This window comes from Heptranchias perlo, chromosome 34 (assembly GCF_035084215.1).
Source record: "Heptranchias perlo isolate sHepPer1 chromosome 34, sHepPer1.hap1, whole genome shotgun sequence".
Lineage (NCBI taxonomy): Eukaryota > Metazoa > Chordata > Chondrichthyes > Hexanchiformes > Hexanchidae > Heptranchias > Heptranchias perlo.
Window position 1 is genome coordinate 18,722,133 of NC_090358.1, and position 72,089 is coordinate 18,794,221.

General features: G+C 40.9%; 1 protein-coding gene across 4 annotated transcripts; it reads right to left on the minus strand.

Annotated features, from left to right (window-relative positions):
- Positions 1-8,773: 8,773 nt before the first annotated feature.
- On the minus strand, positions 8,774-52,550 carry lysmd4 (LysM, putative peptidoglycan-binding, domain containing 4). 4 transcript variants are annotated; one of them, XR_010958365.1, is made up of 6 exons: positions 52,209-52,550; positions 33,594-33,880; positions 28,354-28,743; positions 26,636-26,746; positions 19,193-19,309; positions 8,774-8,973 (listed from the first exon to the last, which is right to left on the minus strand). XR_010958365.1 is itself a non-coding variant. In XM_067971569.1 (4 exons), exons 2-4 carry the CDS (start codon positions 33,867-33,869, stop codon positions 26,672-26,674), a joined length of 741 nt encoding a protein of 246 aa, XP_067827670.1. In that variant the 5' UTR covers positions 33,870-33,880; positions 52,209-52,550; the 3' UTR covers positions 24,091-26,671. The 4 variants fall into 4 exon arrangements, 3 of the variants coding, with proteins under 3 accessions (XP_067827670.1, XP_067827669.1, XP_067827668.1); XM_067971569.1 differs by lacking the exons at positions 8,774-8,973; positions 19,193-19,309 and having other exon boundaries at positions 24,091-26,746; XM_067971568.1 differs by lacking the exons at positions 8,774-8,973; positions 19,193-19,309 and having other exon boundaries at positions 26,662-26,746; positions 28,193-28,743.
- Positions 52,551-72,089: the final 19,539 nt, after the last annotated feature.

Sequence of the window (72,089 nt, forward strand, 5' to 3'; positions counted from 1 at the left end):
GTTATATTACCAAAATATAATGAAGGTGATGTATCACAGAGAGGCTGCAAAAAGGCTTGGATACTTTTTTGAGTTGTGTCTGGTGGCACATCACTCTTTCATAATTCAACAAAGGCAGAGCCATTAATACCTTTATTAAAAACTGTAACTGTTTCTGGCTATCTTATTTCCAGTGTGGCTCAAAGCACTTTTATTACCCTATCAATTTACTGCATGCAATCCCAATATCATCTGTCTCCAATTGCTAAAGCTATCAGCAGTGTGTGAATTATTGTTGGAAAATATGGATTTTTCAAGTAGTCTCATCTTTCTGCTTCTTCACAGGATTTTCTTATTAATGAGCACTTTTTACAGTCAATGTCAGTTTAAATGAATACATATAAGGAAGTGGAAATGATTTAAACCTAACATGGTGAAGAATCACAACTTGACACAAAACCCTGAATGTGTGCCTGTTGCCAGCTGGTTAGGAGGAGTGGAATTGCTCAGCAGATGGAAGGAGGCAGCTTGCACTGGTAAAGGGAATCTGTGGGACTTGGAGTGTGTCTAAATGGATTGAACAGTCTACATCCACTGGGGTTTGGGAATGTGACAGGGCCAATGCAGGTCATATCTTGACCCATTAGCTCGCTTGGAAAACTTCTGTAGGATTTGGGGCAAAACTTCTAAGGATTTTGACTCAAATTTATGAAATCTCTACTTAACATCTATCATATGTTCTGCAGTATATAATGCTTTATCCTTCACACCAGTGTAGCCCCTAATTTGTATGCGAAAGTCTGTGAAAAAAGTATATGCATAACATAGCCACATCTAAACATGGAGAGTTACTCTTACATGACCTTCAGGTGCTTATGGGCATGAATAATCAGCCTCATATCTGTCACCCTGCGACTGCAAGACAAACTGCCAACAGTTACCTTGGTCCCTCAAAAGGCTGTTTTGACCATTGATGACTAGTTGTAACAGCAGAAGCGTTGATTTAGCTACGACTGTTCTGAAAGAAAAGCTGCAAGGCTTGCCTTATATACTTCATACATTGTTTGGCTGCTGATATACATAGACCATAAATCTTGACTTCCAAGCTTTCTGGTCCCAAAACCCTGCTTCCTAGAACATTTGGCTCCCTAAATGGAATCATTTATGTCACTACGTCAATTCTTTTACGTGCTTAGTTACCTAATGGAGCTGCGATGTAGTGATCAGCAAATTTTGTAACTTCTTATCATCTGGATAGTAACCATGCCATCAAAGACATAGGTTGTTATCATGGTGGGTATTGTTGGAAAAGAGCCTTACCACTCCTTTCAAATACGCCCAAAATGCTTCACAGAATGAATTGCTTTGAAGTGCAATCACTAATTTCCTTCTAATTCTATTATGGCATCACTTCCATTTGTTTTCCTCAAGGATCCATTGGGATGTGCCAAGGACAAGGGCAAAGGTGAGAGCTCTAAGTGAAAATAGGTAGTCTACAATTCTCAATCACATGTTTGAGAAGCAACAACTAGATATCCAAAAAGTGCTCTGTCTGCATTGATAGATACGGTAGCTTTTTCACTCCATAGGATTTTGTTAATTTGTGGAAATGTATTTATTTTCAAGTCGGGTAATAAATCAATGTTACTGAAACTAATAGTGTTCTGAATTTTTCCATGGGACCTTTCCCAAGACCTAATAGGGGAACATGTTGTTTCTGGCGAAGTGGTGAAATTAGTGAGAGATTCGTGATCGCTTCATTTAGCCAATTAAACGAGTTGTTCATGGTGTAAATAAAAGTGGTGATTAACTTTGGAACATGCTCCTCACCTCTCTGCTTTCTTCTCGATGCAGCTTTATTGCAGCAATGTGTTCCATTGTTGTCAAATGTGACACCGAGTTGCTGAGAGCTCTTTTAAATGAGACTTGTAAGGAACAACCAATTAACTGCACTTTGTTGTATGGAGAAGCCAATGGTTCCTTCTTTGACTTTGCTGTCACTGTCTGCTTCAGTGTTTTATCAGTCTATATGCGACTGAAAAAGTTTTTGCATCTTGCCGTTAGATCATTTCCAAGTTGAAACCACTATTGGATTTCAGGTGCCATGTTGAGCAGTTTTTACATGTTAGCAAGATGAACTGAGGCAGCAAGAATAGTTTACTGTATCAAAAGAGAAGTAACAAAGCATTAAGATTGGAACTGTAGCTAGATAACTGTTCCACAGATCACTTCTCTCTATTCTGATGATGATTAGCAGTATACCATGTAAATTTAATCATTCTAAAGCTGGAATAATGTGGATCATTTATAAAATTACCAGCAGGAGATTCAGTAAATTCTTGTTCACATCCACAAAGTTCTGTAGGGATTTAGATATCTCTGTTTTGTTGTCATCTTCAAAGGCTTTTTGTAATGTTGAACATGATTCGGCTTGTATCAATTAGTGTCAAAATAGATTGGCCTCGTGTAGTTAGCCATTGGCAGAATCTTTCCATTGTCTCATCCATCAGTCTGTAAGCCCTCACATCTCAGTTATATGAATTGTCACTCATTAGGGGGGCAGCATTGTTGCTGCCGTAGACATATGATTCAACTAGAAGATCTTGTAAGCCTTTGATGGCACATCTTTCCTAATTATAGCTAAATACTTCAAGGCTATGTGAAAGCCACCAAGTACAGTGTCCTTGACTCTTTCTCTCTGCTGCCATTGTATCTCCTTGGACTTTGAATTCTACTCCTGATAATATTTTGTGTTAAAGGATGTAAATATGCAATAATTTGAATTATGCCATACAAAGAACACAGTAACGTGGGAATTTAATGCTAAAACATTATCAAATAATTTGAATTACATGACTTTGAATTAACAGTAGATGTTAATTGACTTCACCAGAGGGATGATTGAGTGTTTATAGTCAAACGCCTCCGCTGTGTCCTGTATGCTTTTCATCACAGTGTATAAAGTAAGTGCTTTAAAAACTTTTTTAAAAAATGACTATGGTGTATTATCTCTCTTGCCTTTCATGACTTGGACACACTGTCAAAAAAGCTTAAAGTTAACATGGTAATAAAGGCTGGGTACTTACAAGTTCAGCAATTGGTTCTTTCACAAAATTATTGGTCCGGAAGAACTTGCTCTATGAGCATAAATGTACCCTCATGTCCCAGTTGATGGGCTCATTTAAAAATGGATACATCCCTTGACCCACACCACTATCAGATCTTTTCTTCAATGTATCATTTATTTGGCTATTTAAAACCAAAAAATCATGAGTAGAATATCTCGAGTCATGGCTTCATTGCTCACAAGTTATGATGTCCCATCTACAATTGTATAATATAACTTTTATCACATAGTCCATTCATTGTATATTTGCTAAACTTTAAGTTTTTGCATATTCATAATAATCATTTTCAAATTTTATGACAAAGTCATAAAAAGAAATCAATTAATGTAGGTGTCTAACCCAAGCTTTAGATGGTGGTATGTCAGTAAATGATTAGGAATCATGCAGCTAGTTTGTGTTACAATGATTACAATCTCTGAAGCCCTTCTAAGTTGTCAGTATGCCAAGGCTTTCAATTGTAAGTTGCAGCTTGAATATATGTCCTACTGGAGTAAGGGCACACATGGTAAGCAATTAAAGTGCTTTAAGGATGTCTGAGGCCTTAGCATGGATCAGCAGTACATGTGTATCAGGTTGAAAGGCAACACTTTGTGGAATACATGCTTGCATTCTCTACCTGGTATAAGGTACTGTGTGTAGCCCCACCATGTAACAGCTTCCATAATGTTTGTCTTCTTCATAATCTGTTCACAGGTCCTGTAGGTCTTGGCCACCACCTGCTGCCATGCATGCTGCACTGCTGTCCTTTGAGGAGGGGACCATATGGTACCCAACAGAGCGTCCCTTCTCACACCCACTTCACGCAGCAGCACCCGCACCTGTCATCTGTCAAATAGGTGATTGTTGTTCACACATCCTATTTTTTCTCACACAGCCTTTGAATAGACAGCCAAAAGATATTGAAACCCATTTGGAACAGCAGCAAAAAAAAATGTTGTTTCCACATGTGGCTATTTGCTCTTAAGTGGCTACATCCTTTAAATCCTAACTGTGACCCTTTAGGACTGGTATCTTGCCAAGTATTCTGCTCCCTGCCCTTTGGTGATTTCTCAGTGCAAAGTCGAAACCAGATTGGGATGTGAGATGAAGTTCAGAAGATCCGGCATGGCCAACCATTACCGAGTTCGGACAAGTGCAAAGCTTGCAGCTTGAGCACTGGACCGGGAAATCTGTCCTTGAATTCCTTTGGTTAGGGATTGTTTCAATTACTCTAGTGATAAATATTCTACAGCCAGTTTGCAGAACTATCCGAGGCTCCCTAATGGCTCCCAGAAGAGTGATTTCTATTATCTTAATGCAGTTTATAATCTCTCTCTAAGTTAATTACATTGGTGGCACTTGAAGTCTGATTGTGATAATCAATGTGTTTGTGTTCCTCTTTCAGAGTAGAACTCAATTTACCACAAACAGTCTGGGAGAAATGTAAAAAGTACATTTATAAACAAATGAATTGTTGATTCATAAACTTATTCAAAAATTATTATTTTGTTCAGGTAAGTCAAGCATCTGGTGAGAAAAATAATCTTCCTGAGTGGGAAGCAGCTCTGTGCCACGATTACAATGTCATGCACACTATAAATCTTTCATTGGAGCAGGCTGTTATTATACACAGACTGATATCAGTGAACCTCAGGAGGTTGGAAAAAGTCAGAGGCAGGTGAAATATATGAACCATTACTACCCTAAGCCTACAAAGAGGAGACTGTTCACTCAAGATGTTGACTGTTGTTTTCAGATGTGCTAGGGGCAGCTCGGAAAATGTGCTTGATCTTTACTCCACTTGGCTTACTGTAAGATGTACAAAAAGCTGTTGGCGTGTGTGTTCATTAAAAAAATTCAAGCGGTAAAGGAACCGAAAAAACCCTGTAAAAGATCTTATTTAATTTATAACCACCTGTTTGCAATATCCTGGGGAAGAAAGAGGTGAACATTTAATCCTTTGAGTGCTGAATTTTGCAAGAATTTTGACAAAATGGGTGTCATTTCTACCATATTAGTTGCACAGAATTGATATTTTGTGTGTATTAAACATTTAGCATCGTGAACTGTAATGAAAGAATCATTATTGAATCATAAAGCATTTCTATGTTGAGTATATTACCTAACTTATATATATATTTTTATTTTTGAAACTAAAACGCTGCCCTCAGAGGTTAGATGTGGTATGAGAACTTAAATCAAACCTTCAAACGCAAGATAAATCAATATCTATCCAATTTACATCCCCTTTCACATGTGAGTTTGGAGGGATCTTAAAATGTCAAAACTTGTGGAAGAGTTGTGTTAAAACTAAACTTTATCTAAAATTGCTCCTAATAAACTACTAAACACATACTTCTGAGTGGCAGTTAAAGTTTAGTTTAAGCGTGTACTGGTTAGGAAAAATCATTCAGTGGAAGCCAGCATTTTATAGAGGATTTTATTAGAAGGAAGAAATCCAAAATCCTAAAATTGGGTTAGCCTGAAAGATAACATTTCATTTGAAGAGTTGCTTTAACTCTGCAATAAATATGATTTAATGAGGTGTTATTGTGTACTCATGTGTAAGTTTTATCAGTAAACTACTGGTCTCAGTAATTGAAAAGTAATGTAGTTTGTATAACCTCAATATACTTCAGTTCCTGATGAAAACTTTTTGATACACCAGGAAATTTACCCTTAACCTACGTGTTAAGAACATAAGAACATAAGAACATAAGAAATTGGAGCAGGAGTAGGCCAATCGGCCCCTCGAGCCTGCTCCGCCATTCAATAAGATCATGGCTGATCTGATCCCAACCACAAATCTAAAGAACACAAGAAGTCGGAGCAGGACCCGGCCACATAGCCCCTGGGCCCTCTCCGCCACCCACAGGGCATTGACCGATCCGAACTCAGCTTCATGTCCAATTTCCTGCCCGCTCCCCATAACCCCTAATTCCCTTTACTTCTAGGAAACTGTCTATTTCTGTTTTAAATTTATCTAATGATGTAGCTTCCACAGCTTCCTGGGGCAGCAAATTCCACAGACCTACCACCCTCTGAGTGAAGAAGTTTCTCCTCATCTCAGTTTTGAAAGAGCAGCCCCTTATTCTAAGATTATGCCCCCTAGTTCTAGTTTCACCCATCTTTGGGAACATCCTTACCGCATCCACCCGATCAAGACCCTTCACAATCTTATATGTTTCAATAAGATCGCCTCTCATTCTTCTGAACTCCAATGAGTAGAGTCCCAATCTACTCAACCTCTCCTCATATGTCCGCCCCCTCATCCCCGGGATTAACCGAGTGAACCTTCTTTGTACTGCCTCGAGAGCAAGTATGTCTTTTCTTAAGTATGGAGACCAAAACTGTATGCAGTATTCCAGGTGCGGTCTCACCAATACCTTATATAACTGCAGCAATACCTCCTTGTTTTTATATTCTATCCCCCTAGCAATAAAAGCCAACATTCCGTTGGCTTTCTTGATCACCTGCTGCACCTGCATACCAACTTTTTGATTTTCTTGCACTAGGACCCCCAGATCCCTTTGTACTGCAGTACTTTCCAGTCTCTCGCCATTAAGAAAATAACTTGCTCTCTGATTTTTCCTGCCAAAGTGCATAACCTCACATTTTCCAATATTATATTGCATCTGCCAAATCTCCGCCCACTCACCCAGCCTGTCTATATCCCCTTGCAGGTTTTTTATGTCCTCCTCACTCTCTACTTTCCCTCCCATCTTTGTATCATCTGCAAATTTTGATATGTTGCACTCGGTCCCCTCCTCCAAATCGTTAATATAGATTGTAAAGAGTTGGGGACCCAGCACCGCATCCACCCGATCAAGACCCTTCACAATCTTATATGTTTCAATAAGATCGCCTCTCATTCTTCTGAACTCAGGTACCTGAGAAAAGATCCAATTACATCACTTCTAATATTTTTGTGAAAATCTTTTTTTGGCTCCATCTTGTTTTTTACTCAAATCTATGGACATACTATGGGGAACAAGGTTTGCAACATGGCAAAGACATCAAAAAATTACAAAATTTACAAGAAAATTATTAAACTTATCCTTAGAATGGCATTTTCTGAAATACCTGTATCATCAAACATTTTCTGTCCGAGGCTTGTGGCTCGCTGGGCAGCCTATGGTTTGAGTCCATGGGGGTTCAAGGAACTTTTTTTAAAATTTTTTTATTCGTTCACGGGATGTGGGCGTCGCTGGCAAGGCCGGCATTTATTGCCCATCCCTAATTGCCCTCGAGAAGGTGGTGGTGAGCCGCCTTCTTGAACCGCTGCAGTCCGTGTGGTGACGGTTCTCCCACAGTGCTGTTAGGAAGGGAGTTCCAGGATTTTGACCCAGCGACAATGAAGGAACGGCGATATATTTCCAAGTCGGGATGGTGTGTGACTTGGAGGGGAACGTGCAGGTGGTGTTGTTCCCATGCGCCTGCTGCCCTTGTCCTTCTAGGTGGTAGAGGTCGCGGGTTTGGGAGGTGCTGTCGAAGAAGCCTTGGCGAGTTGCTGCAGTGCATCCTGTGGATGGTACACACTGCAGCCACAGTGCGGCGGTGGTGAAGGGAGTGAATGTTTAGGGTGGTGGATGGGGTGCCAATCAAGCGGGCTGCTTTATCTTGGATGGTGTCGAGCTTCTTGAGTGTTGTTGGAGCTGCACTCATCCAGGCAAGTGGAGAGTATTCCATCACACTCCTGACTTGTGCCTTGTAGATGGTGGAAAGGCTTTGGGGAGTCAGGAGGTGAGTCACTCGCCGCAGAATACCCAGCCTCTGACCTGCTCTCGTAGCCACAGTATTTATATGGCTGGTCCAGTTAAGTTTCTGGTTAATGGTGACCCCCAGGATGTTGATGGTGGGGGATTCGGCGATGGTAATGCCGTTGAATGTCAAGGGGAGGTGGTTAGACTCTCTCTTGTTGGAGATGGTCATTGCCTGGCACTTATCTGGCACGAATGTTACTTGCCACTTATCAGCCCAAGCCTGGATGTTGTCCAGGTCTTGCTGCATGCAGGCTCGGACTGCTTCATTATCTGAGGGGTTGCGAATGGAACTGAACACTGTGCAGTCATCAGCGAACATCCCCATTTCTGACCTTATGATGGAGGGAAGGTCATTGATGAAGCAGCTGAAGATGGTTGGGCCTAGGACACTGCCCTGAGGAACTCCTGCAGCAATGCCCTGGGGCTGAGATGATTGGCCTCCAACAACCACTACCATCTTCCTTTGTGCTAGGTATGACTGCAGCCACTGGAGAGTTTTCCCCCTGATTCCCATTGACTGTTGGTCAGCTCAAGGGAAGCCACAAAAAGATAACTGACTACAGTTCCCAGCATTCACCAGTGTGACTGCTACCAGTTTGTGGAGCAAATTCCCGTCACGGACATTAGCAGCTTCCCTCTGAATGAATACAGCCATATTTTTGGAGCTGAGGAGATTTATCTTTATGCTTGACAGCAAGATTGTTCATTCACAGAATGTGCTTGGACTTTGAATTGATAAGCCCCACCCCTCCTCCACTTCTGTATTTCAATGGAAAATTACTGAAGCTGAAAACCCATAGGCCCACCATTTTTAGCCATAGTAAAAAAATTTAAATGTCAAACACAGTAATGCATGAACTCTTCAACTTTTTCTGCAGTGTATTCAAGTGGCTGTTTATTTAGCAAATATAACACGTTAATTGTGTGACAAATGAAACTTAGCACTTTGAAATTTGACATTGTTTAATCTTTATATTTTGTTATGTATTCTAAACGATTACCAGCTGCATTTCTTTTCTTTATGTTTATCTCAGGCAGAACTCATAAAGATCCAGCCAATAAAATGAATATAAACAGTGAGAATCCTGAAAGGACAGCAACATTATTCAGGTTTGGAGGAAGTTCTGAAAAAGACATGAACATTAACATATTTATTTAAGCAGAACCATTTAGTAACATAAGTATTGTTGTAAAGCATTATCTCATAAAGAAGGAAAGATACAAATTAGTTCAAATATTTCTTAACTTTTATATATCTCAAAAAACCCATACCCTCAGCTGATAGATATTAAAGGCAAGAAGCTGCTCCCCCGTGTTACATGCAGAGATGTATTTATATATCTATGATAAACAAATTAAGAGTAATTCTACTTCAATAGATGTGAGATGCTTTGGGATGTCCTGAGGAATGTGATAAGGTGCTATATAATTGCATATTTCTTTCTTTCTATTTCTTTATTTTGCAAGAACCAACATAAAAACACTGCACAGTCTCCTAGGTAGATCTCTTACAAACTCCTTTCCAACTCCTGGAGCTCACCCATGATATTTTAATGAGGCTGATCTGGAAATTATGATGGGGTCAGTGCCCCATGATGCCGGGCAGGTGCAAATCATGTTCCATGTACTTGCGAGTGAATTCACACCCTATCAGAAAATCCATATTTATATAAGAAAGAAAGAAAAAAGAACTTGTATTTATTCACAGAAGCTACATACATTTTGTGAAAGCAACTGGGAAATGTGCTGAAGAAATTGCTGCTGAATTTTATAAAGTAGGCTCATGCATAATTATACTGTTTTCTCTGGGTGTAATATATTGCTCCTAATGTGGATTCATTTGTATAACTCAATTTAGATGAATTCACTTGTCTCTACAAAGCACAATGCCCAAAATGGGAAAGAATTTAGCAATTATAGGCAAAATATTGAAGTCAATTTTACTGTAATAAATCTTTGAGCTAAATTCTATGAAATAAAGGGAATACGGCCTAAAAGGGTGTTTATCAATCTTTATTACCAGAGGGCAGTGACATATTGTACATTGTCAGAAAGACAAGAATGTGTACAGTCTGAAGCCATTTAGGTAAATACTCAAACAGTATTGGCTGTGTGATGTCATTGATAATTTATCAAAGCAGTTTAGAACAGAATGCAGTAAAAATACTTGCCAACTACACAATCAGGATGGTGACCTAAGAGTGCTATAGATAATATTGCCCATTCATTGCAAATATGGAATTAAACATTCAGCAGTGTCACCACTTTAACACAAACCATGCACAACAAACATACTAAATGATGTATTACTGAGACTAAATTAAACTGAAACCTGATGTACCTTTCAAAACTAAGGAAAAAGCTAGCTTGTAATGTGTTTGAGTTTTTACCTAATTATTGGTTTATTCTCTACGATCACAGGTTTTCCACTGGTGGGAATTCATACCTTGCAGGGCTACTTGCAACTTAGGGTATGCGTAGGATTGTATTGCTGGATTTTTTGTTATTTGTTCCCAAGATGTGAGCTTCGCTGGCATTTATTGCCCATCCCTAGATGTCAGATTGACAGATCCTCATCCATGAAAGTGAGCACATTCAATAACATTTTAAAAAATACATTAAAAAAATTGGGTTAGAAGTTTGCCCATTCATAGTCAATGCATGAAGACTTGACCATGGGTATGGTAGCAGAGTGGTTATGTTACTGGACTAGTAATTTGGAGTCCTGAGTTCAAATCTCTGCCACAGCAGCTGGGGAATTTAAACTCAATTAATTAAATAAAATCTGGAATTAAAAAAAACTGGTGGCTATGAAACTATCAGATTGGTGTAAAAACCCCTCTGGTTCACTAATGCCCTTTAGGGAAGGAAACCTGCTGTCCCTACCCAGTCTGGCCTATTTGTGACTCCAGACCCACAGCAATGTGGTTGATTCTGAAATGGCCTAGCAAGCCACTCAGTTATACAATCTTGCTACAAGAAGTCATATTTACTGTGGGAGAACCGTCACCACACAGACTGCAGTGATTCAAGAAGGTGGCTCACCACCACCTTCTCAAGGGCAATTAGGGATGGGCAATAAATGCTAGCCTTGCCAGCGACACCCACATCCCATGAATGAATAATAAAAAAATCTAACCCTAAACACTATGGCCCCAGAATTCTGCTTGGGCCACTCTGATGAATGTAAGATTGGCAAAGTGAGCACTGAATCCACACTAACGGAAACAGGTTTTTGGCATTTGCAGGGCACCAGTAAGGGCACTTCATTAGCATCCGCTCCAAGGAGCCAGCCAGAATGTCGGAGTGGCATCATGCCGTTCCGACATAGCGGGAAAGGTCCTGGAAGGGCTCAATGGAAAAAGAGGCACAGAAGACTTCATCTCCTCAGGGAATGGAAATATTTCTGCTTCCAATTTGTTGCTCTTGAATTATTCAATTACTCCACTCATGAAGATATTTATTATATTGGATAATCAGTTATCATACTCTACATACAAGAATCAAAGGCTTAGAGTAAAGGTGTAATTCTCCAACATCATGATCCTGACGGGAAGCCTCAACTGCTGCGAGTGTGTATTGGAAATTTGGTGCACGTTGTCCAGTTTACAGGGGCCTTATAGATGGCACCCATGTTGCCAGTCCATATCCCTCCTTGTGCAAGCAACTTCTGCTGGCAGTACTGATTCAGAGCAGGACTTTGAACTATTCTGTGCATGTTCATAGAATTGTGCTCCGCTAAAAGTGGGCCCCACACCTTTTGTAAAATAAAAGTGTTCAGAAAAGGGGATCGATTATCTCAATGTTTTCCATGCTATATCCTTGTGGACAACTCACCACATACATTTATGCCATTCTTTCTTTGCCAAAGGTGGTTCACTTACCTTGGCATTGCTCCTGATACTAACAAACATCATCCTCAATTCCACCCAGGTGCTACAGACCTCAGTGACTGCATCTACTTGGTGCTTTTTCACCTCAATGTGCATTGGAAAGTGGCTTGCTGCTGCTTAGAGGGTCACATTCCTTTGCTGCATTTGTTCAAGACGTTTTAAACATTTAAGTCTATTCAGTCTATTTAATTTGGAATTAGTTTAGGCTATTAGAAAATGAACATTCCTGATGTAGTTTATTTTAGTAATTGCATGGCTGTACCTCAAGTTCAGCAAGTCAATATGAATTTGCTGAAGTAAGAAAGGCTACCTTCATTCTGTATATTAAGGTAAAAAAAAATGTTAAGCCATAATTCAATCCCACACAGAAATTTAACTTCAAAACAGATATCTATTGGCAAAAAAGTTTAAGTGGGCGTTTTGATTGTATCTTTAGAAAGTCTGGACCATGTTTGATGCAAGGCCAAAGGCAAGGAATGTACGTCTGGAAAACTGTGAGGAATTTCCTGCTGGTGAAATAAAGAAGGTGTTCTCTGCAAGTGTTTTGAAGAAATTGAAATGATTTGTTGAGGGATTGTTAAATGTTTGACAGATTGGGTTTATTAGCTTTGGCTTATTGCATGCAGCTTAAATTTGTGCTTTTCAAAGGTTTCTCTTTATCTTCTAGATGGTCTTTTAAAATCTATAGCTTTGCTAGTTTTACTGGCTGGTCTTAATGATGTGCTGCATAAGAGATACATGGGCCTGGTTACAGAGTAATAATCCAATGATGAATTCAGACAATGCCACAAACTTAGAGTTGCCAACTCTGGTTGCACATATTCCTGGAAGTTTCATCACGTGACTTCCCGCCTTCAACCCCCCCGCCCACTCAAACAGCCTTTTCCCCATCTCCAATATTTTTGGAACTGATAAATGAAAGTGTTCAAACAAAATGAGAAAAACTCACAATTATTTTTTTAATGCCCCTATGATTTTTCTCCTGGGTTCCTGGCAGGAAATTAATCTTTAATTCCTGGAGACTCCAGGACAATGTTGGTGGGTTTACATTGTAAATTACTATGTCAGCATTTCCATTTAATTTTGCACTGTCCCTTATCACAATGTAGTTACAGACTCTGGCCACTAGGTTGCTCTGTGGAGCAGGTTTCTGAAGTCTGTCTCCCAACTCTGTCAGCATTTTGCATAGAAAAGAAACCTTTTGTTCATTAACTGTTCACAGTGAATGCCACAGGCAATTTATTATATGCTATAGATTATATAGACTGCAATGTATCAGGCACGAAATGCACTGGGAAGAGATCCTGAGGCTTGGTATAACTGGGGTGCTACGGGGTGGGGGGCATTTGCATACATTTTTTGCGTTGTCAGTATTTTTTGTGCTATATTCAAGTTAATGGCTTTGTAGTAACAAAATTTCTGTTAATATATTATCTACTAAGGAGATTCATAAGAAACTGGTCAAAGTTCATTCCCTGTAACTCTAATTAAAGTAATTGTGATCTGCGTCTATTATGTTAGAAATTTTAGTTTAGTGGTTATGTAGACAAAGAGCTTTGTGTCTACACTGATTCCTCACTGTTTACATTCCCACAGATAACCCTCAACAGGCTGAAACTGTATGGATAATGTCATTTTATTCAGTGGTTATTTTGGGAGCGACAGCACTTACTCTTTTTTTTAAAAAGAGGTTTTATTCTTCCATTTACTTTTGAAGTCTTCCTGGCTTATGCATCAAGTGGTAGCCAAGAAGGCAGGTGACCTGTTCCCAGAGTGCAGGAGATCAACCCTTGATGACTCTGTCTCCTGCTTCCACTGTCCCATAGGGAATACCTGGCCTTTGTTTAGTTCCTCCCCACAACAGTTAAGAGCAGTGCAAATTCTTCAAATTACTTGAGGAAAACTCAGTAATGAGGGAACTAAAAATATAGGGATCTCTTCCACTAAAGAGACTGGTACCAAAAAATGGACCCCCTTCCCCCAGCACTCTCAGCATTGGCTTCTCCAACAAAGACCCCAAAATAGTGGCTATTGCAGCTTAACTAATGGCCTTACTAGCAACATCTCTCTGAAATTCAACTATTTGAGCTGGGGTTCTTTTCTGTAGAAAAGAAAAGACTGAGCGGCAACCTGATAGAGGTCTTTAAAATAATGAAGGGGTTTGATAGGTTAGATGTAGAGAAGATGTTTCCACTTGTGGGGGAGTCTAAAACTAGGAGCCATAAATATAAGATAGTCAATAATAAATCCAATAAGGAGTTCAGGAGAAACTTCTTTACTCAGAGAGTGGCGAGAATGCGGAATTCGCTACCACGTGGATTGGTTGAAGCGAATAGCGTGGATGCATTTAAGAGGAAGCTAGATAAGTAAATGAGGAAGAAAATAGAAGGATATGTTGATAGGGTTAGATGAAGTAAGGTGGGAGGAGTCTTCTGTGGGCATAGACCAGTTGGGTCGAATGGCCTGTTTCTTTCCTGTAAAATTCTATTAAGCAAAATGGTCTTATCTCCTTACTATGCAGTTATTTTTTGCTATATAAGTTTGCATAACAGCAAGTTGCAGCTGGAGCCAACAGTAACATGTAGAACTCTAACAAATTTGACTATGGTGGTTGCTGGGAGTATTTTGGAGTACCAATGGATAACAGATTTCCCATAGTATCATGCATGTTGGAGCAACTCTGGTTCAGCAAGTGATAGTTTATAGGGAGACTTTTACCCAATATTCAAAGTCTCTTAACTGTGAATATTGGGTAAACACTTTTACCCAATATTCACAGTTAAGAGACTTTGCTCACAGAAAGTCTCTTAACTGTGAATATTGGGTAAAAGTGTTGGGAAAAAATTTGACTCATAACAAGAGACATCTAAGACAGTAAATGGCGTGTGGAAGGTAAATCTTGACTTTTACTTCAAGTTAAATTGTAGTAGTGAGACAAGAGAGCACAGGCAAAAATATGGAAAGGATTCAGGGGCTTCTTCACACAAAGATTGATCAACATGTGGAATGGACTTCTGGATAGGGTAATGAAGATGAAAACCCTTGAATTATTTAAGAAATATTTGGATGCTGTGATGGGGCAGGACAAAGAGTGGATCACTTCTGGATTAATGAGCTAAAATGGCCTGAATGGTCTTCCTCAAAAGTAATTTAAAAAATCATAAATGCTCAATAATAAATACTTCAGTTCCAAAAGCTTTCCACCACTGGGGGTTTTTCTTACCTCATATCTGGGTCTGTTGTAGACTAATTATTAGAGACTGATTGCCATGATTAGTTAACAACTCCATTATTGCTGTATCATGCAACTACCAGGATGGTAGAAGGCGAATTAGGTGGACTTTGCTTTTTTCATCTAGCGTCCCTAAGTTCCTAACAAAACTTCTATTTTCACTAAATAGGTTATGAGAGTTTATGATAATGCTAAAAATAGCCATTATTAGTTTGCATATTATAAGTGCCATTAAGTCCTCACAGTCCTCAAAACCAGATGAGATTGCCTTACATGTCAACACTTAACAGCAGATGGAGCTAGAACCATCCACAGAAACTACTTCACAGATGTCTGTGGACAAAACTTTGACTTTTACTCATTAAAGCTGTAATATTCTGGAGCCGTTTTCATCAAAGTATGCTCTGCATTGCCAAACAGTTCCATTTTTATTATAGGAAATTCTTGTAAAAAAAAACCCCCAAAACCCTGGCAGGTAATAGTGTTATTAAAACAGCCACCTTGGAGCGTATTGCAAACAGCGCACCGTAAAACTCACTAGGGGTGAAATTCCTCTCTTCACTATTTTCAGTGAAAACTTGTATGTTTTGTACTCATGCCAACTTTTCTGCCATCAATTGCACAGGCATTTCACTGCCCACGAAGAGTTATTTTTCACCTACTCAATAATCAAGCGATCACAGAGACATTGTCAACTTACAAGAATATTAATCAGACACGTAAACTGTGGAGTGTCCAACAGCACAACTGTTCTTTTTTCAAAACATTTTAATTCCAACCTTAAAAAAAAATTTTGCAAAAAATATTGATAGGTGACGTGGAAAAACTTGAGCACCGTTCGAAGATCAGATTGTTCTATGAGCTTGACCCCAGGCTGTGGCAATGCCTCCACAATAGAGAATGCCATCTTATCTAACAGATAATTAACTGGGACAATGTTAATTAGTGCAGTGCAATCCTATGCCAAGTGTTCTGAATGGTGCACTGCAGTGCTGTACAGAGTGCAACTGGTAACACTGCACCTGGTCAGTGGCTTTGCTTCACTTGCAGCCAGTATGTTCTGAATAACAGACCATTAATTATGTGATGGTTTGGGGTTTTGTTTTACAATTTTCCACAGATTATTGGCATTGTGGGGTAGATTCCACTCCCCTCCCAGCGGTGTTCGGGAGGGCCCAGTGTATTTTGAGGGCTGGGCCTCGTTAGCGTAGGGATGGAGGGCTGCATGCAGAAAACAAGTGACCCAGGGCAGCCCGCAGGCTCTGTGTCGTCGCAATATCAGGTGTCCGGATGGCCTCCCGAAGGTAGTTTCGGGGGCAGTCTGTTCTCTGGAAGGGGAGGGAACCCGTTTCGGCAGATTGTTTTGTGGAGTCTGGTAGAGCACTTCTGCTCCTCCCTGCCTCACAAAAATAAATGAAAACTTATCCTCTTGGCCTATATTCGGCTGGACCGCCGGCTGAAACTTGCGGAGTGAACACGACGTACACTTTGCCCAGCACTGTCCTTAAAATGGTAATTGGGGTCCTGTGTTCATTGTAGGACCCCGATTTATATATCAAAAGTATATACCAAAAAAGGGTGTAAGGATAAACCCAGCAACTACAGGCCAGTCAGTTTAACCTTGGTTTAACCTTTTAGAAGCGATAATTCGGGACAGAATTAGCAGTCACATGGACGAGTGTGGATTGATTATTGAAAGCCAGCATGGATTTGTTAAAGTCAAATCGTGTTTAACTAACTCGATAGAGTTTTTTGATGAGGTAACAGAGAGGGTAGCTGAGGGCAATGCGGTTGATGTGGTGTATGTGGACTTTCAAAAGGCGTTTGATAAAGTGCCACATAATAGGCTTGTCATCAAGATTGAAGTCCATGGAATAAAGGGGGCAGTAGCAGCACGGATACAAAATTGGCTAAGTAACAGGAAGCTGAGAGTAGTGGTGAACGGTTGTTTTTCGGACTGGAGGGATGTGTACAGTTCCCTAGAGGTCGGTACTAGGACCACTGCTTTTCTTGATATATATTAATGACTTGGACTTGGGTGCACAGGGCACAATTTTCAAATTTGCAGATGACACAAAACTTAGAAGTGTAGTGAACAGTGAGGAAGATAGTGATAGACCTCAAGTGGATATAGACAGGCTAGTGAAATGGGCAGACACGTGGCAGATGAAATTTAAAGCAGAAAATGAGAAGTGATACTTTTCGGTGGGAAGAACGAGGAGAGGCAATATAAACTATACAGCACAATTCTAAAAGGGGTATGGGAACAGAGAGATCTGGGGTATAAGTGCACAAATCATTGAAGGTGAAAGGGCAGGTTGAGAAAGCAGTTAAGAAATCATACGGGATCCTGGGCTTTATAAATAGAGGCATAGAGTACAAAAGCAAGGAAGTCATGATGAACCTTTATAAAACACTGGTTTGACCACAACTGGAGTATTGTGTCCAGTTCTGGGCACCGCACTTTAGGAAAGATGTGAAGGTCTTAGAGAGGGTGCAGAAGAGATTTACTAGAATGATTCCAGGGATGAGGGCCTTTAGTTATGTGGATAGATTGGAGAAGCTGAGGTTGTTCTTCTTGGAACAGAGAAGGCTGAGAGGAGATTTGATAGAGGTATTTAAAATCATGAAGGGTCTAGACAGAATAGATAGAGAGAAACTGTTCCCTTTGGTGGAAGAGTCAAGAACCAGAGGACATAGATTTAAGGTGATTGGCAAAAGAACCAAAGGTGACATGAGGAAAATCTTTTTTACTCAGCAAGTGGTTAGGATCTGGAACTTGATAAGTATTTGAATAGAAAAAATTTGCAGGGCTACGTGATAGGGCGGGGGAGTGGCTGGATTGCTCTTGCATAGAGCTAACACGGACTTGATGGGCCGAATGGCCTCCTTCCGTGCTGTAACCATTCTATGATTCTACCACCTGAGTCAGGCGGGCGATCCCAGTGTAGGCCCTGGGGAAGAAATGGGATCGCTGCCTGTTTTCACGGGGCTTCAAAACCTGCCCCCTGTTTTTCAACTAAGTAAAATTACAAATTTATATCACATGCATACATATTAAATAAAAGAATTTGTTTATTTTGGGCTCCATTCACTTTCTCTGTTTCCATATTATGCTTGACTTGCCTCAGACTTGTCTGTTTAATGTTGAGTATGGATTTCTCTTTGGCTAGTGGTCTATTGCACCATTAACAACATGCAAGGCGGGATGTATTTTTTTTTAGGAGTGAAAAACTACATGGAAAGTTGGGAAGCAAACCTTTATTCCTTTGAATACTTTCTGTACTTTTTCTCACCTCTCAACGGAGAATGAATTCCTCTGCAATGGGTGTAGCAAAATTTATAAAGAATATGTTCATGACTTTTCTACCCCTGGAGAATATAAGAAATCCTAGTTTCTTTTCTGGTATTTCCTGCTTCCTACTTATATTTGGATTTCCCCTCTTTCCCCCTCCCACCGCATTATTCAGTTCAAGTTGTGATTCTCACTTGATGGAGAATCATAGGACAGAAATAAGGTTCCTCCATTTCTCAATGAAAGGAGACTGTTTAAGGGAAACCTCTCTATTTAAAAATAAATACATAGTGATTTTAGTTGTTTACTGACAACCCTTGGTAATGTGATCTGAACAATGTGCTGATCTATGGGGATGTTTTACTGCAACATTGCAGTATGTCCATGCACGTATAACACCATGATCAGATTCACTGGATGTAGTGCTTTTTACAGAACTTTGACAAAGACTTTTTTTTTAAAGAAACAAAATATTAATGTAGTTAATTAAGCATCAGATCATTCGATCTTCTGCAGAAGTTGGGATCGTTGGAGAAATATGCCATATATTTCCAAACACCATGGTTTGTGATATCTTTGTAAATGACGAGGCTATTTCTTTGTAGTGTGATAATGAGGAATTCCCATCAGAGAAACATGGGCCTAGAATTTCCTTGAAATGACTTACACCATTGTTGCATCATTTAAAAAAAAGTGCTGTGCCTACCGATATTTCCTGGGTCTGCTTATTGCATTCCCATTGATGCAGGTATTGATGTAAAACTGGTGTAAGCAGCTAAACTATCTGGAACCGTCTGTGCAACCTTTAGACAGACAGTTCAGCCTACATTCTTCAGCAGCAGACTGGGGGACAAACAGGTGAGAAAGCAATAGGGCTTGGCTTTTTAAACTTTACTGTCTAATAACTTAACTGTGTATCTTACCACTTGTACAGAATTATGACCACTCAGGCACCATCTGTGCCCTAGGGGCAGAACGGAAGGGTACGAAGCCAGAGGAGATGAACGCACAACTTCACTCTTTCAGACCTCCGAGCTCTCCTGGAGGGTGGGAACAAAGAGAAATATGTAAAGAAATGAAAGAAAGATGGAAATTTGTAAAATTTAGGGTAGTGGATCACCAAATCAAAAATCAGGATTTCTCACAAACTAAATTATTAACGGGAGTTGTGATGGGAAGCAATTTAAGCACTTTAACACAGTATGAGAGTGGGGGTCATTTTAAGTGACTTAGTGTAGTGCACTCTTGAAAGCCAAGGCTGCTTTTCTAACATATTGTGGCTAGCAGAGCTGCTTTATTCTTACATAATACCCTAAAAATTGAGGAACTATATATACCTGAAGAGAAATTAGCCTTGAGTTTGGAATCCTGCAATAAATAAGCTATGCTATGATACAAAGCTGTGATCATGAATGAGTTGCTCTGCTGCATCAAATTCTGAATCAACGTAGTTATTTTTCACTCCTTTTCTAGATGGTTGTATTTTAGATCTGGAGCCATACAGAAACATAATTCCAAAAAAAGCCTTTTACACGGTTCCTTTGATTGCATTAGGAACTATGGAGGTGAAATTAGTTTTTGGGGGGGGTAGTGCAAAATGGGTGATAGCAAATCGGCAGCACATTTTATATCCCACCCGATTTTCTTTTCCATTGAGAGCAAGGAACCCTTTGTGCTCAACTTTCTTATAGTAATCTTTTAGTGACTGGGAATAATTAAAAGAAAACATGACAAACATGAAACACAGCTATTGCAATGTCACAAACATGCTTTGGAATGCTTTAAATGTGGTCAAACAAGAATTAGGATGGGAAATATCAGATCAGGATGCTAAGTTCATTTGAAGAATAGGCAGTACTACATTTGATGAGCAGTAAGGAAGCTTTCTTATTCTACATAGTATAGATGACTTTGTCAAAGTCATACCCCTCAAAATTAAGGATTATGCTTATTTGAGGATCAAAGACAAAGACTACCAAATGTCTTTTTTGCAGCTAATTCTAAGCAGTAATATTGAGCATTACTGTATTATCCAACTTCTAGATTAAATTCTTGAAACTATGATTGAATACCACCAAAACGGAATGAGATTGGATTGCATCAGGGAACTCTCTCCCTGCCAGCTAGTTGTAATGTGCCATTAAATGCAGAAAAAACACAATTCCTGGGATGAAAGGGTTGTCCTATGAGGAGAGGTTAAGTAGAATGGGCCTATACTCTCTGGAGTTTAGAAGAATGAGTAGTGATCTCATTGAAACATATAAGATTCTGAGGGGGCTTAACAGGGTAGATGTTGAGACGTTGTTTCCCCTGGCTGGAGAGTCTAGAACTAGAGGGCATAGTTGCAGGATAAGGGGTCGGCCATTTAAGACTGAGAGGAGGAGGAATTTCTTCACTCAGGGTTGTGAATCTTTGGAATTCTCCACCCCAGAGGGCTGTGGATGCTGAGCCATTGAGCATATTCAAGGCTGAGATAGATAGATTTTTGGACTCTAGGAGAAATCAAGGGATATGGGGATTGGGCAGGAAAGTGGAATTGAGGTTGAAGATCAGAGGATCTGATTGAATGGCAGAACAGGCTCAAGGGGCCGTATGGCCTACTCCTGCTCCTACTTCTTATGTTTTAATTGTACCAACAAAGGGGCTAATTTTGATTGGTGAAAAAGTAACCCATTGTTTTATTTCCTTTAGATGTAAGGAATTGAGATGATTTTCTAACAATTCCTATTGATGCAGAGCAGAATAAAAGAATTATATTGCAATTTCCTGTCAAATGGAATACAGAGAACCTAAGGTAAAAATAGGATGTTGTCTGAATGTGCTGTGACGGAACTGAACTTTAGTTTGTATCTACTGGAAGGCACGCATTAGCCTAGATTTTCTAATTGGATGCAAGGCCCACTAGAGGTGGGGCAAAGTGTCATTCATACTTACCTTATATAATGAAAACTAACTCCACTGTAATTTCTGGGGCCAGCCTCATTTTAATAATGTGGTATGCTCCAGGTGTTAGAAGTGCCTCTGGTTGAGAGCTCACTCAATAGGGGTGAGAAAATAGCATGCTGCTGCAGGATTTAAAGTACTGCAGCTTCTTAAAGAGCCAAGCATCATTCAATAGGTTTTTGCTGCACCAAAGAAATTATTAACTGTGACAACATCTGCTGCAGGGCAGAGATCCCCACCTTACGGACTCTGCTGTGGAAGAGCTGCCGCAGGTTGGCAGAGGAGGGAGGCCCTTTTTGGAACAGGGAAAAAGAGATCCAAACAAACCCATTGGAAAGAAGTGGCTTGGGTTGTGTGTGCCAACTCCAATAACCCACCACAGTCACCCAGTGCCAGAAAAAGGTTCATGACCATACCAGATCAGTCAAGGTGAGAAAACCAACCACCCTTTCAACAGTTGTGGTGACTGATCTCAGACAAGCATCACCCAAGGCCTCATTATTTCATTGATATTAGCTCTGCTTTCCTGCAGATCAGTGACTATGCACAGCCAGTGCCTAGTACTATGGCATGGCAGGAATGTGCATTCATAATGTCCGTCTCTCAGGCTAGCAGCACTTGTGTCCAACCCCACCAGCTCCTTTTGATACTTGCATACTTGGCAAAAAGGAGACAGGGTCAGGCTGTCTATGCAACAGCACAAGAGGTGCAGCCTGTAGCATGACCAACTCAAGACTCAGCTGCTGAGAGAGTAGGGCACCCTCAGTCCCAAGTCCCATGGAATGCAGCGACCAGCCACCTCACACCATCCTGCCAGTCAGGTAGCATCTAAGAAAAGTGATGATTAAATTTGAGTTCATACATCACACTGGTGCCAAGTGGAAACATTATAGTAAGTGGGCACATACACACAGTATGGGTTATCAGTAAATTTACGATGGCACCAAAGTTTTTAGGAAAATCTAGAAGTTGCTTTCACAAGGTTGCCTGAATAGGAGCTTTGTATTTTAGGGAATGTGTGTATTTTTACTGAAGGGACTGCAGTTGATGGAATATTTGTGGAGGGAAAGGAGAAAGCCTTCTGTATAAGAGATGCACTAGCATCTTACAGCCTCCAACAGCTAGTCCTCTGCATCCTCTTCAAGCTGCTGCTACTAGTCCTCTGCTGACAGCAGGAGCTTTCCTCCTCCAGGGTCCCCACAAAGAAGCCTTTTCATTAGGCAAAGTTGCACAGTGGGCATTAAACAACCACAATCCTGAGTAGCTAGCCAAACTGCATGGCAGTACACCCTCACATTGATCAAGGCACCCAAACCGTACCTTCAACATGCTGATGGTGTGTTCAATCGTTACTGTGATGACGCATAGACCTGATTTATACTCAGCTTAAGTCTTGGGATCCCGCATAACACATGGCTGCAGCGGATAGCCTTTATCTCCCTGGAGCCATCCCACGACTTCCCTTTCAAGGTCAAAGAGTGGTGGCAACTGGATTGCCTTGAACTGAAGACATTGTGGCAGCTGGTAGGAAAACAAGCATTCACTTGATGGTTGCAATTGAGGTGCATGTTGAGAGTGCAATCCTTTCCAGCTGATAATAGTAGGTGACAATGAACAAAACAACACATTTGGCCACATAGATGCAAGCTATGACTGATTTTACCTTCCAGGGTCCTGCCATTCTAACACTGCAGTGCCTTGTCATGCTGCTGTCAGTTGTCCAAACCTCCAGAAATGATGGAGGAAAGTGGGCAGAGTGCTGGCAGAACCAAAGTCCTGCCCATTTGCTGCTCCCAGGCACCTGATTTACTTGAGCCCAACAGGTGGCTGTTGTGTGTAGAAATATTCAGATTGCTATGTTAATTAATGTAATCTTTGTACTGAATTACAGCATACTCAGAAACCCAGCAGTTGTAAGATTAAGGACAAGAAGTACTTTACAAATTACAACTGTTTGGCTTAGGTGTCAGCCAAGCTTTTATCTGTGTCATGAAGTCATGAATAGATAGTAAAAAGTGTGAAGCAGTGAAGAGCAAGTATCTAGCAATTAAAATCATATGCGACTACAAAATACATGGGAGGAGGTGTTTCATGAGATTGGATTGGGCTTTCTCTCAAGATTTCACAAGGCTGAAAATGTTAAAACTCTCAAAAGCTTTGCTTGAATTAACACCAGGCAGAAAAGGGAGATTTATCTGAATACAAGGTAAAAGTTACAATCAAGAGTGGTCAGGCCTGTTACCCCAGTTTGTTATTGTACCAAAGGTTATCTTAGATTAACAGAAGCAGGTCAAAAAAGAGATTAAGAGGCTGAAAATACAGGGTCCCTACTCCATCGCTGGAAGAGCAGTGGAGCTGGACTCCTGATGTCCTGCAGCTACAGACACTGACCCTGTTCTAACCGGGGAGATGCGGATGTGGTTGGAAAGCCTTGACCCGACTTTCTCTTTTGGTCTTCAGTACAGCTCCTGCCTTGGGTTAAGTGGTAAATGCACTGCCTAGTGTGGAACTTTCTAAATCAAATCCAAGATTAGTTCATTATCCGTTGGACAGACATGAGTTAATGCACTTCAAAAGAAGTAATTCATTGTGTAAAGTGCTTTGAGACATTTTGATCAAAGCATCGTATAAAAACAGGTATTTATATTATAACTGAACCATAAAGAGCAGGAAAGACCTTGTTTGATCCCTGATGAGTGCTGAGTAAATCAATCTAAGTTTGGATGGATGTGGGACCTCTACAATTGGCTTCAGTGCCCCAGCGTAAGAGGATAAGGGGGAAGGGGGGGGTCCCGATCCAATCACTATTCATTTCAGACACTAGCAAGAAAATTATTAAAACAGACACAAACCAAATTCCCAACACCCATGAAGGCATGTTAAAATTTTATTTTTTAAAAAAATAAGGTACACTTCTTCTGAAAGGGGAGTTGAAGAATTGATTTAACAATGTAACGCCAACAAGAAATGTTGATATTTTTAAAAACATCCATCATGATAATTCTAGCCCATTTTTTCTTTTCTTCCCCCAACTAAAACGGAATTAATTAGATAAAATCCCTAAATTTCAACACAAGAGGCCATTCAGCCTATCATGCCACACCAAAGCTATGCGCTCTGATCTCATGTCCCTTAATATTTTTCTTCAAGTGCTTTTAAATCTCACTTTTAAATGTCATGGTTGGCTTAACTTCAATAGGTATTACATTACATTTCTAATAATCATTTGCATGAAAAAACTTCTTCTAACCTCTCTTTATATTTCTAATACTGATCCCAAATTTATGCCCTCACCAACCATTAGAAATAGTCTCTCTTGAATCCTTTAATAAACTTGAACACTTCTGTTGTGTCAGTCTTAGCTTTCTCTGCCCTAGTCTTTATCCCCCAGCCTCTCATCCCTGGTATTATCCAAGTGAATCTACATTGCACTTTTTCCATAGTTCCAATATCCTTTTTATAATGGGGTGCCTAAAATGGCACATTGCAACTGCAGCCTAACTAATGTCTGTACAGATTCATTATTATCTCCTTGTATTTGTAATCAGTGCCCCATTTATAAAACCAAGAATCTCATTCACCTATTTTAATGCCTATTTTTTTTAAAAAGTGTTTCTAAGTGTACTGTAATTCCACTTTTAAAGATTTGTTTACCTACACTCCTGTTCCTCCACTCAATTGAGCATTGTACCATTGAAGGTATATTTCTATTTTCTGTTCTTTTGCCCCAAAATGTATAACTTCATATTTATTTATGCACCATGAATTTCATTTGCCATATGTCACCCCGAATTTGCTTCCTACATTAAAACAATGACAAAAATCATTGAATCTTACAGCACAGAAGGCCTTTCGTCCCATCGTGCCTGTGCCTGCTCTTTGAAAAAGAGTTGTCCAATCTAGTCCCACAACCCAGCTTTTTCCCCATAACCCTGCAAATTAGTCCTCTTCAATTACTTGTCCAATTGCCTTTTGAAAGTTCCTAATGCATTCCAGATCTTAGCAACCCTGTGATAAAATGTCTCATTTCCCTCTAGTTCTTTTGCCAATTATTTTAAATCTATGCCCTCTGGTTATCAGCTCACTTACCAGAGGAAATGGATTCCCCCTACTTGCTCTATCAAATCCCTTCATAATTTTGAATACCTCTATTAATTCTCCCCTTAACCATATCTGCTTGAAGGAGAACAATCAGAGCTTCCCCAATCTTTCCACATAACTGAAGTCCCTCATCCCTGGTACCATTCTAGTAAATCTCCTCTGCACCCTCTCGAAGGCCTTGACATCCTTCTTAAAGTGTGGTGCCCAGAATTGTACACAATACTCCAGCTAAGGCCTAACCAGTAATTTGTAAAGGTTTGTTTTTGTATTCAATGCCCCTATTTACAAAGCCAAGTAATCCCATACACTTTCTTAACCACCTTATCAACTTGTCCTGCCACCTTCAAAGATTTGTAAATATGCACCCCGAAGTCCCTCTGCTCTCACACTCCCCTCAAAATGGTACCATTTAGATTATACTGCCTGTTCATGTTGTTTCTCCCAAAGTGTATCACTTCACACTTATCGGTATTAAATTGCATCTGCCATGTATCTGCCAATTTCACCAGTCTGTCTATGTCCTCCTCAAGTCTGCTACTATCCTCCTCCATTTACTAAATGGCCAAGTTTTGTATCATCTGCAAACTTCAAAATTGTACTCCCTATAATGAGGAATCTGGAAGGATTCAGGGAACGGTGATTCCCTTGTTTGAATGGAGTGGATAATTGTACAAGTTACACTACTTGATTTTAAGAAAAATCAGTTTTTATGGCAACAAGGCTTTCTCTGTTGAATAAATTCTTGAAATACATATAAATAAATTATCTGAATTTCATTTACAACAAGAAAAGCAATGGTCCTAATGCTAACCCCTGGGGGACCCCACTGCATACTCCCCCCAAGTCACAAAAACATCTGTTCACCACTACTCTCTGCCTCCTATCCCTTATTGGGTATTACGTACCCACGTTATCACCGTCCCTTTAATACCATGGGCTTCTATTTTCCGAATAAGTCTGTTATGTTACTTCACTGGCTATAAAGCGCTTTGGGATGTCCTGAGGTTGTGAAAGGTGCTATATGAATGCAAGTCTTTCTTTATGCCCTCTTGCAGCCTCTCACATTCTGCCATACCTTTCGTTATAGTCACTAGTGGTTTTCTTACTGCCAATGTGAGAGTAACTGGTCTACTGTTACATGGCATAGCCCTTTCTCAATGGGTCCTTTGGCACAATATCTGTTTCCAAATAATTTTTTTTAAATTATGGTTAGTGCAAATGTTATTTCATTGCTAATCTCTCAGAAGCCAACTGAGCAAAAGTCACTGGAGATGCATTTCCCGTCCACATGAATATGTAAAATAAGTTTAAAAATTACTTGCATTTTTTGTTGTAAAGCTCATTTACTGTTGAAAACACTACAATCCAAGTGACGTTAGCCCACGTTCATTTGGACTATTGTCATTCTTTTGCTTGATTAAAATTTCACAATTCTGTGAATGAAAGAGATACAACTAAATAAGAAGTTTAGCACAAAATAAATAAATTTCTAGTGGTTTAATATAAAAAAAAAGTAACATCCAGGGAAAACTTTGTATCATTCTGAAAGTTTGTGTGAGCAGAAGATAGCAGCAAAAAGTTTAAACTGGCAAAATGTTGAATGTAATGTGGTGTTTCTGGCAGCCTCAATAACTCAACAGATGAAAATACTGTCTGAAATCAGATTGGTTTAATGCAAAAGCAATATTTGTAAATGTTTTGCAGAAAACAATGTATAATATGCAGGTGTAGGAGAAAGAAAAACCATCCATCTAATTAAGAAGTAATCAAAAGAAATAGTATGCAGAGTTATGAAATTAGTCAAAAAGTAGAATTTTCATGAATGCCAATTTTCTTTGTTTTGATTTCTTTTATTACTGCCAACTTTCTTTGGCATCACTTCTTACATGTAGCTTGTATTTATTTTGTCGGAATACTTAAATTAGATTAGTTTACTTCTTTCATAACAGCAGATTGCTCCAATAGCACTTTTGTTTAGATCTCTGTAGCTGCAGTTTACAGCCACACGGTCCAAATTTAAATTTCATCAATGGGAAACAGGAAAAAAAAAATCTCTCCAATCAAAAATCAATAGCCAGGATGACAAAATAAAGGCTTAACATGAGGATGGCTAAACATTAAGTCACGAACATCACAAGCACCTTTTCTGTAAGCGACTGGAATGCTGGTTCATGAAAATGGAATATTAGCATGCTAGTCAGCTAGCATTAACTTCCAAATATAATGGCAGTTCTTAATCTGTAACCAATGTAGTCTATCTCATGTCCCAAAAAATATTTCAAGATTTAAAAGTTGAAAATTGTAGGTACAAAATTAGAGGATTACTATTATTTGGCACTGGGATCCAATGTCTAAATTATATGACATTAACGTAATTCTGTGTACATCTATTAAATACTTTTATAATAAATCTCAGAATACTACCACAGCCACAGTTGTCACTACCAATTGCACTTTGTTTGACTAGTCCTTGGTTTACAAGAGCAGGACTCATCAGCAGCCATAATCACTTCAGGGAAACAAATAAGATCTACGACTGTTAAATAACTTTTGATTACTGACAGATTGGCTGTAAACTCATTCCAGTAATTTTTTCTTAAATTACCATTGCCAGATAAATGCCCTGTATAGGTACTGCAAAAAGCTGCAATAAACCAGGAAACGATATGGGAATTTGAACTTCAATTTAGGACTTACACTGGACCTGTACAAGCAATGCCTATGTCACAGTAAAGGTCTAACAATGGAATATACATCCCTGCACTGGTACAAGTACGGTATCATTAAAATCAATGACTGTAATTGTTCCAGCCAATACTGTATACAGTTAATCAAAGATGACAAAATGAACATAGAATTTTTCAATCCATCCTATTCACCCATTTGAAAGTGCTGCAATACTCGATTGTACTGTAGTTCAGATTGTGCCATTTGGCCTTATTGTAGTGTCAGTCGTCATCGAAGCTGTTGGGTCCACAGGATGCTCAGTCTTTTGAATTTTGAAGTACACTACATAAAATATCGGGACAATAATACCCACTAAAAGCATGATTCCCACAGCATTCCACCATCGAATACCCCAATCTGCTCCATGATGAGTATCCTTCGGAGATACCGCGTCTGAATTAAATCCATTGTGTGTTTGACAATAAACCACTTCTTCTAAGCGATCTTTACATTGATCTGTAGACTGGATGATTTTCTCAATATCCTTGTCAATTTCCTCAAAATATTCACTCAACTTCTCATCTGTTCCTTGGTCCTCTGCACATATAGAGGTTCTGCTATTTGCTGAAATAGTCTGTCGCCGTTTTGCCTCTTCATGTGCTTCTGTCAACAAACCGTGCTTTTTCACAGGAATTTTTATTGTTTTTAAGGCAAAGAAGTCTTGCTCTCTGATGAGGTTGTTCACTCGTTTGAGGTCTGCAACCTAATAGAAGCAAACAAAAAAAGTTTATTTTAATCCACTGAAATATTCTTGAATACCTTGTTACAATTTCTCAATGCAACATTAGTATTTCATTGAAAGTTTTTTAATAGAAACATAGAAAATAGGAGCAGTCGGCGGCCATTCGGCCCTTCGAGCCTGCTCTGCCATTCAATATGATCATGGCTGATCCTCTATCTCAATACCATATTCCCGTTCTCTCCCCATACGCCTTGACGCCTTTCATGTCTAGAAATCTATCTAGCTCCTTCTTAAATATATTCAGTGACTTGGCCTCCACAGCCTTCTGTGGTAGAGAATTCCATAGGTTCACCACCCTCTGAGTGAAGAAATTTCTCCTCATCTCAGTCCTAAATGTCCTACCCGTATCCTGAGACTGTGGCCCCTCATTCTGGACCCCCCAGCCAGGGGAAACATCCTCCCTGCATCCAATCTGTCTAGCCCTGTCAGAATTTTATATGTTTCAATGAGATCCCCTCTCATTCTTCTAAACTCAAGTGAATACAGGCCGAGTCGGCCGAGTCGACCCAATCTCTCCCCATACGACAATCCTGCCATCCCAGGAATCAGTCTGGTGAACCTTTGCTGCACTCCCTCTATGGCAAGTATATCCTTTCTTAGGCAAGGAGTCCAAAACTGCACACAATACTCCAGGTGTGGTCTCTCCAAGGCCCTGTATAACTGCAGTAAGACATCCTTGCCTCTGTACTCAAATCCTCTTGCAATGAAGGCCAACATACTATTTGCCTTCCTAACTGCTTGCTGCACCTGCATGTTTGCTTTCATTGACTGGTGTACAAGGACGCCCAAGTCCCTTTGTACATCAACATTTCCCAATCTATCACTATTTAAGTAATAGTATGCCTTTCTGTTTTTCCTTCTGAAGTGGATAATTTCACATTTATCCACATTATACTGCATCTGCCATGTATTTGCCCACTCAACTTGTCTAAATTGCCTTGAAGCCTCTTTGCATCCTTCTCACAACTCACAATCCCACCTAGTTTTGTGTCATCAGCAAACTTGGAAATATTAAATTTGGTGCGCTAATCCAAATCACTGATATATATTGTGAATAGCTGAATATAGGGAAATGCACTGATCCCTGCGGTACCCCACTAATCACAGTCTTCCACCCCAAAAAAGACCCATTTATTCCTACTCTGTTTCCTGTCTGCTAACCAATTTTCAATCCATGCCAGTATATTACTGCCAATCCCATGTGCTTTAATTTTGCACACTAATCTCTTGTGGGAGTTTATCAAAGCCCTTCTGAAAATCCAAATAAACCACATCCACTGGTTCTCCATTATCTAATCTACTAGTTACATCCTCAAAAAACTCCAGTAGGTTTGTCCAGGAAGTTTTTAAGGACAGTTTTTTCCCAGCTTGGAAGCTCTGGTGAGAAATTTTTAAAAAATTCCTATTTACCAGACGAGTAAGTCTTTAAAAAGGGAGAATATTATTTTTGCTTTGGAACTTATTTTTTAAATAAAGTGGAAGAATAAAGTTAACTAAAACGAGAGCCAGCCAGCACAGGTGTGGTGGGTCAAATGAATTTCTTCTGTGCTGTAAGATTCTATGACTTGAAATTATCTGGAAAGTTTTGGAGTAACCACGGCTAAGAGTGTTGTTGCGCCATGTTTTTCCGAGGAAATTAAGCTTAACTGATTTACGCCAATTCTACGCTGAAACATCAGCATACATAAATTTCCTCAGTCGTTTGCGCCACTCCAGAGATATCTCTGCCGAAACCTGAGCACTTACATAGCCCCCACCCCCCCAAAAAACAGCTTGCGCGAGTTTCCTGGATTTACGCGAATAATGGACTGGCGTGATCTACGCCCAAAAATTTAGGTGCTGCATGGCCCAAAGTCTCCTGATATTGGCGGAACTCTGGTGTGGTACTATAGGATTGCTGACTGCCATTAAATCCACACAGATATTGAATCTACTTATTTCTGTATTAACCGGAAACAGCTACATAATATTTTGCCACGTGGCTGACTGTAGCACTTCCCTTCTGCCATTGATTTACTCAAAGGACTGATTTCTCAAACAAATGCTATCAGTACATCAACCAAATCAATTCTAGTATTGATGCAGATAGAAATCTATCTTTTACTGTTTAAGGTTATAGACAAAGGAACTTAGAACACATTTATACTGCATGTCTTTGAAGGTGACAGGGCAAGTTGATCAGGCGGTTAAGAAAGCATATGGGATACTTGGCTTTGTAAATAGGGGCATTAAATAGAAAAACAAGGAAGTCATTCTAAACAAATCACTGGTTAGGCCTCAGCCAAAGTTTTGTATTCAATTCTAGGCACCACAATTTAGGAATGATGTCAAGGCTTTGGGAGAGGGTATAGAGGAGGTTTACCAGGATGAATCCAGGGGTGAGGGACTTCAGTTATGTGCAGAGATTGAAGCTGGGATTGTTCTCCTTAGAGCAGAGAAGGTTAAGGGGAGACCTAATAGAGGTATTCAAAATTATGGAGGGGTTTTGATAGAGCAAGTGGGGAGAAACTGTTTCCTCTGACAAGTGGGTCGATAACCAGAGGTCACAGACTTAAAATAATTGGCAGAAGAACCAGAAGGGAAATGAGGAGAATTGTTTTATCACACATGGTTAAGATCTGGTATTCACTAACTGAAAGAATGGTGCAGATTCCATAGGAACTTTCAAATGGTAATTGGACATGTACTTGAAGAGGACTAATTTGCAGGGTTATGGGGAAAAGGCTGGGGTGTAGGACTAAATTGGATAGCTCTTTCAAAGGCATGGCAGGTCGAATAGCCCCCTCCTGTGCTGTAAGATTCTATATGTGCAGATCACCGAAAAATATTAAAGCATCACTCTAAGGTGTTGCAGCAGTTTCCTCTTCATGTTTAAAAAAAAGCTTAACTGTGTTCAGTGTTTAGAGAGTGAAATCTTAAAAGAAAGATTTTCAGTATAAAAGTACTCCAGCAATTATAATACACGCACATGTGTATAGATGTAATAAGGCATTGAATAAATGTAATTATTCATTGTGGAGCCCTGCCATATCTGGTCTCATCTCATGCCTGGAGCCACTTCAATTATGTAAGTTTAACAAATGGCCCAAATGTATCTTAGGAGCATCTCCACTGATTTACCCAAAATTCAGTTCTTCAGGCTAGTCTGAATGCTGATCTTGAGACGCCTGATTTGAGAAGCTTATTACAAAAAACTATCCAGCTAGCACTTTTTATTTCAGATTTCCAGCATTATCAACAACCTATAGGATCTTTAATGTAGAAATACATCCCAAGGCACTTCACAGACAAAAATGGACGCTGAGCCGGGGAGGAGTTATCGGGAAGGGTGACCAAAGCTTCGTCAAAGAGGTCGGTTTTAAGGAGGTTCTAAAAAGGAGAGGTGGTGGAGAAACAGAGGGAATTCCACAGCATGGGGCATAGGCTGCTGGTACGGGATAGGATACAGTGCGCAGAGTTTTGGATGAGCTGGTTTATGGAGGGAGGGTGGCGGATGGGAGGCTGGCCAGGGAAGCATCAGAAAAGTCAAGTTTGGAGGTGACAAATGCACAGATGAGGGTTTCACCAAACATTTTGGTAGTCAAAAAAGAAGTTTGAAACTCCACCTATATTACCTACCAAAATGAGCCAAAACTAAATCTTTCAGCAGTCTCCGTGGTTGATAGCCAGAGATGAACCTATATGTTAACGATGGAGTCTTTACCAAAGGACTCCAATCTTGAAGTGTGTCAAGATCCTATCTGTAAACAAAATCCGCACCTGAGCTTAAAATTAAGAGCCTCAGGACCCAAGACTCATTTTGGCAGAATCTACCAAGACACAAAACACAATATCTAGGCTTTCATTAAAACACTACAGAGACACTATCATTTGAAAATCTCTGAGGTAAGACATTATTGCAGGATCTCAGACAGTTCCTCCAGAAGCCCATATTATACGTAAAAGCTGTGGCTTCACTCTTTTAGCTAATTGTAAGTCTAGAACAAAATAACATTTTCAGTAAACTACTACTTGAATCGCTGTAATTACCATCTCAACTATTATCAGTCTCCAGCCAGTCAACTAAGTGCAAAAGTCTGAAATATAGTATGCCACCTCCACAGGAGGGAAAAAACCTGACACGGTTTCTTTATTACTTCACAAGTACATTAGCACACCTCTTATGACATTAGCAGCAGAAGTGGTGAAGCTCACAGCAAAAACCCCCACCCTGGCCTTTACCACCTGAAGAGAGCCTGTATAGGTCAATCTGACTCTGTGAGGTTAGACGCTAAGTATTTTTACAGTATTAATGAAGTAAATTAACAATTACAGGGGAGACCTATTACAAAACATTCACGAGCTTAAACTGATAAGATTAATATAAAAGATCAAAACAAAACAGATACGTTGGGCTGGATTTTCCTCGAAGTCGCAAGCAGGACTTCCGCCTGCCCTGGAGAACCCCATGCATACTCATGCATTGTGGTCTCCTGGCAGATTCCTGTCGCCAAGAGGGAGCCTGCCAGTTACACTAAGGAAACTCCAGCAATACAATGAAGGGGGAATAAGGCCCTGAAGATGGCAGGAACTGCAACCTACACAGTTAAGTGCGTGAAAGCACGATTAGTGGGAGAAGAGACCTCTACCATGAAGGCAGCCCCGCCACTAAACCCGGGCCCGTCACCTTCCACCAGGCGGTCCTGGGGTTAGGTGGCAAAGGTCACTCGATCCAAGAGTGAAACACTTTCTTTGTGAATGTGACCAATCAAAAGGAGATTAACTTGGCTGCACGTAACCAGATTTAACAGTCTCAGCTGACTTACACTTACCGAACAGCCATACTGCAAAGCAAAAGTATTGAGGTTGTCACCATTGACAACCTCTCGAACAAGAAGCACAGTACTGTCAGACTTCTCTTCGGTAATTCTGGGCCACTGACTCTCTCGACCTCTGGGCCGCAGTTCAAGGCTATCCTGATCTTCGTCTGACGACTCATCGGATGATGCTGCATCACTTCCAAATAGATAAATTTGACCATCTTGTGAAGCGTGAACATCTACAGGTGCCTGGAAGGATCTTGTCTGCCCATCTCTCAGCCTCATCATACTATTGATACCTACAACAGAGAATAAAATCTTGGGTTTATTCAAGCAAGTAAAGTAAATCTTGTCATCTTGAGGTGCAAGATAATTTAGTTGTGTCTAATGAGGTGAATACACTCAATTACACTTTGACTACAGTGCTGTATACATAATAGTACTCAACAGAGGCAGAAACATTATTTTCTCTGGCTTTATCTTTTAATCTAGCGTAAACAGCAGGATCCAAGAGACAAGAGGTTATCAGCTGCTGGCAATGTTTTTTTCAAATTTAACTTATTGCATTGCAGGCAAAACAAAAGCGGACATCTGTGAATGTACAGTCACTCCGGGGATACTCAGTCACCTTTGCCCTTTTATAACCTTGTTATACTGAGTTGCATAATGCGAAGCCGCCAAATCTGATTCTGCTGTACCATCTTCACCAGGATGTAGGCAGGCTGGTGGTATCCTAGTGTGGTTGTTCTATATATTGTATATACATGTTTAGTATGAATCATTGTGCTACGCTAATTACAATGAAACCTGTACATTACAAAAGACCTTAATGACATGCATCAGCTGTCTTTTTTTTTGCAGGTGTCCTTCTTTTCAAAATGGTCATTTTCAGTAGAATGGGGAGTTCTTTACTCAGCATTCATAGTGACAGAGAAACTGCCCTATCTCTTGGAAAGAGCCGTGCAAGTATTCAGTCCCAGAGATAGAGTGGTTTCGCAGCCGCTCTGGATGCTGGGTAAAGAGCACCCCATTCCACAAAAGCTGTTTCTTCACAAAACCTGCTGCTGCCTCGTGCTGAGCTGTATGTCCCATGTTTTAAGTTGTAAAAGGGCTTGGTGCATTAAAGGCTGTCTGTAGTTCGTAATTTGCGAGTGTCCGTGGTTTCCGCGTGCCTCTTGCATATTTTACTATGCAAGTTATTTGGGTGTCTCAATAAGTATCTGTTTTTTTTTTAAAACAGGTATCCATTTTTTGGGAATATCCTTTTATACAGGTTTCACTGTTCAATTAAGTTTCTGTAGAAACTGAACTACATGGGAAAGGGTTAAAAGTCCATGCCAACTAAAACGTGTGTGCCTGCAAAAACGAGGATGTGGGTTGCGGTTGTTAAGACTAGAATGAGATTACAATAAGGATGTTGCTGATAGGAAAATGAATGTTTATGTTCTGACATGAAGATGTGTAAATGGGATGCATGGAAAAATCTGAGCTGATGATAACCGTTGAAGAATAATGAAGTACACTGGAGACAAGTGAAGAAGAATGCAGAAGAACGGACATCTGCACTTAGTGTGCAACTAACTCTTGAAAATAATGGCCTGCTCAAAAGTAATAAGCAAAAGAACCCTGAGGATGGCTAAAATAGGGAAGAAAACTGGCCGTAAACAAATGGGTTCTAAAAAGCTGAAGAGGATGGAAGAAACTGCTGCTATCAGACGAACTAAGCCAGTGACAAATCAGAAGCACCTTCGACCTGCAACGTTAACTGTTTCTTTCTCCACAGATGCTGCCTGACTTGCTGAGCTTTTCCAGCATTTTCTGTTTTTATTTTAGAGAGAAGAAATCTCAATATTTGGTAGACATTAGTACGAGTAAGCATGCCTGAATTCATAATGTCGTTGAACTATATATATCACGACAGACTAATAAGGAACTAATATCCAATAAATATTGAGAATTAATCAAACTAAGTGAATCTCCCTGTTCTTGGGTCCGAAGTGACTGAAATCTAAAGTATTTATCAGTGTGACGCTCTTCAATTGAGTAGTTGGACTACTCCGGATGTCTCACTGATGCAAAATGAGTTAGAGAAAGAATTTGTCGTGAGGTCTAAACCTAAATAGAGTTTATCAGTAGTGGAAATATAACAGAGTAATATCACATCACCATTTATTGTAAAGTGTTATTTGTAAAAACAATTTTTGTTTTTACAACAATGTAGATTGCACAAAAAACTGCAGTTTCCATGTCACAAAGTATAAAGGTACTGATTTTGACAGAAAATATATGTCATTAACACCACGATCCCTGTGCATGTACTAGAGCAGTTTCTCACATAGGCTCCAAATAACATCCCAGCTGACATGTACATTGTTATACATGTTCTAATGGACATCTTATATTCTTTAACCGTGGAACGATACTACCTGCAATAAATACCAAACTGTTCAGCAAGGTTACTATTTACTAATACTTTACTGGTTACTTTATGTCCCCCTCTTGTGTTCCACCTATAACCTGGCTCCTCCTACACATGGAGCAACATCATCTGCAAATATTTGCATCAATTGTGTGAGGCAAAGGAGGAGATTGCAGGGGCTCTGACACATATATTCAGAACCTCTCTGGCCACAGGGGATGTGCCAGAGGACTGGAGAACCGCTAATGTAATACCATTATTCAAGAAGGGGAGTAGGGAAAAACCGGGGAACTACAGGCCAGTGAGCCTAACATCAGTGGTAGGAAAATTATTGGAAAAAATTCTGAAGGACAAAATTAGTCTCCACTTGGAGAAGCAAGGATTAATCAGGGATAGTCAACATGGCTTTGTCAAGGGAAGATCATGTCTGACTAATTTGATTGAATTTTTTTGAGGGGGTGACTAGGCGTGTGGATGAGGGTAACGCAGTGGATGTGGTATACATGGATTTCAGTAAGGCCTTCGATAAAGTCCCCCACAGGAGACTGGTCAAGAAGGTACGAGCCCATGGAATCCAGGGTGCCTTGGCACTTTGGATACTAAACTGGCTTAGTGGCAGAAGGCAGAGGGTGATGGTCGAAGGTTGTTTTTGTGACTGGAAGCCTGTGGCCAGTGGGGTACCACAGGGATCGGTGCTGGGTCCCTTGCTGTTTGTGGTCTACATTAATGACTTGGATATGAATGTAAAAGGTATGATCAGTAAGTTTGCTGATGATACAAAAATTGGTAGGGTGGTAAATAGCGAGGAGGATAGCCTCAGTCTGCAGGACGATATAGATGGGTTGGTCAGATGGGCGGAACAGTGGCAAATGGAATTTAACCCGGAAAAGTGCGAGGTGATGCACTTTGGAGGGACTAACAAGGCAAGGGAATACACAATGAATGGGAGGACCCTAGGCAAGACAGAGGGTCAGAGGGATCTTGGTGTGCAAGTTCACAGATCCCTGAAGGCGGCGGAACAGGTAGATAAGGTGGTAAAGAAGGCATATGGGATACTTGCCTTTATTAGCCAAGGCATAGAATATAAGAGCAAGGAGGTTATGATGGAGCTGTATAAAACACTGGTTAGGCCACAGCTGGAGTACTGTGTGCAGTTCTGGTCGCCACACTACAGGAAGGATGTGATCGCTTTGGAGAGGGTGCAGAGGAGATTCACCAGGATGTTACCAGGGCTGGAGCGCTTCAGCTATGAAGAGAGACTGGGAAGATTGGGTTTGTTTTCCTTGGAGCAGAGGAGGCTGAGGGGGGACATGATTGAGGTGTACAAAATTATGAGGGGCACAGATAGGATGGATACTAAGGAGCTTTTTCCCTTCGTTGAGGGTTCTATAACAAGGGGACATAGATTCAAGGTAAAAGGCGGGAGGTTTAGAGGGGATTTGAGAAAGAACTTTTTCACCCAGAGGGTGGTTGGAGTCTGGAACTCACTGCCTGAAAGGGTTGTGGAGGCAGGAACCCTCACAACATTCAAGAAGCATTTGGATGAGCACTTGAAATGCCATAGCATACAAGGCTACGGACCAAATGCTGGAATATGGGATTAGACAGGGCTGATGGCCGGCGCGGACACGATGGGCCGAAGGGCCTCTATCCGTGCTGTATAACTCTATGACTCTAATTTAATAGCAGTTGGAAGCTGCTACAATAAATAACTGGGGGATCAGATTCAAAAATTGTTAAGACTTTATTTTGTGCAAAGATAATTAGGATAAAAGATACAACACTATCATCTCTCAGAAATATTTTATGCACTGTGAGTTATTTTGAAGTGCAGTGAGCATAGTTATGTAAACAAATGTGGCAACAATTTTGCACAGAGGAAGATCCTGCAAACAACAATGAGGTGAATGACCAATCTGTTTTTGATAGTATTTCTTGAGGGAGGAACATTGGCACTTTTTTTTGAATAGTGCAATGGGATCTTTAACATCCATCTGAACCACAGGATCAGATTCTCTCAGTTTAATGCCTTATCCAAAGGGTGAGATAAACACTGAATGGGATACAGCAATCTACGCAGCCCCATTAGAAAACCCTGGTTATCAAATTATGTGCAGGTTTTCTTTTGTTCTCACATCTCCAGCGAGTCTTCAAATGAAGTTATTGTCTATTCATAGATTCTAAATGTTTATTTTCACAACAGAACATTGTGCATACTGTAGGGCGGGCAGTACACTGCACAGGGAAAAGTAAAGCTGTATTCAGGATTTGACAAATATATATGTTCTATATAGCATTAACTAATATTGCTGCTTGTGGGATAAAGGTTTTAATCTGCTTATATAATTTATTAGGGAAAGGACTACTTTCTTATAGAAGAGCTTACCAGACTTCACAATGTCTAGTCACAGGGATAGATTAAATGACTAACTGACTCGTTCAGACTGTAACAATTTGCATTTATATAGCAACTTTAACATAGACCTTTCCGAGGCATGGGGAAAAAAAAGCACCGAGCCAAAGGCAGAGAGATTAAGAGGCGTGACCAACAGCTTAATCTAAGAGGTGGGTTTTAAGGAGAGTCTTAAAAGGAGGAAAGGGAGGTGGAAAGTGGTAGGCACCTCCACTAATGGTAGGGCAATGTAAGGCTATATAAGTTAGTGGAACAGAGAGATCTTGGCCTGGGGTGGGGGGGGGGCAGTGCGGGGAGTCTAGAGATGGAGGAAGTTACAGCGATAGGGAGGAGGAGTGAGGCCATAGATGAATGTAAACACAAGGATAAGAATTTTAAATCTGAGGCACTAGGAGAGGAGTAGCCAATGTAGATCAGTGAAGACAGCAATGATAGATGGGTGGAACTTGGTGTGGAATAGGATATACAGGATGACACTGTCCCAAACAGGTCAGACTGTCTTTCTCTCTAGGCATCAGAGCATGACACCAGGATCTATTTTGCCCTCAGGGATTTGAAATCAGATTCTAAATTAAGAAAATTTTGTAATGTGTGAACACGTCAACATCACAGAAGTTATGGACAGATCCCTCAACGGTGCCTCATTCAGCATGTTGGAGAAATCTGGTGATTGTTATTGGCGGTTAGTGAGAAACTTGGGATGTTAATTGGAGGGTTAAAATGCATTTTAAGTCCTGGAACTAGAAACTAAAAAGAATTTGGTGCAAACTATTAAATTGTTGTACTTTGTGGGCTGAGGCCAAACTTTTTTGCCACCAATTTTTAATTCCAATTGTTATTTAGGGAATATTGCAGCACCCTTGGTTCGAAAAAGCTGATCCCACCACTACAGCAGCTCCACTGACTTGAATGGGAGTCGTCGCTTTCAATTGGCTTGGGGGTGGTCCGATCCTGGGGGGCGGGGGGGGGGGGGGGGGGGGGGGAGAAGAAAATCTCTACTATTAAAATTCAAAGTTGGCTCGCATTAAAATCAACTGGTTTGCTTCAGGGCCATCAATAAACTATGACCAAAATTATTTAGTGAAAGGTATTATATATAGAGTTGTATGTGTTTCTTGAGCTGGGGGAAAGAGGGTATGCTTTTAACAGAAAAATTCTTTAAAATCTTGTGCTCATTCCCCATTCCTGGCCCCCTGCCAAATGCTGGTTGGCACAAACATCTCCACCTACATAAATTACACAACAGACTCCTGGAATAAGCTCCACCACACCCAGCTAGGTAATTGTTAAATCTCCGTTAGCATAGCCAAAATCAGCCAGGCACTGACACAGCAGATAAGCAGTCATACATCACTTGCACTCTATCAATCAATCTTTAGGGCTTCCCAGAACAGTAAAGCTTACGTGTCACATTGGTAGCACTCTCATCTGAGTTTGAGGTTATGAGTTCAATCCCCACTCATGATTTGAGTACACAATCTTGGCTGACATTCCCATGCAGTATTGAAGCAATTGTTGAGGCCCCATATGTATGTTTCGATGGTTCAAGTTGGGTGGTACATTTCAGAGAAGTGCAGGAAGATCTCCCAGTATCTTGGCCAACATTCCTCCCTCAACCATCACCACCAAAAATAGATAAATAGGTCATTTGTCTCATTTCTGTTTGTGCGAGACTCCATGGAAGGGGCAGTTTCACACCAACAGAAAATGCCCAAATATAGAGCAGGTCAGTCAGCATCGGTGGAGAAAACCGACAAATTGGTGTTTTTGATGCTGACTCGTCTCTCCACTTATGCTGACTGATCTGCTGTGCATTTCCACTGTTTTCTATTTTTGTTTCAGATTTCCAGCATCTGCGGTATTTTGCTTTTTACTTGTAATTTCACACCACTTGGGTCTGATACTGCAAGGAATGCCTTTCCAGTAAAATGACAAATCAGTTACAAAATGTGGTGGGATGGGTGGGGTCTCCTGAACATTTTTTAAACCCCTCTGCAATTAATTGCAATATTTAGAGAATGCAGATGAGCCGGTCTTATTCTAGGTTGGACTGTTGAGACAGGAGCACTGCATCCATGCACATAGCTCTCACCTGGGCAACAGAATTGAGGTTCCACGCACACTGTGCACAATCTTGGCTGGGTCAGGTTAAAACAGGTAAAAGAGATCAAAAATTGATTGGACAAGTCAGGACAATATAGTGTGCGTTTCAGTAGCTGGCATCATTTGTTTGTGCTCTATTCCACTGTGCCAGGAGTGTAAGGATGCAGATTTTATCCATAATTCAACAACAACAACTTGCATTTATACCGCACCTTTAACGTAGTAAAATGTCCCAAGGCACTTCACAGGAGCATTATCAAACAGAATTTGACACCGAGCCACATAAGGAGATATTAAGACAGGTGATCAAAAGCTTAGTCAAAGAGGTAGGTTTTAAGGAGCATCTTAAAGTTTGAGTGTCCAGCCAAGCGCTGTAAAGAGGGGATGGAAAATCAGATTTTCAGTACAGGAAATCGTAGTTCTATAGTACTGTTGATTAGAAACTCATTTGATATGTGGTTTCTAGTGGTGGACCTCTAAAACCACAACATTTGCAAATTAGGAAAGTGCTTTACTCTTGGTGCTGTAGCCCTGGTTATAAATAGCTTTCATAATTTATCTCCAGTATTGTACGTTGAGAACACCAACCAAAACTCCAGGGATCCTGCTGATGTTGTTAGCTCTTTTGCCTCTGGGATCAATCCTGCCCAGAAAGACTGGATGAAAAATCTCTTCCTGCTCTGTGAAATTAATTTAGAATTTCAGTTGAGACTATCCAATGAGAAAAAATCCACACCGAAACACTGTCAACTACTCAAATATTAAATAAGTGCTCATATTCAGAAGGGGAAGGATAGATGGTATAAGAAATGGAGAAAAAAAACATGCCAGTGTAGTTGGGAGCTCTTCTTGGGCAATTTTACACTACAGGAGTGCAGCGAACTAAGGCATCCAGTCGCCTTCCAGCAGCTGAACTCCAAACCATAGCGTAAATAAAGAAGGTAGTTCAGGAAGCAATGGCGTCGTAGGCCTACTAAAATGTGGGTGTATGATTCAGCTGTTAGGTTGAGGGAACCAGTTTTAGTAATGTAAATGTGGGGCTTCATATAAACGCAGAGCTGAGTACGCCTAGGGAGATGTAAAAGTGGGAGAGCGCGGCATGGCTGTCACTCTTCCAACACTGGAGGAAGTGCTGCATATAGCATAAAGTATAAAAGCTGCTAAAGTCAAGGCTTGCAATCTATCTGGCCTGGGATTGCTTAATGCCAAAAATGAATGCGTATATGTGGATGTAGGATGTAACAGAATCAGGCTCAGTTCTAATGACACCATGTTATATAGACATAGAAGGAGGAAAAATTAGTCAGAGTAGAACATGTACTTTGGGGGAAGTCAAGTACTTTATTGATAGCCTCAGATGGAAGTTGTAAACACCATCTCAAACCATTAAACAGCATATTTGCAATGGGTGATAGGAGGGTGTAAATCTTCTTACCCATTTAGGTCTTTAAGACTGGATCTATTCTACGGTTGTCCTAAATCTACACAAATAATCTTGCTGGCTGAACATCTTTCCAAAACCCTAAAATCACAAAGGCCTAGAGTTCTGCATGAAATAGGCAGCTAGCTTTTACTGTAAAATTCTTACATTCTTATTGATAAATTGTTCAGTCTCAGGAGTAAATTACTGGGAAGTTAACTCGATGAAATAGCTTGACCCATACTTCAGGCCACATTAGCATGTAAACAACTAATGGAAGCAACTCAGGTGCCACCGAGATAAAGAACTAAGGTTACACAAGTACAAAATCACCAAGATGATGCAATTTATATCAAAATACACCTGCGTTCATTTACATACAGTAAATAGGGGACAATTCATCCTGTCCTTGTTGTGATACTTATGCAAACACTCACTGATTTACCAAAATCAGTTTACTTCCGAGCTATAGTGAAACAGTTGCTGCAATGTATATCATTGTGTTAGCATCTCTGTACTTCAGATAAGGGTATCACTGATATGAAGTTAAGGCAGGTAAATAGATTTGAGGTACAGATCAGCCATGATCTAGCTGAATGGTGGAACTGGCTCAAGGAGCTGATTGGCCTACACATTCCTAGAATGTTCCTAGACACATACGCTTTGCAACAGTTTGAACATCCTGTATCAGTAATCAGACCCCCTAATGACATTTTGAACTGCTACACTTTACTCTTGCCTGGATGAGTGCAGCTCCAACAACACTCAAGAAGCTCGACACCATCCAGGACAAAGCAGCCCGCTTGATTGGCACCCCATCCACCACCCTAAAACATTTATTCCCATCACCACCGGCGCACTGTGTACCATCCACAGGATGCACTGCAGCAACTCACCAAGGCTTCTTTGACAGCACCTCCCAAACTCGCAACCTCTACCACCTAGAAGGACAGGGCAGCAGGCACATGGGAACAACAGAACCTGCACGTTGCCCTCCAAGTCACACACCATCCCGACTTGGAAATGTATCGCCGTTCCTTCATCGTCGCTGGGTCAAAATCCTGGAACTCCCTTCTTAACAGCACTGTGGGAGAACCTTCACCACATGGACTGCAGCGGTTCACCACCACCTTCTCAAGGGCAATTAGGGATGGGCAATAAATGCTGGCCTTGCCAGCGACACCCACATCCCATGAACAAATAAAAAAAAATTCAGTCACTCTTTACGTTGAAAAAATGGGAATTATCCAATAATTCGAATTAAGCAATGTTTATAGCACAACATAGTGGGAATTTAGTGCTCACAAAATTGAATTATCAAACAATTTGAAATAAGCAACTTTGATTAAGAGCAGACTTTTGATGTAGTTTTACTGTGCATCACCTGAATGGTTGACTTTTCAGCCTGCAGACTGAGGACACTATCATGCTAACTTGTTGGCATCATTAATCTGTTGCTCCTGGCAAGCAGTCTCACCCAATGGGACTGCATACCGGAAAATTTGGGGAGTGATTAAAATTGCTTCACGTGATTTCCCAATATGCTCTCCTGGCAAGTGAAGAGTCAGAAAATAAGCACTCAAATGTTTGTGGGGAAGCTATTTTTGTTTTGTGATACAAAATGGTTGAAAATACCAAGATTCTGGTATGGCATTACACTCATTTCAGATCAGAACATTTTACATAAACATTATTGCATGACTGATAGTTATACAACAGTGTATCATAGAATAAAGGCAACTTTTGCATCAATTACCTAGTTATTGAACAACCATTACCTTTCTTAAATGAACGTTAGCAAAAACAAACAGGTCTGATTGAGTACTGAAAATGATATGTCTGATTTCTGATTGCAATTAGTTCTACAGCTCAAACATTTACATCACTGGTTCTTCTCTACTTGGTTGTAAACTGGAATGTTGGTACAGTTAAAACTCAAAGTACTTGTGTTTTTGACACACTGCGCAGTCTTTTGAATATATTGCTAATGATGAGATGAACAGTTGTATGCCTGTCGGTCTTCACTCAGTAATAAAATAGTATTTCCAGGTAAAGTGCTAGTATAACAAATCTTACTTGTGCTTTATCCCAAAGCAAACAATAAAATTGTTTTAAAAATTACTGATAAGACTGAATGGTTCCCAAGTTAGCAGTTTTTCCATTTTTAGTTTACTTTAACAGGTGCATGCACAACTGTAACAGTGAACTTTATCCAAAGCCACTGGGAAGAAAAGGTTATCCAATTCAATTTAACAATTTTAATAAAAGAGGCCCATGGCAGGCGGGTTTGGGTTGGATGCCTGATTGACACTCCATTGACCTGTCTTAAAACCCACCTCTTTGACCAAGCTTTTGGTCACCCCTCCTAATATCTCTTTGGTTTAGTGTTCTCCTTTATTTGTTACACTTCTGAAGCACCCTTAGGATGTTTCTTTCCCCACTTTAAAAAGGTACTATATAAATGCAAGTTGTTCTTGTTGTTCTATATACACCCCCAGAAGAGCATCTCCTAAGACACCTCCTTTCAAGAATGGAAAGCCCTAGTTTCTCCAGTCTTTCCTCATCGCTCAGATCTCTAACATTAGATATTAGCCTCAGTGCTCCTCTCTGCACTACCTCCAGTGCTTGACCAGAACTGGGCACAGTATTGAAGGGTTGGTCTGACCAGAACACCACACGTTAGTAGAAACTAGTGGGGCAGTATAGAAACACTAAATCTGTAAAATTATTGTAAATTAAATCAGTTTCATCACTAGTCATGTAATTGGGTCTCTCTCTCTTTATATATATATATTAATGTTATTAATAATCTTGCACATTGCACTTCCTGTTGTCACACTTTTTTGCCACATTTTTAGGGAAGTGGTGCTGAAAATCCTTGGATCTGCTCCACAGTCTATCATATGTGCAACAGAGCAGGAATCCTGCTGTGCCACTAAACTCCACTCTTGAACCCACCAGACTGTCTGGGATCAGCTAATTAAAATAATCCCCGCAGATGCCTGCGCCAGTATGGGTGCATCTTGGGCGCCTGTTAGAGGGAGGTAGAGGACGATGCAGTGTTGCAAGTGCACTTGGGGATTCCACTAGTGGGCCCCAACCATAAATTATTGCAATGTTTGTAATTGGCCTCCACTCTAAGAGGGCTGATGTCAAAAGTTTATCAAGCGCAATTCTGGGGTCTTCCAGGCCATGACTCGGATTTGGAGACCCCACTTCCATCCCTACCAGGATTTGGATGCTGGTTTCTTTCTTGCTGCGAGATCAGTGAGTGCAAATAAAGTAGGAGCACTTGGAATTCCGGAGTGGGAAGCCATCCTCCTTGTGGTCTTTTGGGCCTTGTATGGAGCGGATGGAAGTTCCACCCACCCAGGGCACCAGTTGAAATTGGTGTTGGCTCATCTTCTGTGCAAAACCCAGAGTTTCCGATACTCACCCAACCGTCTGCCTTGCCATATCTCTTGCACCCATTTTACTTTCCCATTGCATCCCAACCAGCGAGGAAATTCAGGGCCAAGATATCTTCCCTGAATGTTATCAATATAAGATGGCTCCACCAAATCCAGCCACGTACATCTAAATGCTAAATCTCGATCTCATCATGAACATTGTAAAGTGACTTAGTGCTCTGAATGTAGGTACCCAACACTACTACTTACAGCAAAAACAATGGGAAATCAGTACTCAGGTTCTAATTATAAAAGAGAGTGTTATTCCACTTAACATGATAAGTAAACTGCATCAATGTTTTCACCATCACCACCACACCATATTTAAGTTAATTCAACAGTGGTCCTGGAAGACACCAACCTGTATGGTAAAACGCATGTACAGGGAAACACAATTAAATGTCTAGAAAAATTATAATGGCAAACATAATAAGTAGGTTTTAATTCTATAAACAAATAGAACTTTGTTTTCAAGGCTTATGACTTCATCAGAACCCGCAGGATCTGTTAGAATAACTAATCTGATATTTTGTGTTTAGTTATTTTTTCAAATTATAGTACAACAATATAACAAAGAACAAGGCCAGCATGTTATCAGGAAATAGTACATTGTTTAAGTTAACTAGCCTCAGCAACTGAATTTACTGGGGAGCTTTTCATCTGAGCTGCTCTAATTATGCTGCTGGACAGCTCCACAAACTACAAACCTGCACATTCCCCTGTTTCTCCCACTCTGCTCCTTTTTGGTTCCCGTTCCCAACTATCAATTTTTTCTTCATCTAACATCATTTTCCTGAATTGTACTAACCTACAAAAATCAAACATTCTTTTAAAAATTGTGTACAAAGATTTTGTTTCTTTTACAAATTCAATTTTAGCTAACAGGTGATGTCAGTAAGCAAGTGAGAGAGCTGGGGATTCAGAAGTGATGTCTAGCTGCCGAGGTGGATCTCATGCTGATTGAGAAGTACAGAATTTACTTAGCTAAAAATCTTACCTACTCTTACTTACGCTGCGATTAGCAGGATGAATGCAGATTATGAACACTCAACGAAACAATTTCCTGTTGAAGTCTCTACATTCTAAACACGCTGGTTTTACCAAGAAGAAAGAAAATGGCCACCAGCCAACTCGCCTTCTATGTACGCAGTTTTACATGGAGTGGGCAAGAAGGTGGCAGATGGAGTATAATGTGGGGAAATGTGAGGTTATTCACTTTGGTAGGAAGAATAGAAAAACAGAATATTTTTTAAAATGGTGAGAAACTATTAAATGTTGGTGTTGAGAGATTTGGGTGTCCTTGTACAAGCAACACAGAAAGTTAGCACAGAAAGTTTTGGTCTCCTTTAATAAGGAAGGATATACTTGCCTTAGAGGCGGTGCAATGAAGGTTCACTAGATTGATTCCTGGGATGACAGGGTTGTCCTACGATGAGAGATTAAGTAGAATGGGCCTATATTCTCTGGAGTTTAGAAGAATAAGAGGCGATCTCATTGAAACATAAGATTCTGAGGGAGCTTGACAAGATAGATACTAAGAGGTTGTTTCCCCTGGCTGTAAAGTCTAGAACTAGGGGGCATAGTCTCAGCATAAGGGGTTGGCTATTTAAGACTGAGATCAGGAGGAATTTCTTCACTCAGAAGGTTGTGAATCTTTGGAATTCTCTACCTAGAGGGCTGTGGATGCTGAGTCATTGAGTACATTCAAGGCTAAGATAGATGGATTTTTGGACTCTAGAGGAATCAAGGGATCGGGCAGGAAAGTGGACTTCAGGTCAAAGATCAGCCATGATTTTACTGAACGACAGAGCAGGCTCGAGGGGCGTATAGCCTACTCCTGCTCATTTTTCTTATATTCTAATGTATTAGAATCTCATCCTACTAAAGGAAACTGGAGCAGAACTCATTCAATCGACCAGAAATTCTTGCACTGATAAATTAATAAAGTTTAAACATTTAATAAAGTATCTTTTTCCTAAATTATTTTACAGGCTTGAGGGGCTTCGATAAACTCGGAATTGTGTCATGCTGAAGCTTGTGAGAAAACTGTTCTATTGTACCTTCAATGTTACTACTCTTATCGTAATAGAGCTGAAAATTGGGTTTCTTTTATTTAAACTGTGCATGTGTTGGCACTCAGTGTGTATACTCTAATTGTTGCCATTGTGACTGACATTCTGTGCATTTCTCCATTATATTTCAAGAGAAGGATTTTACCTAAAATACTCGGCTTTACCAGTGAACAAGACACATGTGCACACATTACAATTAATTCATTGTATTAAGAGGTTGTAAAGTTATCAATTACTTATACTTGGATTATTTGACACTATTTGGAACAGGGTTGGAAAATGTCCAATTACTGTAATAATGTAAAAATGGTTAATTTATCTATTTTCACATTTGTACAAATGGATGTTTATATTTGAATGTTTCCTTCTCCCAAATTCGCACTAGAGATTTCATCTTACAAAACCCAAAACAAAATCGATTTCTTTCACTTTTTTTTTTAAAAAGTGCTGCACATTTAAGCTTTCCATTCTTTTTAAAATATATTTTTTTGTAAATAAAAATGTTTCTAAATGTTTGTGCAAAGCTTTCTTAATTTACAACTTAATAATCAGATACAGGCTACTACTTGTATACATTTAAAAATCTCTTATGAAGGCAAACACATTAAAATGATGCCAGTGGACAGAGCATGGTAGGTCATGAAGGAGTTGTCCTGGATTCCTCCTCCTACCACAAACTTGTGTAGAGATCTCTGCTGTTTTCCGTTCACAGTGAAATTGTGGAGGTGTTCTTCATGCGTGTTTTCACTATTAACAGAAAACAGTAGAAATCTTTACCCATAAACTTTTAAGAGGTTTGCAGGCTATAGTGAAACCATGCAAGTGAGCAGATTATGTTGTAGCATCAAATATTTCATTTCATATCCATTTCCTGATTTTACCAACTTTAAATTCTATGGATGTGGTTTACTTTATTATAGAATCTAACAACTAAGCCATTACAAGTCTGTTCAAAATAATGAAGCAGTCCGAGCCCGCATGCAGCAAGACCTGGACAACATCCAGGCTTGGGCTCATAAGTGGCAAGTAACATTCACGCCAGATAAGTGCCAGGCAATGACCATCTGCAACAAGAGCGATTCTAACCACCTCCCCTTGACATTCAACGGCATTACCATCGCCGAATCCCCCACCATCAACATCCTGCGGGTCACCATTGACCAGAAACTTAACTGGACCAGCCGCATAAATACTGTGGCTACGAAAGCAGGTCAGAGGCTGGGTATTCTGCGGCGAGTGACTCACCTCCTGACTCCCCAAAGCCTTTCCACCATCTACAAGGCACAAGTCAGGAATGTGATGGAATATTCTCCACTTGCTTGGATGAGTGCAGCTCCAACAACACTCAAGAAGCTCGACATCATCCAAGATAAAGCAGCCCGCTTGATTGGCACCCCATCCACCATCCTAAACATTCACTCCCTTCACCACCGGCGCACAGTGGCTGCAGTGTGTACCATCCACAGGATGCACTGCAGCAACTCGCCAAGGCTTCTTCGACAGCACCTCCCAAACCCACGACCTCTACCACCTAGAAGGACAAGAGCAGCAGGCACATGGGAACAACACCACCTGCACGTTCCCCTCCAAGTCACACACCATCCCGACTTGGAAATATATCTCCGTTCCTTCATCGTCGCTGGGTCAAAATCCTGGAACTCCCTTCCTAACAGCACTGTGGGAGAACAGTCACCAGACAGACTGCAGCGGTTCAAGAAGGCGACTCACCACCACCTTCTTAAGGGCAATTAGGGTTGGGCAATAAATGCTGGCCTTGCCTGCGATGCCCACATCCCATGAACGAATAAAAGAGAGAAAATCCCTATTATATGAAAAGGAATCACAACTACGAAGAAACTACCGTATGACAGGGCCAGGTGTGAAAACTTTTGAGAGTACCCCATCACTAAACAATGTAACACTTCTCTTTTTATTAAATCTAGCACCTTAAATTATACCAAAAACGGTTGCATTATGAAACAAATGGCATGTGACTAATATTGCTCAATTTACTGGGGGGACAATGTGGTGCCACAGCCATACTAAACTTTATGGAAGTAACCCAGTTGTGCACAGTAATACATTACTTTTATTCTTTTTTCGCCCAACTTTCTTCCCATCTCTCTTGCAGATGTGTCATTTTGGGTGCAAGCAGCCCTGATACCTCACCCAAGTGTCAGCTGAGCTGGTGAGCGTCAATGGGCTATTTAACTCGACGCAGGACATCACAGTTCTCACCTGCCATCCATACATGCACACTCTTCTGCCAGGGATGCTAAACAGAAAATCAGGAGCAGTAAATCTGGCTGATTTGTCCGTTAGCTCAGGGGCACTGGGTGCGACTGAACAATCCAACTTCTGCCTCAGCTGAGATCACCTAACTAAGCACACACGAGGCATTGAACCAGTGTTACACAATGTGATGTACTTACACACAGGGGAAATCTCAACAAGCTAATTGATACATTTATATCGTGCCTTTTACGACCGTAGGATGTCCCAAAGTGCTTTACAGCCAATTAAGTACTTTAAAAAAAAAAGTTACTGTTGTAATGTAGGAAACGCAGCAGCCAATTTGCACTCAGCAAGGTCCCACAAACAAAAATGTGATAGTGACTGGATAATTAGTTTTTAGCGATGTTGGTTGAGGGCCATAAATATTGGCCAGGACACCAGGGGAAAACTCCCCTGCTCTTCTTCGAATAGTGCCATGGGATCTTTTATGTCCATCCGAGAGGGCAGAAGTAGTCTCTGTTTAAGTCTCATCCGAAAGACGGCACCTCTGACAGTGCGGCACTCCCTCAGTACAGGTGTCAGCCTGTATTTTGTGCTCGGTGTCTGGAGTGGGACTTGAACCCACAACCTTCTGACTCAGAGGCAAGAGTTCTGTTAACTAAGCCATGGCTGACACTGTGAAAGTTTTCCTATTTCATTAGGGAGGCTGAAAAACTGAACTGATGCATGGTGTCTTGTATTTCACCAGAGTGATCCCATTATCAAGCACAATCCACTCACTAATAGCACCAAATTTGGTAAAAATACACTAATTTTTCTGAGTTATCCAGTGGGCAAACAAAATCAAGCTAGCACTTGAAATAAATTGTGCTGTATCAGATATTTGTACATGTATGAGATTAAAAAATTACATGGTTGATTTCTTAGACAACTTAATGAAAGCTGACAAATTTTGCCCCTTAGGGAAGCTTAAGCTCAGTGGTACTTTTATTCCAACAGCAGCAATGGATGCCTTAGATGCACAACTTTAGGTTTCAGCCTTAGCTCAGTGGTAGCACTCTCATCTGAGTCAGAAAGTCATGGGTTCAAGCCCTTCTCTAGAGATTTGAGCACACAGTGTTGGCCGACAGTTCAGTGCAGTACTGAGGGAATGCTGCATTGTCAGAGGTGCAGTCTTTTTGATTAGACATTAAGCAGAGGCCATCTCAGGTGAACGTAAAAGATCCCCATGGCACTTTTCAAAGAAGAGCAAGGGAGTTCTCCCGGTGTCCTGGCCAACATTCATTCTTCAATTAACACCACCACAAACAGATTATCTGGTAATTTAGCTTGTTGCTTTTGAACTTTTGCCAAGTGCAAATTGGCTGCCACATTTCCCTATAATACAACAGTGGCTACACTTCAAGAGTGCTTCATTAGCTGTGAATCACTTTGGGACGTCCTGAGGTTGTGAAAGGTGCTACATATGGATGGTAAAAACAAACAAGACCCCGAGAGTATTTAAACAGGTCCACAGACTAAAAGTATATCTTTTAATCACACAAACAAGTTTACTAGAAACTTTGACAAAGGACGCACATTCAAATCATTAATTTCTCTATCCTCTCCACAGATGGTGCCTGACCAGCTCAGTGTTTTCACCAGTTTCTGTCTGTTACCATGTTGGTTACATGTCTCAGGTGCCACTGTAGGAACCATTTAAAACTTTACCTTTAATTTGACAGTCCTAGCCTCAGTATCTCTCTGTCTTATATACACACACACACACTTTCCCCAACCCAGTCCTTCTCCGTTTTGTTAGTCTTATTCCTCCAGCTGAGGGGGCAGAAAGGCAAGTAATCTGCTACCAGTCTCTGGCAGTAGGAGGGACCTAGAGAGACTCATCTTGAGATTGTGTTTTAGTGGTAAACAACAACTTGCATTTATATAGCACCTTTGACACAGTAAAACATCCCAGGAGTGTAATCAGACACAAGCTGACACCAAGCCAAAGAGGCATATGGGCAGGTGACCAAAAGCTTGGTCAAAGAGGTAGGTTTTAAGAAGGGTCTTAAAAGGAGGAGGTGGAGAGGGTTAGGGAGACAATTTCTGAGCTTAGACCTAGATGGCTGAAAGCACAGCCGCCAATGGTGGGCTGAAGGAAGTGGGGGATAAAGTCAGTAGCCTTATTCCAGAAATTTCCCTTTAAATTACATGATTTAGGTTAGGAACTTGTATGGAAACAATAATGCTGGGATACCACTGGTCCTCCAACACAATCAGGTTCTGAAGAAAGGTTCATGAACCCTGCCTTCCTCTCTACACAGATGCGGAGTGTTGCATTATCCAGTTTATATTTTGTGATGCTTGACGCCCAGGAAGCCCCAGATGCTGTGGTTAATTAACTCTGGAGATAACCTCACCAAACGACTTAAAAACCAGAAGTACAGGAACGAATTGGCAGCTGAGCTGACCGTCCACACAACACACGACCCGACCCGACTCCACTGACTAAAGAGAGCAGCAAAAATACTCACCACAGTCAAACCCTCCATCCAAGCGCAAAGCACGGTGCCCAGGCAGGCGACAGATGGTGGTGGCGACTGGTCAATCCGAGGGTCCAGGGCGCTGCACCTCAGCCCGGCCTCTTACTGCTTAGCAACCGTTCTCATGGGGGAGTGAGGGGGGGGGGCCTTCGAGTTCAGGCTGTTGGGCCCATGCACCTCTGGGGGGCCTTTTCCCTCTCTCTCTCACACACCTTCTCTCCCTCTACCGACCGCTCACTTACAGAGACCGTCCCCCCCCAGCTCCCTGCCCGCGGCCGCAGTACATTGTGTTGACCGGTAACTTCCCCCCCCCCCCCTTGAACGCACTCACCCTACCCTGCTGATTGACAGCCGGCGCCGGCCAATCGTCGGCGCCCGGGACGGCGCGAAGCGACCAATGGCGGGCGGCGGTGGGCGGGACGATCGCGTCAAGCCCGGGGCCGGAGGCGCGCGCAGCGTTCCCGAGCGCTGTCCACGTGTCAGCGCCGCGGCCGCAGCCTGTGCTCTCCCCCCTCACCCTCACCCCGGGGTGGGGGCTCTGCTACTGTGCATGGCCCGGCCCGGCCCGGGACTGGTGTCTGTGGGCTTCCGAGCGCAGAATGCCGGCCCGAAGTAGTGCAATTTTAAGGTGCAGAGGTCGTGGCCTGTACGGGGTGCGTGCAATTCCCTCTCCCCCCCCCCCCCCTCAATCCCAAGGAGGGAGATGATTAATAACCTGAGATTTAGGTATTGGATCATCAATGACTGGTTTAAGAGGAAGAGGCCCAGGCTGCAACCCTGCCCTCCCCAGGCTGCCTCCCCTGCCCCTCCCGCCCCCCCCAGGCTGCCTCCCCTGCCCCTCCCGCCCCCCCCCCCAGGCTGCCTCCCCTGCCCCTCCCGCCCCCCCCCAGGCTGCCTCCCCTGCCCCTCCCGCCCCCCCCCAGGCTGCCTCTCCCGCCCCCCCCCCCCCAGGCTGCCTCCCCTGCCCCTCCCACCCCCAGGCTGCCTCCCCTGCCCCTCCCACCCCCCCCCTCCCCAGGCTGCCTCCCCTGCCCTCCCCCCGCCCCCCAGGCTGCCTCCCCCGCCCCCCAGGCTGCCTCCCCTGTCCTCTGTTAAGTTTTGTTGGCTTGAGCCAGAGGTCTGTGGATGCTCAGTCACTGAGTATATTCAAGGCTGAGATGGATAGATTTTTGGACTCTTGGAATCAAGGGATATGGGGATCGGGTGGGAAAGTGGAGTTGAGGTCGACGATCAGCCATGATCTTACTGAATGGCGGAGTAGGCTCGAGGGGCCGTATGGCCTACTCCTGCTCCTATTTCTTATGTTCTTATGAGTTGTAAGAATTCTACAAGTGAACTCAAAGCCTCTGGGCTGGGGGAAGAAAAATCAGCGTCCACTTGCTCTGCCAGTGATTTTTGCTGGAAAATGAATGTGAGGCTGTAATGCCTGCAGTGGACACTGAGCCAGAGGAAGGAGAGTTAGGAGGAGGCAAAAGCACAGTTAAAAAGAAGGGTCTTGAGATTTTTTTGAAGGGAGACTGGTGGCAAGGATAAATATACTGAGAGAGTTCCAACTGGTTGGATATAGTGGCTAATGGTGGAGGAGGAATGATAATTAGGCCTGCAGGCCACTGCTCTATTTATTATACTTTACACTGGATAACTTCCCAGGGCTGCATTGGGCACTTAATAGTGGGAAGCCCTAAATCTTTTTTTTTATTTGAATGAAAACAATTATGTTTCAAGAGAGCATCATGAGCCTTTTACAGTTGCATGAATTGAATTTAAAATAAAATTGCTGGACTATAACTTGGTGTTGTAAAATTGTTTAGAATTAAAGAACATCAGTAATGCACTATCAATTGTGCATGATTACAGTATACTAAAATTAACTTTCAGTATTCTGGAATTAGACTTAACAGATAAAGAAACAGCTTGCATTCATATAGTACCTTTCATATCCTAAGGACATCCCAAATTACTTTGCCACCAAAAGCTATTAAAAGTAGTCCATGACATTCCACTTCAAGGACATCAGGGTGAAATACACAGTGCATATTGTTGCACCGCTTTACTTAAGTATTGGGTGGAATTCTGTACAACATGTAACCAGTGTCAATGCATGCTTAAACCTGGGGTTAGCAACATAGCATAGGTGCAATCCCTACTAATTATCAACAATTCTTTTGAGAGGAGCGGCATAGATATTGTAGGTCTCATGCATGTCGTAAATAAATCAGGAAAACTGACTGAATAATCGACTGTGGCCTAATTTGTGCTGGCCTAACAGCGTACTCCCAACGTAATTCAGCCAGTTGTACGTTTTTGTCAGTTTGCCATTTATGTAGAATGGAGAAATAATTCACTGGCACAGTTCAGGTATCTCAGGTTTGGTAGTTTACACTGCTGAATTCACTTACTGCAAGAGTAACTTGATTGAATAGTTTTCTTTATCCAATGGAGATTGTTGAGAAGGTTTTATTCTCAAAATCTGTTCATATAGCCTCGTCACTTCATAACATGGCATATTGCTCCTGTAATCTTACAAATCCTGGAAGATTTTAGAAGAGATGATGGCAGTTTCAAGTGTTCTGCTCAATTCTGTACATTTCTAGGCTTTAGTAAATTATAGTGAAATCTTCATGTCTTATGATTTCAGATGTTTACAAATCATTTTCATGTAGGAAGTGCGGGCCAACAGCTCCAAAAAGGCTGATATAACCCGAAGAAAGTTAATGCAAAAAAATAGTCCTGATTCTAGGTTGGCCTGTAGAAACAAGTCATTAATCAGAAAATGAAATGGGACACAGACATGTCATAACTTAACTTGCCGTTAAGGTTTTTGAAAACATTCCTCTTACAGATTCTGTTAATCTGATACCCAGCTTGTGTAACACAAATGTCTTAACATGAATACGAAACAAAATCCTAATATATTTACAGCAAACCAACATTCTTTCCCTATTTGTTTTTTTACACTGGTATTTATTCAATAGAAGGTCACCTCTTTCAAGTTTTTGGGAGTGTGGATGTCTTATAGTTTACAATAGTATTTTCACCGTTGCAGTGAAAGATGTAAGGGTCAGCAAGGGGTAGGAATGACAAATCACTTATCCAAATATGTTCTTTCAGTCTTATTTTTCAAGTCCACTGCTGCCAATACATACTAACCATCTGTGTTTTACCCAAACGTCAGCATTTAGACCTGATTTCCACATTTATGCTGCAAAAATCAGTGCAGAGCCTGGTCTGAACGGCCTCTAAACTTCTGGGTTTCCTATTTGTGCGTTCTGTGGAGTATCCCTTTCACCCGCCACAACTCAGTTTGAATGTGCATGCACACTACTCCTTGAGATAGGTCCAGCATTAGGCGATGGTAAAGCTGAGTGATTTTACCCATACCTTTCAGACTGCACTAATGCAGCACAAGTAGATCTCCTCCTTGTCTGCACTTACCTGGGTGCTTGTGGAAGGCAGTTGAGCGACTGCATTAATTCTTGGAGAAACACGGCAAGAAATTGTAACTCCAGCTATTTGTAAAAGGGACAGCCTTCACAAAGAACTGCTCAGCGAACTGATATCTGCTTGCAGAGGGAAAAGAACCTAAGGAGCCATGTGTTTCTTCTGTTTCAGACAATTTGATGTGCTTGTCAACAAATTAGGAAATAGCTGAGTCATACAAGACTGGGAATGTCCCTGGTTCGATTTCTGAGTTAGCTTGTGTTGGTCTGTGAGTTAGCCGATTTCAGCCACCGCAGCAGTAGGGAGGCAGGGGAAGGGAAGGGGAGTGGAGAGAATCGGCCAGAGTTCCTTCTCAGATTACTATCCAACAACCCTTGCTGGTAGTGCGTGTGTGGCCAATGGGCAAGAACAGGATTTTGGGCTTTTGGGCTTGGATGCTTGAAAATTTCTAAAGTGAGATTGATAGATTTTTGATAGGCGAGGTTATTAAGAGTTACGGAACCAAGGCGGGTAGATGGAGTTAAGATACAGATCAGCCATGATCTAACTGAATGGCGGAACTGAATCGAGGGGCTGAATGGCCTACTCATGTTCCTATGATGTGATGCCCGCCACAGTTGAACAGTTTTCCAGCATTCCCTGGCAAAACTCACGCGTGTATAACCATCACTTGGATCTGTACCTCAGCAGTTGGTGAGAAAAATATTTTTTTTTAATTGCTAAATACTGTCTCATAACGACAGTTTCCCAGAGGACAGGGTGGTGCAGTGAGTTGGACTCTGGCCTTTCTCCTCTGGATCCTCGATTTGAATCCAGCTCAGTCTGATGGGGTGAAAGTCTCTGTCAGCTGTTTGTGAGGGCCTTGTGTGAAATGAGCTTGTCTCAATCCAGTTCCAAGTGCAGGGGTAGGCATCCTCAGGCAAATTTGCATTCTTTTGTGAAATTGCACTTAAAATGCAAATTTCAACTTATTAAAAATGCAAATAGTTTACATCAGAATGTCTGCCTCAGGCGCTATGTTACTTTTTAAAACGATGCTGAGTCATGGAAGTCTTGGGAGCAGAATTCCGAGACATCTTTACTGTGAGCAGTTTAAAAAGCTTGACTCAATCTACTTACTGCACTCTGTGCAAACCTGGCTTCCATTTCCACATACATGACTCTATACAGGGCCCAAAAAGTCCATCAGTCAAGTCACTTGCATCAGTCTTAAAAAAGCATAAGGGGAGTTCATACAGAAAGGCTGAGGCCTGTGGAGAGAAAATGGCCAAAAACAACTCTTAGGAAAAGGAGTGATCAACAGCTTAATGTCACGGCCAGCTGCAAGAGAAAGGGAAGGAGGCTGATAAATGTAATAGTCAGTGGAAAATTAAAAGGTCAATTAGAAGACAAGATTTTAAAACAATAGAGAATTGAACCCAACAGGAGAGCACTTGTCAGCACAATGAATGTGTCTCTGTTGAGATGTGGGAGTTAGAACTGTACACAATAAACACGTCATCAGAGAGGAGCAGCTTTATGGCAGGCCAAGAGCAGAGGAATGTCCGACTATGGAACTTGCTACTCTGCTACTGCACTTGCTCTTTAATACCTAGGCAAACCAAGCCCAGTCGACCCTGCAAAGTCCTCCTCCCTAACATCTGGGGACTTGTGCCAAAATTGGGAGAGCTGTCCCACAGACTAGTAACTCCCTAGCTAACAGCACTGTGGGAGAAACTTCACCACACGGACTGCAGCAGTTCAAGTAGGCGGCTCACCACCACTTTCTCAAGGGCAATTAGAGATGGGCGATAAATGCTGGCCTTGCCGGTGACGCCCACATCCCATGAATGAATAAAAAAAAACTACAACAGTGACTACACTTCAAAAGTACTTAATTAGCTGTAAAGCACTTTGGGATGTCCTAAGGTCATGAAAGTTGCTATATAAATGCAAGTTTTTCTCTTTCTTCTTTGTTTACCTGCCACCAGACAACAAATGTGGGGCCAGGAGTGCTGAACTGCTAACTGCACAACTAAAATGCTCCGGCTCCGTCCACCCTGAGATGTACTGTCCATTGATACTGTGACTACATGTGGCTAAGGTGACTATAGTGAGCTTGATGGTGACATTGGACCTCTGATATGGAAAGTTATCCATTCCCCAGCACTACAGGGTCACCCTGATGAGTATGAAATTCATTTGAAAAAAGTTAAGACAGTGTCCCTTTTATCAGGGCAAATCTAATTTGTTAGAACAGAAGAGGGCCGATTTTCCTCTCTTAGTCCCCACACGCTCCTGAAGGGGCATAGTGTACTTATGAAAGTTTTGGGGCCAGGCTTCCTTCTCGGAGCATCATCTACTGTAAATCCACCAGGGTTATTGCTGGAGACTGGTTTATAGCGCAGCCCTCCTGTATAAATACAATTATATTAGATTAAACTAATGATCAATGATGTGTTTTGTACTTATGCACCACAGGGTGCCTCCCATTTGCTTCACAAACCATGTGCCCATTCAGGGGCAGAAAACCTCTGCCCAACAGCATTCTGGAGCAACATGGGAGGTTTAAGAACCCCACTGATTTTTCACCTGGAAACATTGATTGTCAGCTGGACACTCTGATGATTGGCATGCACGCATTTCTGATAGTATTCACATTATCCCACTAAACCAAAATTGCCTCACTCAGGGATTATTGGCATACAATGTTAGTGGATAATTGGCGGACAATAGTTTTTGACTTCATGGGACGTTGCATAATAATTTAACACCAGTTAAAATGGTCTTTTTGATTATTAGAGTCAGCCGGTGATGTTTTATTAGCAAATTGTACAATATATTTACTTTAATTCACAAAAATGGTCATCGGAAGCATTTGGACGAATGAAAACAGTGCCACATCACAAAATGGGTTACAGGAATGACACAAGGCTTACTTTCACCGTCTAATCACATTAAATAAAAGTGTGTAAATATGATAATTCCCAAACTTGCTGTTTGCTTAATAAATTAATGTCTATTTTATTGTGTCCATATGCTTCTTACTATCAAAGAGAGGTCATGAACTGAATTTTACACAGGAACTATGCTGGAATCTCAGTGGTCATAAAGGATTGTTGGCAGTAATTAAACATTAACCAGGGTACTAACTGCTGAACTGGTATCTTCCACATCGTCACTTGGTGATTTACTGCTGCCAGTAAATTAAAGATCATATGTAACAATAAAATCATATTCTACCTCTCTGTATCAAGAAAAAGTAAGCTTGGATATCAAATATTCAGTATTTGATCTTTGTAACCCAAAAAAACAAAATTAGAAAATCATAACATTGAATGAAGCCTATCTAGTAGGCCTTGTATTATAACAAAAATTATTCCCTCCCCGTAGGGTTGCTACATTTTGCTGAATCCAAATCTGGACAAATGAATTCTATGAATAGAATTGGCGTCCATAAAATATGCATTTCTGATTAATAGTAAACATACATTTAACGTGCATCTCCGAGCATCTGTAATCATTAAAAAGGCTTCATCCCCAGCCTCTTGTTTCAGGATCCTAGTCCTGATATTCCCATTACCAGGCATTAGCACAATAACAGGTATTAAGCATTGACTTCTACCACAGTGCAAAAAATGGCAGATCTGTAAGAACTGACTTTGTCCCGCTTGTTATTTTTGATGTGTTTTAAATAGTCCAACAGAGGCCTCCTATAGCAGGATGAGTTGCCTGTGTGCCTGTAGTATGCTTGGGCCTGGACAAAATGCCTCATCCACGATGTGGGAAGAAATAAATATAAATATATCCTGTATGCAATGGTAAATCTGTACATTAAACTCTATCCCAAATATCTGAATAACAATCGTTAGTATGTTTGTTCTCAGACTGGACAGGCCTGTGTCTTGCTAAATATGGTGTATGTGTCACAAATTCTTGCATGTCGATCTAGAGTAACCAAGTAATGAAGCAGTTACTTAAATTAATCCTCCTAACCCATTAAAACAGTAGTTCTGGAAAACTCATCTTTTGGAAAGGTTGTGTTACAATTATTCATGTTCACAGCAATTTACTTTTGCTAGCCAAGGGTATTAAAGGATATGGAGCCAAGGCGGGTGGATGGAATTAGGATACAGATCAGCCATGATCCCATTGAATGGCGGAACAGGCCTGAGGGGCTGAATGGCCTACTTCTGTTTCTATGTTCCTATGTACAGTTTCCATAAGCGGGGCTGCATCCCCTAAGTTCCGAACCTGACAAACTTTGACGTGCCATGAACAGGATTAACGTGTCTCAGGACTAACAATTACCCTTTTACCATGATAGTTCACTTTGGAAGTCATACAGGTTACTCAACATGCACTCCTGTTCCATGCAACAGGAGGAAAAATATCACATTGTTGGAACATATTGTTCAGAATAAAACTAGAAATACGTTTTATTACCAATATTAAAAATGCACAGATGCAAAAAAAATTCCGTAACTAATGATATTAAAGCTTATAAAAATAAGAAAGATATATATATATCAGTCTATAAGAATTTTAAAATAACTTCTGCAGATTATGCTTCTTACACAGTCCAATAATTTTGAAGAATTCTTGTACCTTCCAACCATAGAGCAGTGGCAGTCCTGCCTTCCCTCTGGTGTCCAGTGTTGTTGACACAACCAAAAACTGAACGGAAGAAATAGCCAATACGGAGTGGCCTCTGAGCACAGAGCTCTCAATCAAGGCAGATTCACACTCAACCCGTTCTTTTGAAGAAGTCCTCAGTTCTTTCTCAAAAGAGCAATAAATGTTTATTTCCATCACCCAAATGGATGTGAAAGCAGTCCCATCATTGTCTGGACAGACGATTAGTCGGTCCAACATGATCCCAAAACCTTTTGGAATTTCTTTCGGTCATTATACCCCATAATTATTTTGGCAAATCACAGACAGCGACATCCATTTTCTCTCACAGTGGCAACATTGTATAAATTATTATTGCACAAATCTGAGGAACATAAGCCAGACAACTTAAAGCTAATTAGATACTAGGCTGGATTTTGCTGAATGACGTCTACTATTCATTAGACTTGCACATGCCCATAGACTTTCTATCAGATTTGCACAGCAAATTCCTCTAACTTAGAATTCCAAAAAGCACAGCGCTCTCTACAGGGCATCTGGGACCTGTGTGAACAGGGCAAGCAGCTGTGTATCTCCTTAACCAATCAGATTGAAGCATCGTTAATATAAGTGCAGAGTCAGAACCGGGAAGTGGAAGTTGGAATAGTGAATTCAACGTTAAATCAGGTACAGTAAGCGAAATAAAGAGAGGGTAAGAAAGGTTGAATTAAGAGACAGAGATAAAAAAGGTAGGAAGAGAAAGTTAAAAAAATATGTATTAAATTTTTAAAAAATGTCCGACAAGAATTAAAATCTGAAAGAATGAGACTTCACACTTGTAAAAGTTAATTTTCAGTGCCAGAGAGGTTGTTTGGCAGTAATTAAGACTTACCACGCCATTAAAGGGTACTTAGACTTGATATGACTTGACTTAACTTTTTTTGGTGAGATTAGTTCATATCTATCAGGTAAGTACAGGAACTTCATGCCATTCAATACATTTGAACGGTGAGTCATCCAGTGAGATTCCGTATTCGTGCAGCTTATGGGAGGAGCAGGTGAGTGCTGTTAACATCACCATTATTTTTACAGCAAAATCCAGCCCATTGTCGATGTGCAATGACACAAAAAATGTGGGTCAGCCTCCATTGGAACTAATTAGTAATTTCAAATAGTATTGTGTGTTGCTTAAACTCAGGCCCCAAGCCAAAAAAGTTTATTTCAAATTGCAGTTCCATTTTAAACTCACTGGGTGCTAAATTGGGCCGTGTAGCGCCCGTCGTTTAAGCACTACGCGGCCTCTCCAACATCCAAGCTGGCGTCTTGGCTGCGCACGCACATTTCCAGCTTGACGTGTACCGGACGTCATCTTGGTGTAGGAGTTAACGCATGCGCAAATACCGAACGCCGGAAGCATGTAAAGTAAGAAGAAAATGGATACAATCAGTGTGCAACGCTGATTTAAAGTGATAGACACCATTTTGGGATTTAATGCTTAACTCAACGCACAGTCTTAATCCCGGTCATCTGAACTTGTCTTAGAGTGCCTGGAGGACTCCCACCAGCGCTATTTAAAGGGACCATGCAGGATTTACAGGTTAGTGGCTGGGTTATTGCTTCTGGCTGCCGAGACATTTGTAACTGTTTTTGGGGGTCTCCTGTATTTGAATACTAGGACTAGGGGACATAGCCTAACATTTAGATCCATGATGTGCAGGAGTGAAGTTAGGAAATGCTTCCACACGCAAAGGGTGGGAGAAGTTTGGAATGCTCTTTTGCAAACGGCAGTGGATGCTAGCACAATTGTGAAGTCTAAATCTGAGATTGAAAGATTTCTGTGAATCAAGGGTATTAAGGGATATGGGGCTAAGGCAGGTATATGGAGTTAGGTCACAGGTCCACCATGATCTCATTGAATGGTGGAACAGGCTCGAGGGGCTAAATGCCACTGTCACTTGCTGCCTCCTGTTATGCGCCACCTTCTCCTGCAAGAAAGCGGGACGTGTGCCTGGGTGATGTGCCTGTCATGGTTGAATAGCTAGCAGTGTGTGTGGCCTATGAGTTGTGGGTGGGCGGCTTGCAACAGTGGTAATGTTTAATGGTGAGAGGAAGCATCTGATTGGAAGAGTTGAGTACTGATGGAAAGAGTTTGTTGGTATGTGGGTGATGGGGGGGTGTAGTGCGTGGAGCAGCGGATGTGGCTAGTGGTGCAGTGGCGTTGGTAGGAGACGTCACTTGACAGTTGACCTCACTTACCTTGACCACTCATGTCAAAGCATTGAACTTCTTCCTGCACTGCTTCCATTTTCATGATGCTCTGCGCCTGGCATTGACTGCGTCCCCCGCTGCCTCCCACTGCCTTTTGGGTATATATCTGGATGGCCTCTCGCTCCCCCACCCCCGTGGATATAGGATGTCCCTCCTTCTGTCCACCTCTTGCACCAAGGCCTCTAGTGCATCAAACGAGAACCTTGGTGCACACACTCTCGCAGGCCTGGTACAAACTCAGATTGGCGGATTGGTGAGGTCTGACATGCAGATTGGAGGATGTGGGATTTAGTAGTGCCCAACCTTTATTCAATGATTTAACATAACTCATCAGTTTGTAAACATAGGGACGGGAGCGACATCTGTGTTTTGCATGCGCGATGTCTGATCTCTGCTCAGACTCCATGCAGACAGCAGACTGTTATTTTCAGCAAATAACAGGTTTCAGTGACCTTTAAGAGATTTTTAAGAGACAGCCTGCCTTGAAGAGATTGGGGCTCCCCTTGTTGGAAAGTGTAAATGGCACTGAGTCTTCGTGTCAACGCTGATTTGGAACGCAGATTGCAGGTAAATCCTCAGGTCTGATGAAAGTCTTGTCCTACCTGTGAGGGGCCATTGTGCGTGGGATAATAACGGATCACGCTACCCCCGCCCAATAATAGGCCGTATCCAATTTCCCCCCCCCCCCCCACTATGTGGCCTAGCTAAATATTCATATGAAATGATATAACACAGAAATGTTATAATATGAAATGGGATGGAACGCTACTTTTTATGAAGCTATTTGGTTGCTGGACTAGTTACAGTATAGCTAATTAGCAATTATCAATTTTGTTTTTTCCTATTATACTGATTTAACTAAATCACAGGATTCCTTATGATAAACAAATGTTACAGTTGACATTCCTGCTCTATATGGCATATAATCATCTCTGATGAAAGAAAGAAAACATAATTCAGGGAAATGCTCGTTTAGAGCAGTTAAAATTGGTATTGTAAAGATATCAAACCTCCTAACAATATCTGCGTTCAGTTGTCTGCTATACAGCAGACCACGGCCAATCCCTCTACGGCAGGAAATTTTCCTGGACATAACGGGGGACATCGATAGATGGGTAAAGCTGACCTTTATTCCGCAATGAAGCCAATGTACGGATATTATTCGTAAACTGCAGAATCTTGAAAACAAAGGCTCGTAGGTACTCATTTTCGTAGGCCTTGGGGACAAAGAGCACTCTTATCGGCTTTAATTAGTGGTGATTCAGGTAAGCACTGTGGGATGAAAAGCTTTTTTGTAGATATACGTTGCGATATCTGGAACATGGAAGCCTTTGGGCAATCCAATTATTAACAGATTATTCACTCTTGAGCGATATTCCAGGGCATCTTGTTTGCTCTCCACAATGGGTGATCTGGTTTGAAGAGATGCAGTTTATTTGTGGTTCCTATGTTTCACAAATCTTAACCCCACGAGGCTTATTTTAGTTTCCTTTAGTTCAAATTTCCTAACTCATTCAGTTTGTTTAATTTTTATTTTTTTCATGAGTATACTGATATTTTGTCCACCCTTTTCATTAATTCATAGCCCAATATTCTTAAGCTCTTGCATTAAAATACTACATTTAGCTATTGCTCTTGTAGCAAAGGAAAATGAATGGTTGTGCTAGCAATTCTGACTTGGCTTTTCTAAGTTGTACTCACGACCAAAGTCACAGTTTCAAAGTTAATGACTAGGAAATGTTAAGCTTTATTAACTGTACTTCTGTATCTGTTGCAAAGGTCTCAAGCATCTGGAAAGCTTGAGAGAGAAGCCAAGCTACTTTCGAAAACACAGACTGCATGATTTATTCAGTTATGTGTATGACTAGTTATTTTCAAACATGGCCAACAATTATTCAAATCCAGGAAGTCCAATTAATTATTTTCAGGGAGATTTAAGGAATTGCAGCTGTTCAAATCAGTCATTTTGGAGCTTCTAAGAGTTATTGTTCAGACTAGCACAATTCCCACAGTGGTAAGAAAAACAAGAAGAAAGTCTATATGTATAAAACAGTTATCTACATAGGAATAGCTTAGCATTTAGATTGCAACCTTATATAATTTTTCTTTTGAGGAGGATTTATACTGTAAATCCATTTATATATATTATATTACTGTTATTTATTCATTTGATCACATTTTGTTAAGTAGCTTTACTTAATAGCTTATACCTAAACATAAAACAAAGTCTGATATTGTGCTGCTGTACCACTTATTAAAGACAGAAGAGAGTTTATTGTGTCCCACCAGCTAAAATAATCAACAGAAAGATTGCTGTAATATTATGGGACTTTTATCTCTGTGACCTGTAAGAAGCTTTATTTTACATTTAGGATATGGTTTTGCTAGAAGGTTAGATTCACTTCAAAAGGGGTAACTCCCGGAGAAAGGCAGAATTTTTTTTGACTTAACATTAACCAGTAGAAATGGAATTAGGCTGATTTGGAGTGTTAATGAGCTTCCCAAAGGGAGATGGGACAGCCATCAGGCTATTCATTTTTTGCATGTTACTGTAGCTTTTCAACAATAGGGAGCCCACAGGAGTCCATTAGCTAAAATAGTTATATCATTAAGAAATGATCTGCAGTCATCAACATAGATAGTTAGGCAAGAGAGAGATCTCTTTCTCTGAGTCAAAAGCACAAGATTGGGATGTGTGAGCACGCACTGCTTATAACCTATGTCGTCAGCATCAGTTTGCCTGAAATTAGCTAGCTTGAAAAGTGAGTTGTTGCCTAGAATGGTGGCAGAGAAGCATTTTTAAAATAATTTTTCATGGAACAAGGAGCAATAGGAGAAAGTTGGATTTCACTTCAGAAATTGTATTTTGTTCATTTATGTATTTTATTTAAAATCGGCCAGTTTGTAATGATGCCTCATCTCACTAGATTACATTTCAGTCTGCCTTTCATAAGGACGAGAGAGCGCAAATGATAGCATGTACAAGATTAAAGAAACCAGTACATGCGACGTGAATCCGATGTTACAATAGCTACACAAAACCCTGGTTAGACCGCACCTGGAGTACTGTGAGCAGTTCTGGGCACCGCACCTTCGGAAGGACATATTGGCCTTGGAGGGAGTGCAGCATATGTTTACTAGAATGATACCCGGACTTCAAGGGCTAAGTTACGAGGAGAGATTACACAAATTGGGGTTGTATTCTCTAGCGTTTCGAAGGTTAAGGGTGATCTGATCGAAGTTTATAAGATATTAAGGGGAACAGATAGGGTGGATAGAGAGAAACTATTTCCGCTGGTTGGGGATTTTAGGAGTAGGGGACACAGTCTAAAAATTAGAGCCAGACCTTTCAGGAGCATGATTAGAAAACATTTCTACACACAAAGGGTTGTAGAAGTTTGGAACTCTCTTCCGCAGACGGCATTTGATACTAGCTCAATTGCTAAATTTAAATCTGAGATAGATAGCTTTTTGGCAACCAAAGGTATTAAGGGATATGGGCCAAAGGCAGGTGTATGGAGTTAGATCACAGATCAGCCATGATCTTATCAAATGGCGGAGCAGGCACGAGGAGCTGAATGGCCTACTCCTGTTCCTATGTTCCTATGTTCCTAATCCTTGGGTCACGCTACTGTTTAACTAGATATTGGACAATAAAAGTCGTAAGGGACACGAGGTCTACTTACGGGAATTGTATCAGTTGTTCTTTTCATTATGTTCGGAGTATTAGCGAAAGATTAGCTAGATATCAAAGCTAGAGAAGATGCTGTTGAAGACTTGTGTAGTTGGGACTCGTGATGTGAAATACGGAGGCTGATAAATCTAGAGTAAGAAGGGTGGAGAAGACTAAAAATGTAATTGTGCCCACTCCTCTCTCCTTTTCTTCCTCCTGTTGCTTAGACATGATGATGGATTCTTTGGAGACAAAAGATGATGATAAATCATCTGTACAGATACAAAAGTATATTTTATGAACAGAAGACTTTGAACTCTGCCACACATGAGAGTTTTTTTTAAACTTCACCATAAGATACTAATATTTGCTTACAACACTTTATGGTCAGTGTAGACAGTGCACATATGTCACTTCTAAAAGGCTTTGCGTAGGAACCTGAATGACGCAGTCAATACGTTAACAGTGAGTTACACAACACTGTATGAATGTAAAAGAAACCCAGAGACCTAGGGTGTGGGGCATCCTCCTCCTTGTGGATCAGTCTGGCCATTTCTCCTTCTAGTAATGGTGCAAACTTCATGGGGGCTAAAAATCTGCAGCGTTCCGGCGCACGCCCACTGTAACTTTGACAGGGGTCCACCAGAACAGCCGATAACTAGGGACCTGTTCTACGCATGTTTTACTGAGTGCCCTGTTGGGATGGAGTGTCTGTCCACCCCAAATACGGAGAGGGGGTGGAGGGAGGTGGGATAGGACACCATCTGAGAACGTCGGAGATCTTGTGCCCCGGGGCCTAGTGGCATAGTCAGGGACTAGGTAAGACCAGGCAACAGTAGACCAACTGGCCAGGATTGCGGCCTGGAGCCCTCAAGATTGCAAAAGGAAAATGCATTTTAACATTTTAAGATGGACCCCTAAGATTTTCTTCGGGGGTTTGGGAATCCGACACTCTCCTGACCCTGAGGCTCTGTCAGACTTTCTGGGGTGGGGGGTGGGGCTTCTGACATGTGCTCCCAGCCCACCAAAGCCATGCAAAACTTGTGACCACTCCCTGACCCCAGGAACTTTGGCAGGGTCAGTGGCGGAGGTGAGGGGCAGGTGGTGCTAAGCTACACCGCAGATTTTCAGGACCCACTCTTCCCCTTGCTTCACAAATCCTTTATTGTAAATCATTTTGTCCCTTCCCATCTGTATCAGATCATCCCAAGGCTCTTTGTAGTCCTCTGTATCCCACCTGCTTTCAGGAATTTAATTTTTGGAGATACTTTTTTTACCCAGGTATTTTGATTTCAATCACATGGACTTTTAGCCAATAATTTCCGATTCCATTTTTTAAAAGTAACATTAAAAGCTTGTGCTCCGTAGAACATAAATGATGCCTTGATGGTGTTTTCTATATTTTTTGGATCTGTTATTGAAGCAGAAATAGTTGGATTCATTACTAAAAATCAAGTTGTTAATTTATTTTTATGAAGTTATTTTATTGCTCTGACTGCAAATCTATATTCCATGGGATGGTTTAACCTTGGCAGTGGTTAGTTAAGTCCTGAAAGAAATGATAAATCTGGTTTAAGCACTGAGGAGGTTGGTGTGGTTAATTACCCCGCATTTACCGCCCAAATAGCCTTACCAACTGTGGCAAATGATTCCACCCCAAGCCATTAAACAAAGATGGTCTAAGCTGTGTTCTTGATGCTGTGAGCTCAGTTATACTCGCCTGTTTGAATTGGGATGCAGGATCAACTGTATCGTAAAGAGATGGCGAAGGGGAAATGAAGGGCGATTCCTTGGTAGATTTAGCTTAGTTAAGTAATTACCATGTGTTCACTGCTCATTTCTTGTGAACCCAGGGAGCACTATGAATGAAAGTGAGTGGTGAATGAGAAGAGCAGCTGATATTAAAGGGCTGCTGCTCCATTTAAATATGTTTTGGCTGATTAGAGAAGCAATGGATTATCATCAAGAGTCAAGGGGCAGAACTACCCCCTTCAATTGGATGTTCTGCTAGAAGAGGCACATCAAAAGGAAGGCAGACAGGGGAGAGGGGAATCCACTCTATGTGAACAAATGTACATATATGGCAAGAGATGGTTGCTATGTCTCCCATCTTCTAGGTCATGAGGACAGATGGCAGCAGATGAGGAAGAAATTCTTTGGTCTGAGGAAGAAAAGCATGGTAATGCTGCCCACTGCTTTACAACTCAAATTAAATCTAGGCCCATGATATGCATGCTACAATATAGCACATGGTGCAGTGTCAGCAATGTAACGCGGAATGCACTGTAATAACTCCTCACATCTTTCACACCAAAACAAAGCAAAATATGCCTTTGTCTGTCCAATATCTAGGTAAATATAACATGTTTCAGGGGTCCATTGAGAACCCTTGCTGCTGTACTCCAGCTTACTGGAATTATACCACACTCCACTACATAATGTCTGCAACTTTGGTAGGTGGTACGCTGTATCAGAGCAAGTCTTGGGCTATAAACCAACAGACAAATTTATTTAACATTAAACAAGCAGATGAACAGTATTCAATACACACAGTATGTTTACAGTAATTACAACTTATTATTATTCTCAAAATGTCAAAACAACAAAGATGCTTCTCCTGTGCTAATTTTTAATATAAAATTGATTTTTGAAACACGGCTGTTTTCTTATTATGTGGTGAAATGCTACCATTGCCTAACCAGACTGACTGCTGACTGAGAAAAAGTCAGCCACAGATGTGCTATTTAAAATCCTTTGAAGATATGTTGGAACAAAGGATGTCAAAAAATGGTATCTCTCAAATACATTTGATTAAAAGCTATTCACAGGTTGTGAATTACATGGAATGTTTGTCCACAAACGTAATCTGGTACTTACAACAAAGTTCAAAGGCATCGCTCAGTTTGTCTATCTGTACCTGCCAAAAGTATCAAGCTGATCAAACTGAATAGAATGGCATCTAAACAAAAAGATGTTAAGAAATACTCAAGAATAATGGATCTGAAATTGCCTTCCCGATTGTAATATATGCAATGGAAATGCTTCTGATGCACATTACACCGTACGCTTTAGACCTCTGTGCCCATGATGAAAGTTACCAGCATCTAGCTGTCCAGGTGTGCATTGCTGGCCCCTTACTGAATGGTTGTGAGAGTTAGGAAGAAAAAGTTGCAGTAATCATAACTGACCACAGGAGGGCAGTATTAAACCATGTTAGTTACTAGCTCATTTCTAACATTCATTGTAAAACTGGAAGTACATTCCATAGAGTATTTAGAGAATTAAAAGACCAGATTTAACACAATACCATCAGAAACATCTACCTAGCAATCAATTTGCCAAGGATTTGCTTTACGTAAAAGTGAATGCTTTATATCTGCTGTGACAATTCAAATCCTGGTGTTAACCCATAGACTGCGGGTAGGTTCAAGGGGTTGATTGTCTCTCTGCGTTGGCTGTAAGTTTTCAGTTCACACACCATGAAGCTGAAACAAACGGTAATACTGCAATAATAAAGTCACTGAAATGCTAGGAGAATCTTTATTATTATTATAATGTTGCCCCATAGCAGAGTTGGATGAGTTTACTTGTTCAGTTAGGTCATCTCCCTTGAAGGCATAGTTTCACCTTGCTTAAATATCCACTGTTAATGTTTGAACCTTGAGATTGTTGGCAGGTTAATTGACCACTGGAGGCATCGCAGCCTCTTGTCTGCCTGTTCCAGTAATTTAGGTGCACTTTAAACAAGCCATCGCACTGTTCAAAGAAGAGCAGGGAATTCTCCTGGTATCCTGACCAACATGGCCCCCCTCAATCAGCTCTATTAAAAATAGGTTAATTGGTCATTCATGTCATTGCTGTTTGTGGGATCTTTCTGTGCACAGAATGGTTGGTGCATTTGCCTAAATAACAACAGTCCAGTCACCGTGTTATTCATAGTGTATGAAGGCATCTTGGGAAGTCTCAGAGATGTGATAAGGCACAAAATAAATGGAAGTTTTCCATTAATATTCATCAGAAATTTGAAAGCAGTGACTATCAAAATCTGGAAACGGGAAAGGAAAATGTATAAGCAAAATTTGAAAATATAAGTGCAAGTCTTTCTTTCCTTCAGTTTGTTGATCGGTCTGACTCAATGAAATAACATCATTGAACATCTTGTTTACTCTTTTAACCCGAGGGCATAATTGGAAATCAGTCTTTCAGATTTGCGTTCTGTGGTAAGGGAATGCAATTGAGGAATTTAAATGCTGAGAGCCATGTGTAATATGGATGTAAACAAGTTATTTAACTTCGACTGTGAGTGCAAAACTAAAATCAACTAGACTCGTTAAACCGAGGCTCCGTCTGCTCTAAGTAAAAGATCCTATTTTGAAGAAGAGTAGGGGAGTTCTCCCCGGTGTCCTGGCCAATATTTATCCCTCGATCAATATCATTAAAACAGATGATCTGGTCATTATCACATTGCTGTTTGTGGGAGCTTGCTGTGCGCAAATTAGCTGCCGTGTTTCCTACATTACAACAGTGACTACACTTCAAAAGTACTTAATTGACTGTAAAGCGCCTTGGGACATCCTGAGTTCATGAACGATGCTTTGGAAATGCAAGTTCTTTCTTTCTTTAGACTTGAGCAAGACTGAAGATTAGAATATTGCCTTCCACGCTGTAGTGAAATGGAATCTCACTAAAACAACTTGCTGGTTAAAAAACATCACAATAAATATCTGGTTAAAATGAGATTGAAGGTTTTATATATGTGAAGGTTACAAAAATGTTTATATATAGAGTTAGGTGATCAAATGCTCCAAGAACATTATGGTTGCCGTACTGTTGAAATCATGGAACGGTCATCTGTGGAATGTAAGTGGTCAGGATTAAATAATGTGGCTTGTAATGTTGGATCTTGGTATTTTAATTGGTTTTCTTTGCTGGCGGAAATAGAAATCTGCATGTGTGAAAAGGTATGATGCCTAAAGTGTGGCAGATGTGTCTCAAACCTTTGATATATAAATATAACGCAGAATATCCTGTGGTAATATTCACAGTGAATCAGAGGTTATGCTGTTGTGAGGGGATGTACTGAGGCCAGAGTGTATGTGGCCACTGAGAACATTTAGAAAGAAGTTTGTAAGAGATGTGCTCAATGACAGTGAAGTATTTTACGATCGGTTCCTGGAAATATGACCCAGTGAGGGCACTGCACATATGATGAACACACATTAAGTGCGTTGCTATTTTATTTCTATACATTGAAACCTTGTGCTCAGCATGTATTCATGTTTTAAAGCGTCACTTTTTAAAGTGGTCATCATGTTGCACCTAATTGGCTGAAATATCATTTTCATAAAACGTCAACAATTCACAACTGAACACACGGACAGAAGGTGCCAAACAATGAGCAGGAAGCAGAAATGACAATTATCAATGTCAAATCAACAATCAGGAAACAGCTACCAATGAAAATATTTCTTGAAGATTGTTTCAGTCGCCATCTTGGTTTGTCATTGAGCTCAGAAGAGAGTCACAAATATAAAGTTTTGAACCTAAGAAAAACATTAAAAAATTACAATAATTTTTTTTTGTATTTTTATATCTGGAACATTTGGTTCAGCCTCTGTCCCTATCTTAATTTCCTGGGACTTTGGTTTTACTGCTTCCCCGGGTTCCTGAGTGCAGAAGACCGAGCACTTTCACCTCACTGTGTACCATTACTTGACTGGAGATGAGACAATACTAAGCATCTGAACTGTGGTCCAGATCACAGGCTACCTTGTGAGTGATGTCACGTGTGATCAACTAATATATAATTTTTGGATTCATTTTAAAAGCATAAAATGCTACCATATAAATAAGTTTAATAATTTTTTGAAAAATATTTCATTTTTCATGGCTTCATC

What these genes read in the sequence shown, in the direction of transcription:
- lysmd4 (XM_067971568.1), bottom strand. Translation starts at nt 33,869, where the DNA reads ATGATGAGGCTGAGAGATGGGCAGACAAGATCCTTCCAGGCACCTGTA. An exon ending in CTTTGCAGTATGGCTGTTCG is followed by an intron (nt 28,744 to 33,593) that starts GTAAGTGTAAGT and finishes TGCTTCTATTAG; the next exon opens with GTTGCAGACCTCAAACGAGT.